The sequence below is a fragment of the Hibiscus syriacus genome, unplaced genomic scaffold, assembly GCF_006381635.1.
Source record: "Hibiscus syriacus cultivar Baekdansim isolate YM2019G1 unplaced genomic scaffold, ASM638163v2 tig00014732_pilon, whole genome shotgun sequence".
In the NCBI taxonomy this organism is placed as follows: Eukaryota; Viridiplantae; Streptophyta; class Magnoliopsida; order Malvales; family Malvaceae; genus Hibiscus; species Hibiscus syriacus.
Window position 1 is genome coordinate 140,082 of NW_024062336.1, and position 72,089 is coordinate 212,170.

A 72,089-nucleotide genomic window follows, 5' to 3' on the forward strand; every position below is an offset into this window, starting at 1 on the left:
GCATCTGCATTTGCATCTTTGCATTTGCATTTCATTTTTAATCATTTTCATAAAACAACATGGAGCTAATTCATGGGGGATTCAATGAAGTGGTCCTAACCACGTAACCCCACATGGAAACAAGAAGCTAAAACCAGTATAGTTTGAGCTTGTTCAGTTGGTTGTTGGATTGAGCCTTCCAGAATGATCTGAGAAAAAAGTCCCTATACCCCGAGGGCTACGATGTTAATCTCGTGTACAACTACCACATAGGAAGCTCCAGAAATTTCACAGAGAATTGAAAAGCACTGAAGCGCAAGATCCATAACTTGATGGATTTAGGGGCATGGAAAATCGAAAAATGATGGGGGCATGGCATCTACCACATTGCAATGAGAGCATTGTTTTGTTTGAACACGTTTTAGTTATGTCTTTCATAATTGTTTAATCTTTTAAACGGCTGAACTTATGCTACCTTCTAAGGTGGAATAATTGAACAAGTTTTAATCTTTAGTTCTTCGAATATCAAATGAATTAAGGATTCTTTTAATTCTTCAAGAATTATGGATTTTTGACATGTGGCAAGATTAGACCCTTCTTGTCATGTCCAAAACAAAAAAATAAAATCCCTCGATTCTTTACCCAGAATAATTCATGGTCAATACCAAAAGACCAAATTTTGACATTATCTCATTTGAAACTTTTGAACATTACCTTTATCTTTTTGACACACAAAGAGTCATACTCATACCTTTCTTTGAGTCAATAAAGTCACACCATTGTCATTTTAGATGCAAAACCAATATTTTCTACCAATAAAACCTAAAGGCATTGAGTATAAGATGTTCACTTGAACATGAGCCTTCCTACAATAAGACAAGACGTGGGGTATCTCGCATCAATTTTCTGAAGTTGAGCTTGTACAATTGAGACATGTGGGAACTAGAGGTAGAAAGTATAGTTAATTCGATATAATTCTATCATGCATTAATTACATTTTTTCATATGAATAGAATTAATCCTGAAAATCAATCCCCTTGGGGATACCTCTTCTGTAAAGACTTCCATGTATGATATGATGAACAACTTTGTTTCATTTATCCATATATGCATATATATCCTTTTTTTCCCCTTTTGAGCCTATAGTATTTTTCTTTTAATTCAACCCTAACCAAGGATCACCCTCCACACTAGGGGACAAGGTGAAAAAAATTTGCTCACATGAGTGAAGACATCAATCCAGAAGAAATACCAAAAGGTGAACCAAATGCCAAGTGCAAAGATCAAGTCAAAGCAGAGAGAAAAGCAAAGAAAAAAGCAAAAAACAAATAAGCAAAGAGAAAATAAACAAAAAAACAAGGGATAATAAGCACATATAAAGAATCCCTCGAGTCAAATGACATATCAAGCTTCAAATCATGAGATTGATTTATCTCAATCTTTCTAGAATCACTTCACTCGAAGATCCAAAAAAATCAAGAGAAACACATACGAGCATATTCAAATTGAGCAATGCAAGATTGAAGGCATCATAATGAATTGATCATTGGTTCAATGCCCTTAAACACTTGTTTGGGCCTATTCATCCCTTTCTTTCATAACCATGAACCATAACCTACATCACATGCCTTAAAAGTCCCTTCTAACCATACATGGATTTCTAAACAGAAGAGACAATCTTCATATTTCATCCCGCACATCAGGATTAATCTTTATTTGCAAATGGTTTTCTAAAATCTTTAATGCATGATAGAGAAAAATAACAAAGGGGGTTCAAGATGTAAATTCTGAATAACACCTTGAAACCAAAGGAGGATTCGAGTTAAAAACCTAAAAAGGTTGCTTGAATACACAAATTCCTTGATAAGGCATCAAACAATCCAAGTGTGACCGTGAGAGCTGGGAGTCGGAGAACACTTCTAGTAGAGGAGCATACAAGCTACCCCATCAAATCAGTGAGCATCAAAGAAACAAGAATGCCAAACTTTTGACCAAAATCAATAACCTGAGACATTTTGCCTTCTCCTTACCTAGCCATTTTCCAAAGATTGCTTTGATCTTGACACTTGTCAAATAGCTATAGTTTATTGAAGGATTAACAGTGTAATTAATTCTTTGATATCCAACGAGCTCTAGTTTTATGATTTCTCAATTGTAAAACCTAAAACGGGCAATATTTTCAAAATATTTTATTAAACATTTTTCAAAACTCTCCTAATTGATATTTCCAGAACCTTTAAAAATAAAAAAAAGGAAGAAAAACACTTTTCAAACAAGACAATCTCTTTAGAGTAGATCTTGGTAAATGGCATGTGGCTCTCAGACACAAAGTTAATGCTTAGAATCAATGATAATGAAATCAATGAGGGCATCTTTGAAGATTCAACATCAAATGTTGGGGCATCTTTAGAGATTCAACATCAAATATTGGGGTATCTTTGGGATTCAACATCCTGATGCGAATGATCAGATCTTCTGAAGGCATTTCCTCCACCAACAGGAACAAGCAGACTATCAGTAACCTTTGGTGTTGTTTCTCTTAGAAAACCCAATTTTGTCTCCCTTGAGACAATTTCTCAAAATAAATTTTGTCTCCCTTAAGACAATTTCTTAAAACAAATTTTGTCTCACTTGAGACCATTTCTCAAAGCAAATTTCGCTTGAGACAATTTCTCTCTGAGATACAAATTTTGAGTTTGTTTCACTTGAAACAAAGTTGATCTCACTTAGATTGTTCTCAAACCAAGTTTTGTCTTTCTTAAGACAGTTTCCTTTGAAAAATCTTTGAGTCTATTTCTTTGCAAAAAAACTTTTGTCTCTTTTGAGACAGTTTCTTTTATAGGAAAACCTTTGAGTCTATTTCACTAAAAAAACTATATTTGAGATCGTTTCACTTGAAACAATTCTTATTTTCCTTCAGATTGTTTCGCATGAAACAACAAAAATATTTGAGACCGTTTATCTTGAAACAATTCTTATTTTCCTTGAGACAGTTTCTCATAAAAATACCCATCTTTGAGTCTGTTTCTCTTGAAACAAATATCTTTGAGATAGTTTTCCTTGAAACGAAATTTTTCTCTCTTGAGACATTTTCTTCTAAAACACTTAATCTTTGAGTCTATTTTCATGGAAACAACAATCAACTTGGAGATCGTTTCTCTTGAAATGAATTAAATCTTTGAGTCTGTTTCCCTTGAAACAAAACCATTTTTGAATCATTCCCTTAAAACAAATTTTGTCTCTTTTGAGACAGCATCTCTTGAAGCATCATCTGTGAGTCTGTTTCTCTTGAAACCATTATCCCTTATATGGCCAAGACTCATCGCATATGAACAGTGTCAACCCTTGATAACCAGCCAACCCCATCAGAGTCGAATCATGTTATCACCCTTATATGGCCAAGACTCATATCATATGAGCATTTTCAACCCTTGATAACCAGCCGTCCTCATCACGTAGGAACCGTGTTACCACCTTTATACGGTAAAGACTCATGCATATGAGCAGTACCATCCCCTGGCCAAGACTCATCATATATGAGCAGTGTCACCCTTGATAACCAGCCATCCTCATCACGTAGGAACATTGTTATCACCTTTATATGGTCAAGACTCGTCACATATGCGTAGTACCATCCCCCGACCAGATCTCCTCATCACTTAGGAGCTGTGTCAACCCTAGATAACCAAGACTTATCATAGTATGAGCAGTGTTGTCACCCTTCCTAGATAACCAAGACTTATCATAGTATGAGCAGTGTTATCACCCTTTCCTAGATAACCAAGACTTATCATAGTATGAGCAGTGTTATCACCCTTCCTAGATGGCCAAGACTTATCATAGTATGAGCAGTGTTATCACCCTTAGACGACCAAAACTCTTCATCGTGTATAAGCCGTGTCGTCCCCCAACAACAAACACCATCAAATTTAAGTTATAAAAATCGGACAAAAACTGGTTATCTTTTTTGTCTTTGCCCTATTCTGGTTAACACAAGAATTTGCAAAGAGGGGTAATTGTAGACACCTGTTTTTATCCGAGTTTAAATTTTTAAAAAATTATTATTATTATTAATGTTTTTTTGTTTCATTTTGTGCAGGCAAAAGCCAATTACAACAAGGCCCAAATCTGACCCAGCAGTAGACCCGACTAACCTACCTAGACCCGAGGCCCAGGACTCAAACTGGATCGTTTGATATCTTAATAGTTTAGGGTTTCTAAAACCCTAAACCATAACCACCACGGCTCAAGCCAACAACCCTTCAGCTTCTAGCCGATGCGTGTGTTTCACCGCTCATTTCGAGCTAGCGTGAGTCAGTCGTCGAACGTTGTTGAGCCATCAAACCACCACCGAGCGACCATCTTCCTTCCAACCTGTCAAACAACAACCCAATATCATCATTCAACAAAAGTCAAAGGAAAAAAAAAACCTAACCCCAAAATCACGGGATATACTTTTGGTGGAAAAGGAAAAAGAGAAAACATAAAGAGGGGAAAGGGAAAAATGAAAAGATTTTCATCTTTAAAACTGAAAGAAAAGAAGAAGAGAAAGAAAAAAAAGGAAAAAGAGACCATACCTCGTCGCCGGAGAAAAAGAAACCGAACAGTTTCTTCTTAGATTTGCGGCGTTTAGGCCTTTCTTAGGCCAAATAAAGCCCAGATCTGTGATCAGGGTGAAAAGGCGCTTCGAGTGGTGCCCTCCTTTCTCTTTCCGACGCTGGTATACGGTGGTGGCGGCCGACACAGAGGAATTTCGCCGTTTCCAGAAAAATCTTATTTTTTTAATGTAACATATTTTTATTTTTCCCCCTTTGATTTATTTAATATTTAATATTTTTATTTTATTTTATTTTATTTTATTTTTGCTTTGATTTATTTTTATTTTTTATTTTACTTTAATTTATCTAATATTTATTTCTTATTTCTTATCTAATATTTTTGTCTTTTTAGGGATACTTTTAATCAATCAAAGGTAATTAGTTTGAATCAATTTTTTAAATTTAAATTTAAGTTTTAATTTTTGAAATTAAGATAACCGATAAATTAATTGGTACTGAAAAGGCAGTACAAGGGTGCTAATCTTTCATTGACTGTAACCGACTCCCGAACCCAACACATTTCTGGTAAAACGCAGATCATGTAAGATGGTGTCCGATCCACCTAAATGTTTTAAAAATGATCGGTGGCGGCTCTAACATTTTATTCAAGTCGAAGCCCAATTTCGGGCCCACCCGAAAGACGGTCGCTACACAAAGCATAAAAACATAGGTATGGCTAGGTTAGTTATCAAAGAAATAAAAAATTTGCAGCTAAAATTTTTAATGTAAAGATAAGATTAAAGATTACAAATAGATAATTAGTTGATCAATTTAAGTTAATCTCCCTGATTTGATTTCTTCACATCTTAATGTTCATATTTCTGCAGTTGTATAAATCAATCAATTGTATAAATCAATTGTATAAAAGGATGAAGGAACATAAAAATGGATACAATTTTGATTTCAATTTCTTGCCCTACAATACGATACTAGAAAAAGGAGGATTAAAGGATAAGAACAAATTTCTTTATAGCATTCAAAATAAAACAAAATAATTACTTTTTCAAATGTTTCATAAACACAAATTTCAACTAGTTCAACAACTGAAATTGATCTAATTTATACTAAAATTACCGATTAAAGTTAGAACAAGAAGTTACCTATTGAGTTTCAATCGAAGGGTGGGTGAGTGGTGGTGTGGTAGTTTCAAGTCGTAGGGAGAGGAACTGTGACCGACATGAGACATTATTCAACCGTTCAGGTGACTGACAACAATCGGTTAAATGTTGGAGCGGATGGACTTATTTTGCTGGAGAATGAGTGAAGCTGTGAAACTGAAGAAGGTGCCATCAACCACCGCCGCTCAAGCCAATAACCCTCCAGCTTCTAGCCGACGTGTGTGTTTCACAGCTTGTTCCGAGCTCACGTGAGTCAGCCATCGAACGCTGCTGAGCCATCAAGCCACCATCGAGCCACCATCGTCCTTCTAACCTATCAAACAACAACCCAATATCATCAATCAACAAAAGTCAAAGGAAAAAAAGCTAACCCCAAAATCATGGGCTTTACTTTCGGTGGAAAAGGAAAAAGAGAAGAGATAAAGGGGGAAAAGGAAAAAATGAAAAGATTTTCAGGTTTAAAACTGAAAGAAAAGAAGAAGAGAGAGAAAAAAAAGGAAAAAGAGACCATACCTCATCGCCGGAGAAAAAGAAATCGAACGGTTTCTTTTTAGATTCGCGACGTATAGGTCTTTTTTAGGCCAAACGAAGCCCAGTTCTGTGATCAGGGCGAAAGGGAGCTTCGAGTGGTCCCCTCCTTTCTCTCCTCCGACGCCAGAATACGGTGACCGACGACCGACACGACAGAATTTTACCATTTCTAGATAAATCTCTCTCTCTTATCTGGGTAAAAATGAAGCAAATGGCCGGTTTTAGGGGTTATTTGGGCTATTTATAACATGAACAAAACGACGTCGTTTTGAAGGGGACTTGGGGAGCATTTTCACGCATGGGATATTCACTATAAAGGTCCTTCGTATTTTGTAATCTTCTATTTGAGCCATTAATGCAATGTTAATTTCTTTTTAATTCAAGCTATCATTTTGTATATGTTACAATTTGGTCCTATTATTGTATATTATGCTACAATTGTTATTTTCCTAATTTTGTCACCATATTTTATATTGTTGCATTTAAGTCACTAATTTCGTATTTTGTGTATTTTCTTTGATGTTCAAATTTGGCCACTTAATTCGTGAATTTTTATTTTGATCACTGTTTTGTATTTTGGGTTATTTTCATTTTTAGTACTTGTATTATTTAATATTTTCAATCTAAGCTATGTTTTATCTGTTAATGTTGTTTGAACCCTTTAAATTTCTATTTTATTTATTTTAGTCCCTAGGATTCTATTTTTTGTCATCTGAGTCCTTTAGTTTTATGTTATTGTTGTTTTAGCCTGTTCAATGTCTGTATTTGCTATTTTAGTCTCTTAGTTTCTATTTTTTAATTTTATTTTGGTCCTCAAGTTTTTTTTAATCCTATTTTGGTCCTTTAATTTTTATTTTTCTATTTTAATCCTTTATGTATGTACATATTATGTTATATATTCATGGGTATCATATTTAAATAAATATGCTTAATTTTATTTGTTGTAAATATTTCATTTCACATTTTTTACTTGAATTTATTTCCATTGTATTTCTTTATTTAAATATTGTCCTGGTATTTAAAGAACACGTATTTGTAGAACGAGTGTGGAAAGCACAGCTTGATCGAAGTGGTGTAATCCGACACGAAGTTCGAACGAAATGGAACTTGAAATAAATGGATTTTATTTGAGTTAATTAATTCATTTTATTTCATGTTGTACAATGCAATGCATGTTTCTAAATAGTGATTTATTTGATTTTATGCCAAATGTAAATATTCAATTTATATTCGATTCGCATTTTATCGAAGAGCGAATATTCTTTATGGATAAGAAATTGTTGAAATAGCTTTCCTAATGAAGGATTGTTAATTTCGAGGTTTCTTTTCGAGTTAAAGAATTCTCCCTAACATTAATTAATTTGAGGCAAATTAATTAAATCTCAATAAACGGATCATCGTTTAACTTTATATTTGATTCATTATTTTCACCATTTACGACAACGTTTAAGCGGCATAGTATCAATTTTGGGCGCTGTGGGGTGCTAATCCTTCCCCACGCGTAACCGACTCCCGGATTCATTAAATCGAATTTCTTGTAAACACGGATCAACTTTTGTCTTAAAAATGATTTTTCTTAAAATTATTTTTAAAAGACACTTTTAGGTATTCGATCTACCTAACCTAAAGGTCGATGGCGACTCCTTTCAATTTAATACAAATTAATCCAAAATCACCAAATTTTCCAAAATAAAAGTCGTAACTGTTTCTTTAAACAATAAAATATTGTTCCACCCGAAAAATGGTTATGACAATAACTGTTGTGAAGGAGAATGAAACCTTAACCTTTTTGACAAAGGGTCAAACACAAAGTCACTAAATTAACCAAGATATTTGCTATGAAACTAACAAAACTTATATTTAAGTTATACTATGCTATCACCACAAAATAAATTGTGGCTTCATCGATTCTTCCCAAGTAATTTGAAAACCTTAGGCCAATGTAAAGATTCTTCAATCTTCACAAATAATTAGTAGAATTTATGGGTATCAGGCTGCCTTAAAACATTAAGAAGTATATTAAAAAAATACCCTAATTGAGAATTCTTTCCAATTGAATTATCACCTACTTATTTGATTTTCTTATTTTGTTCTCGAGTAATCGGAGGTCACAACTCACACATCTAACAAAATAAAAAAGTTAATCATTGGTTGATATCAAAAATATCAACGTGACATTCATACATGCATGTGAAATCATTTGTACTCCACTTGATTTTCTAAATAATTTAACATTTAAAAGAAAAGCCAAGATTTTGCTCAGGCCAAACACATCCCACACTGTGTGGAGATAGTTCAGATTATCATTTTCATATATTAGTTTAAAGCAGTATGTAGTTAAGTGGCTTGAAGGCTATTATAAGCAAGCATATAAGATTTTCATTAATAAAGGCAGCATAATATTCTCAAGACCATCGTCCCTCTAACAAAAGAAAGCTAAACTTCATGACGATTAACCATAAAACAACCACAAGACAAACAAAAACCTACTTAGATTCAAACTTAAGACAATTATTAACGTAACGAAGCTTCTCATTAATCACCTCATTGAGCTTAATGATCATCTCATTCTCAGTAATTTGATATTTCGTTAAATTCTTCAGAATAGTTGCTCGGCTTTCACCACCACCATTAACCCCAACGTCCAATGCAGGATCATCTTCAAAGACTGCACCAAACAAGCTAAACTTTCAAGCACATAAACACAAAGGATTGGTTGATTTTACCTTCGACTCCTTAACGCCCCATATCTTGTTAGACAACTTGAAAACTTGTTTCTGGTGAGAATCTTTTATGAATACACGGCCTGGATTGTTATGAAACCTTTTCTTCAATCTCTTGATTTAATTAGACAGTTGGGCCTTGGTGATTTGAGTGTGGATGGAATCCTTAATATGCTCATGAAATCCAACCATATTAATGGCACCATTGCCATCCGCTTCACTTTCAGTGAGTCGACAACCCTCCAGCTTGTAGCCGGTGAGTGTGTTTCATCGCTCGTTCTGAGCTCACGTGAGTCAGCCATCAAGCCACCATCGTCTGTCCAACCTATCAAACAATAACCCAATATCATCAATCAACAAAAGTCAAAGGAAAAAAGCTAACCCCAAAATCATGGGATTTACTTTCGTTGGAAAAGGAAAAAGAGAAAAAATAAAGGGGAAAAGGAAAAAATGAAAAGATTTTCGGGTTTAAAATCGAAAGAAAAGCATAAGAGAAATAAAAAGAAAGGAAAAAGAGACCATACCTCGTCGCCGGACAATAAGAAATCGAACGGTTTCTTCTTAGATTCACGACGTCTAGACATTTTTTAGGCCAAACGAAACTCAGATCTGTGATCAGGGTGAAAGGGCGCTTCGAGTGGTGCACTCATTTCTCTCCTCCGACGCCGACATACGGTGACCGGCAGCCGACACATCAAAATTTCATCGTTTCCAAAGAAATCTCTAAATCTCTCACACTCTTTCTCAATCTTTCTTATTTTCTCTATTCTCTGGGTAAAAATGAAGCAAATGGTCGATTTTCGAGGTTATTTGGGCTATTTATAACATGAACAAAACGACGCCATTTTGAAGGGGACCTGGGGAGAATTTTCACGCCTGGGATATTCACTGTAAAGGTCCTTCGTATTTTGTATTCTTCTATTTGAGCCATTAATGCAATGTTAATTTCTTTTTAATTCAAGTTATCATTTTGTATATGTTACAATTTGGACCTATTATTGTATATTTTGCTACAATTGTTATTTTCAAAAAAATTTCACCATATTTAATATTGTTGCATTTAAGTCACTAATTTCGTATTTTGTGTATTTTCTTTGATGTTCAAATTTGGCCACTGAATTCGTGATTTTTTTATTTTGGTCACTATTTTTTATTTTGGGTTATTTTCATTTTTAGTACTTGTATTATTTAATATTTTCAATCTAAGCTATGTTTTATCTGTTAATGTTGTTTGAGCCCTTTAAATTTCTGTTTTATTTATTTTAGTCCCTAAGACTCTATTTTTTGTCATTTTAGTCCTTTAGTTTTTTGTTATTGTTGTTTTAGCCTGTTAAATGTTTGTATTTGATGTTTTAGTCTCTTATTTCTATTTCTTAATTTTATTTTGGTCATCAAGTTTTTGTTAATCCTATTTTGGTCCTTTATTTTTTATTGTTCTATTTTAATCCTTTATGTATGTACATATTATGTTATATATTCATGGGTATCATATGTAAATAAATAAACTTAATTCTATTTGTTGTAAATATTTCATTTCACATTTTTTACTTGAATTTATTTCCATTGTATTTCTTTATTTAAATATTGTCCTGATATTTCAGGAACACGTATTTGTAGAACGAGCATGGAAAGCATCGCTTGATCGAAGTGGTGTAATCCGACACGACGTTCGAACGAAATGGAACCTGAAATAAATGGATTTTATTTTAGTTAATTAATTCATTTTATTTCATGTTGTACAATGCAATGCATGTTTCTAAATAGTGATTTATTTAATTTTATGCCAAATGTAAATATTCAATTTATATTCGATTCACATTTTATCGAAGAGTCAATATTCTTTATGGATAAGAAATAGTTGAAATAGCTTTCCTAGTGGAGGATTGTTAATTTCAAGGTTTCTTTTCGAGTTAAAGAATTCTCCCTAACATTAATTAATTTGAGGCAAATTAATTAAATCTCAATAAATGAATCATCGTTTAACTTTATATTTGATTCATTATTTTCACCATTTACGACAACGTGTAAGCGACACATTACCAATTTTGGGCGTTATGGGGGTGCTAATCGTTCCCCACGCGTAACTGACTCCCGGATTCATTAAATCAAATTTCTGGTAAACACATATCAACTTTTGTCTTAAAAAATGATTTTTCTTAAAATTGTTTTTAGAAGATGTTTTTAGGTATTCGATCTACCTAACACAAAGGTCGGTGGTGACTCCTTTCAATTTAATAAAAATTAATCCAAAATCACCAAATTTTCCAAAATAAAAGTCGTAACTGTTTCTTAAAACAATAAAATATTGTTCCACCCGAAAAATGGTTATGACAGCTTGGCGAGTCTGCTGGGGACGTTTTTTAGAGAGTCTGGCTGTAAGTCGCTTACCCATTGTCGTTGTGGTGGAAATTATGAGTTGAGTCTTTAGTTAACTTATGATCCTTTTATTGAAGTTTTTAATTGCTTCATTTTTAATTGTCATACTAACATTTGAATTTTTGCTTGCAGCTTAGTCCAAGTTTGTTGAGTTTTTTTTCGTATATGTTTTTTGAGTCAAAGGTAGGTGCGTTCCTCCTCACACACATCACGTGCACTTGCATAACATAAGCTCTTGACCCGAGCTTCGATACAATTAAGTCGGGGTAAATGCTTTACTCTCGTAAGAATTTATTCTTCGTATAAGTTTTAGCAAATAACACATGGGATACATACCTTATACCTTTATAGGGATTTATTCCTCGTATGGGTATAAGGCAGTGAATCCCCTAGAATTGAACTCGTTCCGTTCGAAACCTGTAATGGATGAGGATCGAGGATTTGGTAGCCCAAGGGGGCACTGATATTAAGGACAATTTGAGTACATTTTTTCTTGTTAGAGCCAAAACCATGCATATAGTGAACCGTAGAACGGTCACCCTAGGTATAGTCATATCGAACCTCTGTTCGTCAGTAGGTACCCAAACTAAGTGTACACAAAGAGGAACGTTTCTAAACCCTTATCTTTTATTTTAAATTCGTAGAATATATTTTATTTTCGAATAAAAGCATGCGAACTAGATACTATGCTGTTAGGATCAAATTCTTGAAAATTGTCATTGTAGGTAGATAGCATGTTTGGGTAAAATTACTATCTATTTAAAGCATGTTCGGGTAGATATCATGACGGGGCAGGTGTTTTATTCATCTTTGAATAAAATTTTTATCTGTATCGATTATCTTAAACGTACACTAACTTATTTCTTTTGTTTGTGTCATTTTTATCCTTCTTTGCATTGCATTTGCATTGTCATAACATAATGCAAGAGTGTTGATCCGCAAGAGGATACTCAAGATAAAATTTTCTCAAAGAAAAGATAAAAGTTTTCAATCAAGCAGTAGTATACACAGACATGCACCGAGGGCGAAAAGAAGTTCAGAGTACCAGAATAAGACTTGCTCAATGATCATGCAATATTAGGGACTGAAATCATGATCCACTGATTCAAGGAGTAATCCAGCAATGAAGTCTCATCTACGATCATTTCACTGCTAGCCATCAAGGAGTGACACACTGACTTTAGCACTGCCGAGGTATTAATGGAGTTAGTTTATAGAGCCTTGAGGGACATCAAAGATCCGAGACGAAGCAGTGAGATCGACGATCATGCAACATTCGAGAACTGATTTAAGGAGTAATCCAACAATGGAGTCTTATCTACAATCTAGTCATCAAGAAGCGACACATTGACTTCAGCACCGCCGAGGCATTAACAGAGTTAGTTTACAGAGCATTGAGGAGCATCGTTAACACCATCTCCAGTCATTCCACAAATGTGCTTCCTCTCTTGCAACTTCTTCACAATTTCGTATTTGTACTCTGAAAACACGCCACCAATCCCATCTGACTTGTCAATCAATTCTTCCATAAGGAGGGCAGCTATGCTTGCAGCCTTGTCTTGACCAAGCAAAGAACAGACGGATACATGTTTTTTCCCATTCCAAGGCGTCGGCCAGTTTACTTTGCAATGACAAGTTGATCACCCGTAATCATCTTGACATTGATACCAATATTAAGAGATCTATGATGGTCTCTGCACTGTCATTCCTTGGAGGACCAAACAGAGGAAACAAACCGACAAATTGCCAAAGAGTACCAATACCTTCTTTTGTTTTTCTGGTACTTGATGTCTTGCAACACCGAATGATCGAAGTCAATGATCTGCAAACTTATCTATGATAGAATAAACCTTCTTCTTAACATCTTCTTTTGCATTACTTAGGGTTAAGATCCATTCAAAAGAACCTTTGTTTGCTCGGTGCCAGTTACTATTTGAATCAATCAAGCTTCCAATAGTGGCAGTATCAATGGTATCTTGATTTTCAGTTCTAGAAGCTCTTGCTGCAAGAAGGATAACATGCTCCTTATTGACATCCTTTGCAAACACCTCAATCAAGTTTCTATCAACACTCAGTTAATGTTCTCGTCTTATCACTACAAAGGACATTCATACCGATCATTTCTTCAATGATAGTCATTCTCTTGGTAATAGCACCCTGTTGAGACAACCAGTGAGATCCGATTGCCATGGTCATCATTTTCAAAGATGGTGATCTTGGGATCAACATTTATGCATATGCATTTCATTTTTAAGCATTTTCATAAAACAAACATGGAGCTAATTCATGGAGGATTCGATGAAGTGGTCCTATCCACGTGACAACACATGGAAACAAGAAGCTAAAATCAGTACAGTTAGAGCTTGTTCAGCTGGTTATTGGATTGAGTCTTCCAGAATGATCTGAGAAAAGAGTCCTTATACCCCGAGGGCTACGATGTTGATCTCATGTACAACTACCACATAGGAAGCTCCAGACATTCCACAAAGAATTGAAAAGAACTGAAGTGCAAGATCCATAACCTGGTGGATTTAGGGGCATGGAAAATCAAAAAATGATGGGGGCATGGCATCTACCACATTGCAATGAGAGCATTGTTTTGTTTGAACACATTTTTGTTATGTCTTTCATAATTGTTTAATCTTTTAAACGACTAAACTTATGCTACCTTTTAAGGTGGAATAATTGAACGAGTTTTAATCTTTAATTCTTCGAATATCAAATGAATTAAGGATTCTTTTAATTCTTCAAGAATTATGGATTTTTGACATGTGGCAAGATTAGACCTTTCTTGTCCTGTCCAAACCAAAAAATTAAAATCCCTCGATTTATTACCCAGAATAATTCATGGTCAATACCAAAAGACCAAATTTTGACATTATCTTCCTTTGAAACTTTTGAACATTGCCTTTATCTTTTTTATACATAAAGAGTCATACTCATACCTTTCTTTGAGTCAATAAAGTCACACCATTGTCTTTTTAGACGCAAAACCAATATTTTTCTACCAATAAAACCTAAAGGCATTGAGTACAAGATGTTCACTTGAACATGAGCCTTCCTGCAATAAGACAAGACGTGGGGCATCTCGTATCAATTTTTTTAAGTTGAGCTTGTACAATTGAGACATGCGGGAACAAGAAATAGAAAGTAGAGTTAATTCGAAATAATTCTATCATGCATTAATTACATTTTTTCATGTGAATAGAATTAATCCTGAAAATCTATTCCCTTGAGGATACCCCTTCTACAAAGACTTTCGTGTATGAGATGATGAACAACTTTATTTCATTTATCCATAAATGTATATATATCCCTTGTTTTCCCCATTTGAGCCTATAGTATTTTTCTTCTGATTCAACCCTAACCAATGATCACCATCCACACTAGGGGGCAAGGTGAAAAAAATTTACTCAAATGAGTGAAGACGACATCAATCCAGATGAAATACCAAAAGGTGAACCAAATGCCAAGTGCAAAGATCAAGTCAAAGCAAAGAGAAAAGCAAAGAAAAAAGCAAAAAACAAAGAAGCAAGGAGAAAATAAACAAATAACAATGGATAATAAGCACATATAAAGAATCCCTCGAGTCAAATGGCACGTCAAGCTTCAAATCATGAGATTGATTTACCACAATCATTCTAGAATCACTTCACTCGAAGATCCAAAAAAATCAACAGAAACGCATACGAGCATATTCAAATTGGGCAATACAAGATTGAAGGCATCATAATGAATTGATCCTTGGTTCAATACCCTTAAACACTTGTTTGGGCCTATTCATCCCTTTCTTTCATGACCATGAACCATAGCCTACATCACGTGCCTTAAAAGTCCCTTCTAACCATACATGGATTTCTAAACAGAAGAGACTATCTTCATATTTCATCCCGCACATCAGGATTAATCTTTATTTGCAAATGGTTTTCTAAAATCTTTAATGAATGATAGAGAAAAATAAAAAATGGGGTTCAAGATGTAAATTATGAATAACGCCTTGAAACCAAAGGAGGATTCGAGTTGAAAACCTGAAAATGCAGCTTGAATATACAAATTCCTTGATAAGGCATCACGCAATCCAAGTGTGACCATGAGAGCTGGGATTCAGAGAACACTTCCAGTAGAGGAGCATACAAGCTACCCCATCAAATCAGTGAGCATCAAAGAAACAATAATGCCAAACTTTTGACCAAAATCAACAACCTGAGACATTTTGCCTTCTCCTTACCTAGCCATTTTCCAAAGATAGCTTTGATCTTGACACTTGTCAAATAGCTATAGTTTATTGAAGGATTAACAGTGTAATTAATTCTTTGATATCCAACGAGCTCTAGTTTTATGATTTCTCAATTGTAAAACCTAGAAGGGGCAATATTTTCAAAATCTTTTATTAAACATTTTTCAAAACTCTCCTAATTGATATTTCCAGAACCTTTGAAAATAAAAAAAAGGAAGAAAAACACTTTTCAAACAAGACAATCTCTCTAGAGTAGATCTTGGTAAATGGCATGTGACTCTCAAACACAAAGTTCATGCTTAGAATCAGTGCTAAAGCAATCAATGAGGGCATCTTTGAAGATTCAACATCAAATGTTGGGGCATCTTTAAAGATTCAACATCAAATATTGGGGTATCTTTAGGATTCAACATCCTGATACGAACGATCAGATCTTCTGAAGGCATTTCCTCCACCAACAGGAACAAGCAAACTATCAGTATCCTTTGGTGTTGTTTCTCTTAAAAAACCAATTTTGTCTCCATTGAGACAATTTCTCAAAATAAATTTTGTCTCCCTTGAGACAATTTCTTAAAACAAATTTTGTCTCACTTGAGACCATTTCTCAAAACAAATTTCACTTGAGACAATTTCTCCCTGAGATACAAATTTTGAGTTTGTTTCGCTTGAAATAAAGTTGATCTCACTTAGATTGTTCTCAAAACAAGTTTTGTCTTTCTTGAGACAGTTTCGTTTAAAAAAATTTGAGTCTGTTTCTTTGCAAACAAAATTTTGTCTCTTTTGAGACAGTTTCTTTTGAAGGAAAACCTTTGAGTCTGTTTCACTAAAAAAACTATCTTTCAGATCATTTCTCTTGAAACAATTCTTATTTTCCTTCAGATTGTTTCGCATGAAACAACAAAAATATTTGAGATCGTTTCTCTTGAAATAATTCTTATTTTCCTTGAGACAGTTTCTCATAAAAATACCCATCTTTGAGTCTGTTTCTCTTTAAACAAATATCTTTGAGATAGTTTTCCTTGAAATGAATTATGTCTCTCTTGAGACAGTTTCTTCTAAAACACTTAATCTTCGAGTTTGTTTTCATGGAAACACCAATCATCTTGGAGATCATTTCTCTTGAAATGAATTAAATCTTTGAGTCTGTTTCCCTTGAAACAAAACCATTTTTGAATCATTCCCTTAAAATAAATTGTCTCTTTTGAGACAGCATCTCTTGAAGCATCATCTGTGAGTCGGTTTCTCTTGAAACCATTATCCCTTACATGACTAAGACTCATCGCATATGAACAGTGTCAACCATTGATAACCATCCGTCCCCATCAGAGTGGAATCGTGTTATCACCCTTATATGGCCAAGACTCATCGCATATGAGCATTGTCAACCCTTGATAACCAGTCATCCTCATCACATAGGAACCGTGTTATCACCCTTATACGGTAAAGACTCATCGCATATGAGCAGTATCATCCCCTGGCCAAGACTCATCACATATGAGCAGTGTCACCCTTGATAACCAGCCATCCTCATCACGTAGGAACTGTGTTATCACCTTTATATGGTCAAGACTCATCACATATGAGCAGTACCATCCCCCACCCAGATCTCCTCATCACTTAGGAGCCTTGTCAACCCTAGATAACCAAGACTTATCATAGTATAAGCAGTGTTATCACCCTTCCTAGATAACCAAGACTTATCATAGTATGAGCAGTGCTATCACCCCTTCTTAGATAACCAAGACTTATCATAGTATGAGCAGTGTTATCACCCTTCTTAGATGGCCAAGACTTATCATAGTATGAGCAGTGTTATCACCCTTAGACGACCAAAACTCTTCATCGCGTATAAGTCGTGTCTTCCCCCAACAACAAACACCATCAAATTTTAATTATTAAAATTGGACAAAAAACTAGTTGTCTTTTTTATCTTTGCCCTATTCTGGTTAACACAAGAATGTGCAAAGAGGGGCAATTGTAGACACCCATTTTTATCCGGGATTAAAAATTTTAAAAAATTATTATTATTATTATTATTATTATTAATGTTTTTTGTTTCATTTTGTGCAGGCCAAAGCCAATTACACAAGGCCTAAATCTGACCCAATTACAACCAAACCCAACAAACCCGAATCTGACCAGCAGCAGACCCGACTAACCTACCCAGACCCGAGGCCCAGGACTCAAACCGGCCTGTTTGATATCTTAATAGTTTAGGGTTTTTAAAATCGTAAACCACAACCATCACAACTCAAGCCAATAACCCTTCAGCTTCTAGCCGACGCGTGTGTTTCACCGCTCATTCCGAGCTTGCTTGAGTCAGTCGTCGAATGTTGTTGAGCCATCAAGCCACCACCGAGCCACCATCGTCCTTCCAACCTATCAAACAACAACCCAATATCATCAATCAACAAAAGTCAAAGGAAAAAAAGCTAAACCCGAAATCACGGGATTTACTTTCGGTGGAAAAGGAAAAAGAGAAAACATAAAGAGGGGAGAGGAAAAAATGAAAAGATTTTCAGCTTTAAAACTGAAAGAAAAGCATAAGAGAAAGAAAAAAAGGAAAAAGAGATCATACCTCGTCACCGGAGAAAAAGAAATCGAACGGTTTCTTCTTAGATTCGCGGCGTCTAGGCTTTTTTTAGGCCAAATGAAGCCCAGATCTGTGATCAGAGCGAAAGGGCGCTTCGATTGGTGCCCTCCTTTCTCTCCTCCGACGCCGGCATACGGCGTTGCCTTCCGGTCAGTGGCGGCCGGCACAGAGGAATTTCGTCGTTTCCAGAGAAATCTCTGGATCTCTTTCTCTCTCTCCTATTATCTCTCTTCTCTTGGTAAAAATAAAGCAAATGGTCGATTTTGGGGGTTATTTGGGCTATTTATAACATTAACAAAATGACACCGTTTTGAAGGGGACCTGGGGTGCATTTTCATGCCTGTGATATTCACTGTAAAGGTCCTTCGTATTTTGTAATCTTCTATTTGAGCTATTAATGCAATGTTAATTTCTTTTTAATTCAAGCTAAAATTTTTGGGTTTTAAGGGGTATTTATAGGGCCACTATGTAATGAGTAAATATTTAAATTATATCTGCAGTCTCTACAGTTTTGATGCGTAATTCATTTTAGTCACCTGTTGTGAATTTACCCTCAAATTTTGAATTGTTTCGATTTAATCTTTATTCATATTCTTTATATTTATGCAATTAAGCCCCCTAACTTTTTGTTTTTCCCTTGCAGCTCCTTTTTAGTGCCCATTTAATCCATTATTTTCAATTTATTTCAATTTGGTCCTTTAAATTTTTTTAGTTATTCATTTTTTTCTTTACTTTTTAATTTTAGAATTTTTTTATTTTAGTTATTCATTTTTTCCTGTTAATTTTAGTATTTTTTTATTTTTTTATTTGTTTTTTTACTTCCTATTATATTTTTAATGTAACATTTTTTTATTTTTTCCCTTTGATTTATTTAATATTTTTTCTTTTTCTTTTCTTTTATTTTATTTTTCTTTGATTTATTTTTATTTTTTATTTTAATTTATCTAATATTTATTTCTTATTTCCTATCTAATATTTTTTTGTCTTTTAGGGATACTTTTAATCGATCAAAGGTAATTAGTTTTAATCGAATTTTTAAATTTTAATTTAAGTTTTAATTTTTGAAATTAAGATAACCGGAAAATTAATTGGTACCGAAATGGCAGTACAAGGGTGTTAATCCTTCCTTGACTGTAACCACTCCCGAACCCAGCACATTTCTGGTAAAACGCAGATCAGGTAAGATGGTGTCCGATCCACCTAAATATTTTAAAATGATCGGTGGCGGCTCTAACATTTTATTCAAGTCGAAACCCAATTTCGGGCCTACTCGAAAGACGGCCGCTACACAAAGCATAAAAACATAGGTATGGCTAGGTTAGTTATCAAAGAAATAAAAATTTTGCAGCTAAAATTTTTATTGTAAAGATAAGATTAAAGATTACAAATATATAATTAGTTGATCAATTTAAGTTAATCTCCCTGATTTGATTTCTTCACATCTTAATGTTCATATTTCTGCAATTGTATAAATCAATCAATTCATTTGTCTTTATAATCTAGATACTAGATAGTTAATAAAATCAAACCATAGCTATAAGAGAGCATGTATTACTGCTATGATATGATCTCCACTCTCCAAGCATAAAAGGATGAAGGAACATAAAAATGGATACAATTTTGATTTCAATTTCTTGCCCTACAATACGATACTAGCAAAGGGAGGATTAAAGGATAAGAACAAATTTCTTTATAGCATTCAAAATAAAACAAAAGAATTACTTTTTCAAATGTTTCATAAACACAAATTTCAACTAGTTCAGCAACTGAAATTGATCTTATTTATACTATAACTACCAATTAAAGTTAGAACAAGAAGTTACCTATTGAGTTTCAATCGAAGGGTGGGTGAGTGGTGGTGCGGTGGTTTCAAGTCGTAGGGAACTGTGACCGACATGAGACAACATTCAACCATTCAGGTGACTGACAACAATCGGTTAAATGTTGGAGCTGATGGACTTATTTTGCTGGAGAATGAGTGAAGCTGTGAAACTGAAGAAGGTGCCCGATAGATTTTAGAAATAGGGCTAAAATTTACTTATAATTATATTTGTATTTTTCTTGAAAAAATATAATTATAAATTTATTAATGGTTAATCATTGGTAACCGTAAGTTTAATCGTTAACCATAATTTTTAGCAGTTTAGTTAACCAAAACTATTTAGCATTGACAGTTATATTAATTAACATGTTAAATGTAATAGTTACACCGATTAACGATTATTGTTGACGGTTTTGAATTTTTTTTAACACCCCTACTTAACTCATATTTTAACTTATTACAATTAGTAAAACAAATATGGGTAAACTATCTGGTACACTCACTTGAAGCATATTTTTATCATTAATTGATAAAAAATGAATGGTGGTGTTAACGTGATACTTTTATCTCATTTTTCTTTATGCGACAATAACTCATATGCCATTTTCTAATAAATTTGTTTGACCAAAAAAATTCATAACATGTGTCATCACCTTATCAATAAAAAATGTTATAACTGTAGACACCCGTTTTTGTCCGGACTTAAAAAATTTAAATGTTATTATTATTATTATTATTATTATTATTATTATTATTATTATTAATTTTTTTTTGTTTCATTTTGTGCCGGCCAAAGCCAATTACAACAAGGCCCAAATCTGACCCAGTTAGAACCAAACCCAGCAAACCCGTATCTAACCCAGCAGCAGACCCGACTAACCTACCCAGTCTCGAGGCCCAGGACTAGAACCAGCCTGTGTGATATCTCAATAGTTTAGGGTTTTTAAAACCCTAAACCACAACAGCCACTGCTCAAGCCAACAACCCTCCAGCTTCTAGCCGGCACGAGTGTTTCACCGCTCGTTTCGAGCACGCGTGAGTCAGCCGTCGAACGCTGCTGAGCCATCAAGCCACCACCGAGCCACCATCGTCCTTCCAACCTATCAAACAACATCACAATATCATCAATCAACAAAAGTCAAAGGAAAAAAAGCTAACCCCGAAATCATGGGATATATTTTCGATGGAAAAGGAAAAAGAGAAAAGATAAAGAGGGGAAAAGGAAAAAATGAAAAGATTTTTCGGTTTAAAATTGAAAGTAAAGAAGAAAAGAAAGAAAAAAAAGGAAAAAGAGACCATACCTCGTCGTCGGAGAACAAGAAATCGAACGGTTTCTTCTTAGATTCGAGGCGTCTAGGCCTTTTTTAGGCCAAACGAAGCCCAGATCTGTGATCAGGGCGATAGGGCGCTTCGGGTGGTGCCCTCATTTCTCTCCTCCGACGCGACATACGGTGATCGATGGCCGATACGGTAGAATTTTGTCATTTCCAGATAAATCACTGAATCTCTCTCTCTCTCTCTCTCTCTCTTTCTCTCTCTTCTCTGGGTAAAAATGAAGGAAATTGCTGGTTTTGGGGGTTATTTGGGTTATTTATAACATGAACAAAACGATGCCGTTTTGAAGGGGACCTGGGGAGCATTTTCACGCCTGGGATATTCACTATAAAGGTCCTTCGTATTTTGTAATCTTCTATTTGAGCCATTAATGCAATGTTAATTTCTTTTTAATTCAAGCTATCATTTTGTATATGTTACAATTTGGTCCTATTATTGTATATTATTCTACAATTGTTATTTTCCTAATTTTGCCACCATATTTTATATTGTTTCATTTAAGTCACTAATTTCGTATTTTGTGTATTTTCTTTGATGTTCAAATTTGGCCACTGAATTCGTGAAATTTTATTTTGGTCACTGTTTTGTATTTTGGGTTATTTTCATTTTTAGTACTTGTATTATTTAATATTTTTAATCTAAGCTTTGTTTTATCTGTTAATGTTGTTTGAACCCTTTAAATTTCTATTTTATTTATTTTTTGTCATTTTAGTCCTTTAGTTTTATGTTAAATGTTCGTATTTGCTATTTTTTGTCATTTTAGTCCCTTTAAATCACGCCTGTTAAATGTTCGTATTTGCTATTTTAGTCTCTTAGTTTCTATTTTTTTATTTTATTTTGATCCTCAAGTTTTTGTTAATCCTATTTTGGTCCTTTAATTTTTATTGTTCTATTCTAATCCTTTATGTATGTACATATTATGTTATATATTCATGGGTATCATATGTAAATAAATATGCTTAATTTTATTTGTTGTAAATATTTCATTGCAAATTTCTTACTTGAATCTATTTCCATTGTATTTCTTTATTTAAATATTGGCCTTATATTTCAAGAACATGTATTTGTAGAACGAGCGTGGAAAGCACAGCTTGATCGAATTGGTGTAACCCGACACGACGTTCGTACGAAATGGAACTTGAAATAAATGGATTTTATTTTAGTTAATTAATTCATTTTATTTCATGTTGTACAATGCAATGCATGTTTCTAAATAGTGATTTATTTGATTTTATGCCAAATGTAAATATTCAATTTATATTTGATTCACATTTTATCGAAGAGGGAATATTCTTTATGGATAAGAAATAGTTGAAATATGTTGAAAACAATTTGATATTTTGATATAACAAATTAAGTTAAATGAATTTTAAGATTTTACAAAAAGATTTTATAAGTATATTCGATATAATTATTCGAATATCAAAATATTACTCCAAATCCTTCAAATGTCATTTTTAATACTTACTCAAGTGTAAAATTAAGTTTTAATCTTAAAATAATTTCAAAACAATTTTACAAAATATTTCGAACCATCTCATAGCCAAAAATTCCAGATTGCGCAGAGGGAACCGATTCCCCCCATGAATGGTTTGGCTCCGAGAATTCCAGTATGCTCGGAGGAAACGATTCCCCCCAGGGGGTACTGATTCCCCCCACTGTTCAACGGTCAAAATATTTGAATTTTACACTTAGGGAACCGATTCCCCTTATGGGTTACCGATTCCCCCCACGCTCCAAGCTATTTTATTAAATGATTTCACACTAAAACGGCTTTATTATCTCCACTAATTGTCCCCAACGTTCAGAAGTGATTCAAGGTGTATTTAACCAAGTTCTGAAGCCTTTGATCAACAAGAAATTATAGAGAAACAAGAGAGAAAGCATCAAACACTAAGTTTGTGCAAATCAAGCCAATTTTCCTTTCAATATTCATTTTTCTTTCAAGAACACCATTTGTGCTCATTTGTAATTATTTTGGTGTGTTCTTTTCTTGTTCTAGAATTGTGTAAACAATCTACCTTGTGAGGATTTCCTTGTAAGTTTGCAAATTTGTATTGCTCTCTTTGGGAGAGAGTGTTCTCAAGAATTTGGGGTATAATTCTTGAGGGTTTGTAAGGTTACTCTTTGTCCTCAAAAGAAAGAAAATTAGTGAATTTGTGGAAAATCCTTAGTGTGGATAGCTAAGGTAGTGGACGTAGACTTTGGTTACGAAAGTCGAACCACTCTAAATCGCTGTGCAATTTCTTTCAATTTTCTGCAAAGCTTCCACCAAAATTTTTATTGCCAATTCACCCCCCTCTTGGCCGATTCCGTCAATCGATTAACTCAACAATTGGTATCAGAGCCTAACTCATTTGAAGGTTTAATCGCCTCTTGAGTCGATTCGGGAAGAGTTACATCGATAATCAAAGTCATCAATGGCCTCTACTTCAAACTTTGACTCCGGTCTCGATTCAATGCCCGTCAACAAGCCTCCTTTCTTCAATGGGGCTAATTATGCCTATTGGAAAAATAAGATGATGTACTTCATTCAAGCAAGTGACATGGGAGCATGGAATATCGTACAAGAAGGATACTTCAAGCCTCTCACTCATCAAAGATTATGGAGTGAAGGAGAGACAAAAATGTTTCAGCTCAACTCCAAAGCCATCCATATCATATTTTGTGCTCATGGACCAGATGAATACAGAAGAGGTTCATCTTGTACAACCACCAAAGAAATATGGAACAAACTTCAAGTCACTCATAAAGGTACCGATGAGGTAAAGAAATCTAAAATTAGTATTCTAACACATAGCTATGAAAATTTTAGGATGAAACCAAATGAAGATATCAAAGCTATGACAGATAGATTCTCAACGATTGTCAATGGTCTCAAATCATATGGAGAGATCATTTCAAATGAAAAGCTTGCGAGGAAGTTAGTCTACTCCCTCCTAAAATCGTGGCAATCAAAGAAGACGGCAATCATCGAGTCTAAGGATCTAACGTCCTTAACTCTTGAAGAGCTAATCGGTTCACTCCTCACTCATGAAATGATGCTTGAAGATGAGGTAGACCTTGATAAGATTGAAGAGACACCAAAGGAGAAGGAGAAGAAGAAAAATATTGGAGTTGCTCTCAAATCCACAAAAAATGAGAGTGATTAGGATGAAGATGACGATGACGAGAAAATGGCATTGTTTTCCAAATGGTTCAGAAAAATGATGAGACCTTACCGAGGAAGAAAATTCAAACGAAATGATGGCCTCAAAAATAAACCAAAAGAGAAGGACCTGATCATTTGCTATTAATGCAAAAAGCCGGGGCATGTTAAATATGATTGCCCACAATTGAAGAGAAAGGGTCAATCAAAGAATAAGCACAAGGCTCATGTGGCTACATGGAGCGATGAAAAAGGTTCCGATGAAGAGGAACAAGAAGTAGAAAACTTGTGCTTGATGGCATTCGGGAAAGATTCTAAGGAAAATGAGCATTACAACAAGGCACGGGAAACAAATCCAAATTCATGGTACCTTGATAGTGGATGCTCACGACACATGACTGGAGACAAAAACCGGTTCATTGAGCTTAACGCCAAAAATAGAGGAGAAGTGACTTTTGGTGATGATTCAAAAGGACACATTGAAGGTATTGGTACTATTGGTAATACCTCTTCCATACAAATTAAGGATGTTTTATATGTGAATGGATTAAAGCATAATCTATTGAGTATTAGTCAATTTTGTGATAAGGGATTCAATGTCATATTTGATATTAATGGTTGTAAAGTCATTGACATTGAATCTAATCAGATTATGCTTGTTGGTCATATAATAGGAAACATATACATGGTGCATTTAGATTCTATTGATATGACTAATTTGTGCTTGGTTGCTAAGGATGAACATGATAGTTGGTTATGGCATAGGAGATTAGGAAATGCTAGTATGAGTGTTTTGCAACGGCTAACTCAACGTGATTTAGTTCGAGGGTTGCCTAAGCTTAAATTTGATAATGATAAAATCTGTGATGCTTGTGCTAAAGGAAAACAAAAGCGAGTTTCTTTTAATGATGTATCGACTAGTAGAGTATTACAATTGATCCATATAGATCTTTTTGGGACAACTAGGACTACTAGCTTGGGTAGAAAATAATATGCATTTGTCTTTGTAGATGACTATTCTAGATATACTTGGGTTCTATTCTTAAGTACTAAAGATGAAGCATTAGAAAAATTCATCATATTTTCAAAAGTAATCCAAAACGATAAAGGTTACTTTATAACTAGTGTTAGGAGTGATCATGGTACTGAATTTGAAAATCTTGGATTTACTGAGTTTTATAATTCTAATGGTATTAGTCACAATGTTTCATCACCTAGAACCCCTCAACAAAATGGAGTTGTTGAGAGGAAAAATTGAACTTTAGAAGAAATGGCTAGAACCATGCTTTGTGAAAATAATTTGCCAAAATATTTTTGGGCGGAAGCCACAAATACCGCTTGTTATGTTGTAAATCGAGTAATGATTAGGCCAATTTTAAAGAAAACTCCATATGAAATTTTCAAAAATAAAAAGCCTAACATTAGCTATTTTCATCTTTTTGGATGTAAATGTTTTGTTTTGAACAACGGAAAAGAAAACCTTGGCAAATTTGATGCTAAAAGTGATGAAGGAATTTTTCTGGGTTATTCCTTAAATTCTAAATCTTATCGAGTATTTAATAAAAGAACTTTAGTTGTAGAAGAGTCTATACATTTTGTTTTCGATGATAATCCCCTTCCGATGAAGGATTCTTGTGTGAATGATGATGTAGGTATTATAAATACAAATGAAGTTAGACATGATGTTGAAGAACCATCATCAAAGGAAGAAACAAAAGATAAGGTAACTCATGATCCTCTTGAGAATCCAACCATTGAAGAAAGGAAAGTATCTTATCCAAGAGAGTACAACTATGTCAAGGATGGTAAGATTATAGGTGATCCATCCAAAGGGGTAACAGCTCGATCTTCTCTTAGAAATATTTGTAATTATGTTGCATTTATTTCATGCATAGAGCCTAAGAATATTAAAGAAGCATTAAAAGATGAACATTGGATTATGGCTATGCAAGAAGAATTAAATCAATTTGAGAGAAGTAAAGTATGGACATTAGTTGAAAGGCCTAGTAATAAATCTACTGTAGGTACTAGATAGGTATTTAGGAATAAGCTTGATGAGAGTGGTAATATAGTGAGAAACAAGGCTAGACTTGTTGCTCAAGGGTATACTCAAGAAGAGGGCATAGACTATGATGAAACATACGCTCCCGTAGCTAGGATGGAAGCAATTAGAATGTTACTAGCATTTGCATGTTTTCATGAATTTAAATTATATCAAATGGATGTTAAAAGTGTATTTTTAAATGGTTTTATAAAAGAAGAAGTGTATGTGGAACAACCTCCAGGTTTTGAAGATTCAAAATATCCGGATCATGTTCTTAAATTGAAAAAAGAACTTTATGGTTTAAAACAAGATCCAAGAGCTTGGTATGAAAGATTGTCAAACTTTTTAATTGAAGAAGGTTTTTCAAAAGGGAAGGTTGACACTAAATTGTTTTTAAAGCATAAAGGTAAAGATTTATTAGTAGTTCAAATTTATGTTGATGATATAATATTTGGTTCTACTAATGATGTTCTTTGCCAAGAATTTTCTAAGCTTATGCAAAGTGAATTCGAAATGAGCATGATGGGGGAGCTCTCATTTTTCTTGGGACTTCAAATCAAGCAAAGAAAAGATGGAATCTTCATCAATCAAGCTAAGTACGTCAAAGATATGCTCAAGAAGTTTGGGCTGGAAAATGGCAAACCTCATGACACTCCAATGAGCTCTTCAACAAAGCTTGACTTAGATGAAGGAGGTAAATGTGTAGATGTTAAATTATTTACGTCAATGATTGGATCTTTGCTTTATCTAACTACAAGTAGACCAGACATTATGTTTAGTGTTTGCTTATGTGCTAGATTTCAATCATGTCCTAAGGAATCACATTTACTAGTTGTTAAGAGAATCTTTAGATACCTTAAAGACACTCCTAGTTTAGAACTTTGGTATCCTAGAGACTCTAGCTTTAGCTTGCATGCTTTTTCTGATGCGGATTATGGAGGATGCAAATTAGATAGGAAAAGCACCTTCGATACTTGCCAATTCCTTGGAAATATGTTGATTTCTTGGTTTTCAAATAAACAAAATTGTGTTGCATTATCTACCACTGAAGCCAAATACATTTCAGCTGGTAGTTGTTGTGCACAAGTTTTATGGATGAAACAACAACTTTTTGATTATGGAATTGAAGTTGGTACCATTCCTATCAAGTGTGACAATACTAGGGCTATTTGTCTCACTAAAAATCTCATCCAACACTCTAGAACTAAGCACATTGAAATAAGACATCACTTCATTAGAGACCATGTCACTAAGGAAGATGTAGTTCTAGAATTTGTTGATACTTTGCACCAATTAGCGGATATCTTTACAAAACCTTTGGACAAGGAAAGATTTTGGACACTTAGGAGAGAATTAGATTTGACCAACTTATCTTCACTTAGTGTTTAAAATAATTTTAGCACTTTTAAGACTAAATGAAAAATGCTTAGAATAGTAATTTTTGATTGCATTCATTGCTATTAGTTAGGAGGATTTTATGATTCTTTATTAACTTTATGTTCAAATATAGTTTAAAGATTAATTTGATTGTTTGAACATAGTTAATTTTCAATATTTTAGTTTCCAATACCACTAGAGAAAGTTAATTTAGGATTTTGTGTGTTTAAAATCGGATTTTAGCATTTTGGTGCAGATAGAATCGATACCCCAAGGAGGGAACCAATTCCCACTTTGAAGGGGAATCAATTCCCCCCACAGGGGAATCGATACCCCCTTGGGGTTCTGGTTTTATCGGGCAGAACCCTTGGTTTTGGCTCAAAACTCTCTTCTCTTCTCTTACGCCGTTTATCCTCTCTACTCTCTCAATATCTCCACTTTGCCTCAAAATAACATTTTTAATCGGAATTCTCTTCAAATATCATCTTCTAAACTTGCTAGCATCATTAAAATCATGCAAACAACATCAAAATCCACTCAATTTCATCTTTCAAGGTAGATTTTTTTAAACTCTCTATTTCATTGATTTTGAACATATGACTAGTTTTAATTAGTTCTAGATAGAAATAGTGATCAGACATTGATTGTTTAGTGATTAGAAACTAGATATTACAACTAATTTCATCAAAAACACAAGAATTTTCCAAAAAATTTGAAATTTTCGAAATAAAAAAATGTTTTTCAAATTATTGTGTTTTAATTGAATTATGTTGTTGTTATGAAAACTATACATATACTATTTTTCAAAATCTTATTTTGAATAGTTTTCAAAAACTTTGCCCATTAGGATTGATTTAGAGAACCTTGAAATATTGAGGACTCAATTGAGTTTTGGGATTAATTGAATTGCATACATGTGTTTTCTAAATTGCAGGTTATCCATTCTATTTCGATTTCCTAAACCATGTCCAATCCTAAACGTGCTAATTCATCATCTAGTCGCTCACACCGTCAACCAAATCCTCCTCCTATTCCTGAAATTCCAATTCCTAATCCTAATCATGCTTCAATCATCCTGGTCCTAGAAATCATCGTTTTTGGTATTATCAATATTTCGACTCTTACAAAATTAGAGAAGAACGTATCCCTTCTCGTCAAGCTATGTTAGATATTAAATTTAAATATCTTCCTCTTTTACAAGAGTGGAAATTCGATAAACTTTGTGACCTTGAACCTATAGTTTACCATCAACTTGTTCGAATCTTTTATTATAATGCCGTTTGTGTCAAAAACTGAGCTCAAACTGAGACCATAAAAGTTCGTTCCTATCTCCTAGGAAAATTCTTACATATTAACTCGACTTACATAGCCAAGGCATTAGGATTAGACAACGATGATATTTCAAATGAAAAACAAATTTTAGGTTCTCGTTATAAAAGAAGGGATAGTGCGAGTGTCTTAGACCTTCATGAACGTTTTCTTCATCTAATGATTTCTTGGTGGTTTCGACCATCCGGAGGTCGTTATTCTACTATTAGAGCCTTGGATCTTTGGTGGTTACATTGTTTCAAAAATAGTATTAAAATAAACCTACCTCAGATCATTTTTGTTGAAATTGTTGAAACCGTAAATCTTGTTCCTAACAAGAAACTTTGTTCATCTCTAGTTTACGGTTGCATTTTGAGTAATCTATTTTCTAAAGCGGGGCTTAGAGTAGGCCTAGATGTCGTTTTTCCTCTAAAGAAACAAATTAATCTTCTTTCCTTAACGAGAGCGAGATGGATAAAGGATAAGGAAACCGGTGAATGGGTTCGATCTTCTGAAAATACTCCGGAAGCTAGTTTTTCACGAGCTCCACCAGAAGCTGACGACGATCCCGAGCTTGAACAATTAATGCGAGACATCGATGAAGCCGAAGATGAGCCTGAACAGCCCGAGGAGCAAGCACAAAAAACGCATCAAATGCCTCCATATTTTCAATCTTTTATGGAGACATTCGATTTATGATATGCTACCATGGATTCGTTCTTTACTTCTATAGAGTCCCATTTATCCACAATGGGAGCTCAACAATTAGAAATTATTCGAGAGATGCGCACAAACAATGCTTCGATGAATGAACGTACTGATGCACTCTCACATGAGATGGCCGCTATGCGAGCACGTTTTCCTCCTCCCGATCCGGATGTTTGATTTTTTGTTTAGTTTTAGAACTTTGAACTAAAAGATTATTGTTTCAACATTTTGAATATTTTGGAATGTTTGATTTTGTGGATTGTTAGACTTTGGATTTGTTTGGATGTTTGAATTTATATATTTGGTTTAGTTAAATTTATTGCATCATTTACATCATGTTAGATATATGACCAATTTTTCCATGTCACATTAATTATGAATATTGATTATGAAACTAATGGCTAACGTTTCTCTTGATTGTGATCTTAGCAGCTTAAACTATAATCAATTGGCTAAATGATTTCAAAAACCTTGTTTAAAATCTTTTACGAGTCTTTTTGACTTAACAAAAAAAGGGAGAAGTGTTAAATGTTTTAAATGGGAGAAGTGTTAAAGTAAGGGGGAGTAATTTTTCAAACGTCGTTTTTTATTTCAAAATATTAAAATTACTAAAATGCTTTGTTATATCAAAAAGGGGGAGATTGTTGAAAACATTTTGATATTTCGATATAACAAATTAAGTTAAATGAATTTTAAGATTTTCCAAAAATATTTTCTAAGTATATTCGATATAATTATTCGAATATCAAAATATTACTCCAAATCCTTCAAATGTCATTTTTAATCCTTACTCAAGTGTAAAATTAAGTTTTAATCTTAAAATAATTTCAAAATGATTTTACAAAATATTTCGAACCATCTCAAAGCCAAAAATTCCATATTGCTCAGAGGGAACCGATTCCCCCCTGAATGGTTTGGCTCTGAGAATTCTAGTATGCTCGGAGGGAACCGATTCCCCCCACTGTTCAACGGTCGAAATATTTGAATTTTACACTTAGGGAACCGATTCCCCTTATGGGGTACCGATTCCCCCATGCTCCAAGCTGTTTTATTAAATGATTTCACACTAAAACGGCTTTATTATCTCCACTAATCATCCCCAACGTTCAGAAGTGATTCAAGGTGTATTTAAACAAGTTCTGAAGCCTTTGATCAACAAGAAATTATAGAGAAACACGAGAGAAAGCATCAAACACTAAGTTTGTGCAAATCAAGCCAATTTTCCTTTCAATATTCATTTTGCTTTCAAGAACACCATTTGTGCTCATTTGTAATTATTTTGGTGTGTTATTTTCTTGTTCTAGAATTGTGTAAACAATCTACCTTGTGAAGATTTCCTTGTAAGTTTGCAAATTTGTATTTCTCTTTGGGAGAAAGTGTTCTCAAGAATCTGGGGTATAATTCTTGAGGGTTTGTATGGTTACTCTTTTTCCTCAAAAGAAAGACAAATTAGTGAATTTTTGGAAAATCCTTAGGTGGATAACTAAGGTAGTGGACGTAGACTTTGGTTGAGAAAGTCGAACCACTCTAAATCGCTGTGCAATTTCTTTCAATTTTCTGCAAAGCTTCCACCAAAGTTTTTATTGCCAATTCACCCCCTCTTGGCCGATTCCGTCAATCGATTAACTCAACAAAATAGCTATCCCAGTAGAGGATTGTTAATTTCGAGGTTTCTTTTCGAGTTAAAGAATTCTCCCTAACATTAATTTGAGGCAAATTAATTAAATCTCAATAAACGGATCATCGTTTATATTTGATTTATTATTTTCGTCATTTACGACAAAGTTTAAGCGGCACAGTACCAATTTTGGGTGTTGTGGGGGTGTTAATCCTTCCCCACGTGCAACCGACTCCCGGATTCATTAAATTGAATTTCTGGTAAACACGGATCATCTTTTGTCTTAAAAATGATTTTTCTTAAAATTGTTTTTAAAAGACATTTTAAACAAATTTTACAAAGTATTTTGAACTGTTTCAAAGCCAAAAATTACAGTTTGTCCAGAGGGAACCGATTCCCCCCAAGGGGGTATCGATTCCCCCTGAATGGTTTGTCTCCGAGAAAAAATAGATTACTCGGAGGGAACCGATTCGCCTCCCAGGGGTACCGATTCCCCCCTGTATAACGGTCGAAGTATTTGAATTTTACACTTAGGGAATCGATTCCCTATGAGGGGGTACCGATTCCCCCCACGCTCCAAGCAGTTTTATTAATTGTTTCACACTTAAATGGCTCCATTGACTCCACTAATCATCCCCAACGTTCAGAATCAATTGATGGAGTATTTAAACTAACAAGAAACAACAATCAACAAGAATCAAGAGAAAATCAAAGAGAAAGCATCAAACCTCAAGTTTGAGCATTTTCAAGCCTATTTCATTCAATATTCATTTTTGCTTTCAAGAACACTTATTGTTCTCAATTGTATTATTCTTGAGTGTTCTTTCTTTGTTCTAGAATTGTGCAAACATCTTTCCTTGTGAGGATTTTCTTGTAAGTTTGCAAAATTTGTATTGTTCTCTTTGGGAGAGAGTGTTCTCAAGAATTTGGGGTATAATTCTTGAGGGATTTGTAAGGTTACTCTTTGTCCTCAAAAGAAAGACAAATTAGTGAATTTGTGAAAAATCCTTAGTGTGGATAGCTAAAGTAGTGGACGTAGACTTTGGTTGAGAAAGTCGAACCACTCTAAATCGCTGCTCAATTACTTTCAATTATCTGCATAAGGTTCCACCGAAATTTTAATTACCAATTCACCCCCTCTTGGCCATATTCGTCGATCGATTAACTCAACAGACCTGGGGAGCATTTTCACGCCTGGGATATTCACTATAAAGGTCCTTCATATTTTGTAATCTTCTATTTGAGCCATTAATGCAATGTTAATTTATTTTTAATTCATGTTATCATTTTGTATATGTTACAATTTGGTCCTATTATTGTATATTATGCTACAATTGTTATTTTCCTAATTTTTTCACCATATTTTATATTGTTGCATTTAAGTCACTAATTTCATATTTTGTGGATTTTCTTTGATGTTCAAATTTGGCCACTGAATTCGTGAATTTTTATTTTGGTCACTATTTTGAATTTTGGGTTATTTTCATTTTTAGTACTTGTATTATTTAATATTTTCAATCTAAGGTATGTTTTATCTGTTAATGTTGTTTGAACCCTTTAAATTTCTATTTTATTTATTTTAGTCCCTAAGATTCTATTTTTTGTCATTTTAGTCATTTAGTTTTATATTATTGTTGTTTTAGCCTGTTAAATGTCTGTATTTGCTATTTTAGTCTCTTAATTTCTATTTTTTTTATTTTATTTTGGTACTCAAGTTTTTGTTAATCCTATTTTGGTCCTTTAATTTTTATTGTATTATTTTAATCCTTTATGTATGTACATATTATGTTATATATTCATGGGTATAATATGTAAATAAATATGCTTAATTTTATTTGTTGTAAATATTACATTTCACATTGTTTACTTGAATTTACTTCTATTGTATTTCTTTATTTAAATATTGTCATGATATTTCAAGAACACGTATTTGTAGAACGAGCGTGGAAAGCACAGCTTGATCGAAGTGGTGTAATCCGACACGATGTTCGTACGAAATGGACCTTGAAATAAATAGATTTTATTTTAGTTAATTAATTCATTTTATTTCATGTTGTACAATATAATGCATGTTTCTAAATAGTGATTTATTTTATTTTATGCCAAGTGTAAATATTCAATTTATATTCGATTCGCATTTTATCGAAGAGGGAATATTCTTTATGGATAAGAAATAGTTGAAATAGCTATTCCAATGGAGGATTGTTAATTTCGAGGTTTCTTTTCGAGTTAAAGAATTCTCCCTAACATTAATTAATTTGAGGCAAATTGATTAAATCTCAATAAGCGGATCATCGTTTAACTTTATGTTTGATTTATTATTTTCACCATTTACGACAACGTTTAAGCGACACAGTACCAATTTTGGGCGATGTGGGGATGCTAATCCTTCCCCACGGGTAACCGACTCCCAGATTCATTAAATCGAATTTTTGGTAAACACGTATCATCTTTTGTCTTAAAAATGATTTTTCTTAAAATTGTTTTTAAAAGACATTTTAAACAAATTTTACAAAGTATTTTGAACTGGTTCAAAGCCAAAAATTACAGTTTGTCCAGACGGAACCGATTCCCCCCAAGGGGGTACCGATTCCCCCTGAATGGTTTAGCTCCGAGAAAAAATAGATTACACGGAGGGAACTGATTCGCCTCCCAGGGGTACCGATTCCCCCTTGTATAACGGTCGAAGTATTTGAATTTTACACTTAGGGAATCGATTCCCTATGAGGGGGAGTAATTTTTCAAACGTCGTTTTTGATTTCAAAATCTTAAAATTACTAAAATGTTTTGTTATATAAAAAAGGGGGAGATTGTTGAAAACATTTTGATATTTCGATATAACAAATTAAGTTAAATGAATTTTAAGATTTTCCAAAAAGATTTTCTAAATATATTTGATATAATTATTCGAATATCAAAATATTACTCCAAATCCTTCAAATGTCATTTTTAATCCTTACTCAAGTGTAAAATTAAGTTTTAATCTTAAAATAATTTCAAAACGATTTTACAAAATATTTCGAACCATCTCAAAGCCAAAAATTCTAGATTGCTCAGAGGGAACCGATTCCCCCCTGAATGGTTTGGCTCTAAGAATTCCAGTATGCTCGGAGGGAACCGATTCCCCCCACTAATCAACTGTCGAAATATTTGAATTTTACACTTAGGGAACTGATTCCCCTTATGGGGTATCGATTCCCCCCACACTCCAAGCTGTTTTATTAAATGATTTCACACTAAAACGACTTTATTATCTCCACTAATCATCCCCAACGTTCAGAAGTGATTCAAGGTGTATTTAAACAAGTTCTGAAGCCTTTGATCAACAAGAAATTATAGAGAAACACGAGAGAAAGCATCAAACACTAAGTTTGTGCAAATCAAGCCAATTTTCCTTTCAATATTCATTTAGCTTTCAAGAACACCATTTGTGCTCATTTGTAATTATTTTGGTGTGTTCTTTTCTTGTTCTAGAATTGTGTAAACAATCTACCTTGTGAAGATTTCCTTGTAAGTTTACAAATTTGTATTGTTCTCTTTGGGAGAGAGTGTTCTCAAGAATTTGGGGTATAATTCTTGAGGGTTTGTAAGGTTACTCTTTGTCATCAAAAGAAAGACAAATTATTCAATTTGTGGAAAATCCTTAGTGTGGATAGCTAAGGTAGTGGACGTAGACTTTGGTTGAGAAAGTCGAACCACTCTAAATCGCTGTGCAATTTCTTTCAATTTTTTGCAAAGCTTCCACCAAAAATTTTATTGCCAATTTATCCCCTCTTGGCTGATTCCGTCAATCGATTAACTCAACAAAATAACTATCCCAGCGGAGGATTGTTAATTTCGAGGTTTCTTTTCAAGTTAAAGAATTCTCCCTAACATTAATTAATTTGAGGCAAATTAATTAAATCTCAATAAGCGGATCATCGTTTAACTTTATATTTGATTCATTATATTCACCATTTACGACAACGTTTAAGCGGCACAATACCAATTTTGGGCGTTGTGGGGGTGCTAATCCTTCCCCACGCGTAACCGACTCCCGGATTCATTAAATCAAATTTCTGGTAAACACGGATCAGCTTTTGTCTTAAAAATGATTTTTCTTAAAATTGTTTTTAAAAGACACTTTTAGGTATTCGATCTACCTAACCCAAAGGTCGATGGAGACTCCTTTCAATTTAATACATATTAATCCAAAATCACCAAATTTTCCAAAATAAAAGTCGTAACTGTTTATTTAAACAATAAAATATTGTTCCACCCGAAAAATGGTTATGACAATAACTGTTGTGAAGGAGAATGAAACCTTAACCTTTTTGACAAAGGGTCAAACACTAAGTCACTAAATTAACCAAGATATTTGTTATGATACTAATAAAACTTATATTTAAGTTATACTATGTTATCACCATAAAATAAATTGTGGCTTCATCGATTCTTCCCAAGTAATTTGAAAACCTTAGGCTAATGTAAAGATTCTTCAATCTTCACAAATAATTAGTAGAATTTATGGGTATCAGGCTGCCTTAAAACATTAAGAAGTATATTAAAAAAATACCCTAAATGAGAATTCTTTCCAATTGAATTATCACCTACTTATTTGATTTTCTTATTTTGTTCTCGAGTAATCGGAGGTCACAACTCACACATCTAACAAAATAAAAAAGTTAATCATTGGTTGATATCAAAAATATCAACATGACATTCATACATGCATGTGAAATCATTTGTACTCCACTTGATTTTCTAAATAATTTAACATTTAAAAGAAAAGCCAAGATTTTGCTCAGGCCAAACACATCCCACACTGTGTGGAGATAGTTCAGATTATCATTTTCATATATTAGTTTAAAGCAGTATGTAGTTAAGTGGCTTGAAGGCTATTATAAGCAAGCATAGAAGATTTTCATTAATAAAGGCAGCAGAATATTCTCAAGACCATCGTCCTCTAACAAAAGAAAGCTAAACTTCATGATGATTAACCATAAAACAACCACAAGACAAACAAAAACCTACTTAGATTCAGACTTAAGACAATTATTAACGTAACGAAGCTTCTCATTAATCACCTCATTGAGCTTAATGATCATCTCATTCTCAGTAATTTGATATTTCGTTAAATTCTTCAGAATAGTTGCTCGGCATTCACCACCACCATTAACCCCAACGTCCAATGCAGGATCATCTTCAAAGACTGCACCAAACAAGCTAAACTTACAAGCACACAAACACAAAGGATTGGCTGATTTCACCGTCGACTCCTTAATGCCCCATATCTTGTTAGACAACTTGAAAACTTGTTTCTGGTGAGAATCTTTTTTGAAGACACGGCCTGGATTGTTATGAAACATTTTCTTCAATCTCTTGATTTTATCAGACAGTTGGGCCTTGGTGATTTGAGTGTGGATGGAATCCTTAATACGCTTTCTTTCTTTTTTAAAACCTCGGTTCGGGGCTTTTTAGAGACATGCCGTGTGTCCGAGCTGGATGGATCAGATGAAGACGAAGAAGAAGAAGAAGAAGAAGCCACGGTTGCTTTCTTCTTTGCCGGTTTGTTAACAACAACAACCTTAGACAATTGTTTTTTCTGTGGTTTGGTCTGTGGTGCGTGGGATGAATAACCAGAGGAAGAAGAAAAAGAAGAAGAATATTCTTCTTCAGAGTTGGTAGGCTTGGAGATAGAGACTAATTTCTCAACTGCGCGTTTCGCCATTACTTTCAAAGGTAAAGAAAAAATAAATAAGATTGAAACTGAAATGATGAAATGTTACGCGGGTTACTTATACAGGGAGAGTTTTGAAGAAGATGAAAAGACTTGCCCTTACTACTCTCGGGAAATACCGATTAGCAGCGTGCAACCTTCGCCGAAAAAGTCGTTATCATTGCCATTTATTATTCAACTTCCAAGAATGCATAAATTTGTTTGCTGTATTCATTAACATTCAAAAACGCAATAGAGGTATTTATACTTTTTGAAAAATAAATATGGTATTCGTATTATTGCTTCTTTTAATATACTTATTTAATTTAGAAAATAAATTTAATTTGCCGCCATTCTATATTTTTCCCACTAATTACATTTAAATTTATATCAACATTACTATTTTTTAACTTTCTATAATTAAAGTAATTTAAAATAAATGTAATCTCTTCTCTTACCATATAAAATCTTTGGAAAGTAATCTCTTCTCTTACCATATATTACTTGGACACATAGGTTCGGGTCAACAGACCCAATTCAGACTGGGATGAGCTAGTCTTGACCGATTGGATTGGTCTTGGAGGCTTCCTGAAACGGAGACGAGCCTCACGCGTACCCGACGGCGTATGGCGGCATGTGAAAAACACATCGAAATAAACAATTACGGCGACGAAAAACTTACCCACGACAGACAGACGAAATAGCAACGACGACCTCACCCATCGGTTGGGTTTTGGTCAGAAAAGGTCGGGGAACACTGTGCTGGTGGCAATGAAGTCACACGGCGTCAGGTTCGAACAGAAACGAGGAAAATAATAGTAGCGAGTGAGGGTTCTCGACAAACCTTTATCGACTTTTTCACAACGTTTGGCGGCCGATAACATTTGTGATTGGCTGGGGTTACGTCATGGGAGGCTGTAGGTTCGTCTGGTGGTGTTGGAACACCAAAACTGCAGTTGGAAAGGGAAAATCGATGGTCGATGGCTTGAAGACGGGGTTGCTTTGAGTTATCCGATTAGGGGTCTCTGGTTTTGTTTCGGGTTCTAACCCAAACCAAATTATAAATTATATTTTTATTATTTTAAAATCAAATAGTGACCTAGGGTAAATGGTAGGGGATGGTCAATTATATGGGGTCACGGGTTCAAACTTTCCCAACCTCCCTATTTCCATTTTTTCCATTGACTAGAAAATTGGGTAAATTCAGGGATAAGTTCATGAACTTCTCAAAAATTTGAAATTAATCCTCAAATTTTCAAAATTATACATTTAGGTCCCTTAATTAAATAAAATAAATTTATTATATTTTAAATAAAAAATTTGGGTTGTGACAAATTGAGTCTTAATTCTTCATGAGCTTGAGCTTAAAATATGTATTTAATATATATAATATATTTAATATTTAATAATTGTGGTTAATTCAATTATTTAATCAATTTCAAATGAATTAACTATTAACTGAATATTGAAAAAAATATTAACAGTTCTTCAATTGAACTAATTCAGTGACTGACACAATTAATCGAACTAATTTTATTCGATCGGTTAATTTGGTTAAAACAAAATAATGAACACCCCTATCCAAGAATGCATAATATTGCCTTACTCGTCTAACTTAAAATATTATTATATGGATTATAGTAAAAAATATATATTATTAATCAATAAATATTTATTAAAGTATTTTTTTAAAAAAAATCACAAATGCTCTATTTGTGTGTATTAGACAATTGATAGATTAGACTTGTTTTTGCCAAGTAAATTTGGTGAAGAGAGCACTCCCCTAACAATACATGTCGATACCATAGCTCAGTTAGTTGATACTAGAAAGATAACTTTGGATGGAGTTAGTCATCCGTGTATCCAATCTGGGACGTTGTGAGTTTAAACTCGAGGTACAAAAACCTGTTTTTATCAATTACTTGTTATTCTCTTATTTTTGTTAGTACTTAGTTTATTCCACTGTATATTTGATCACTACAAGAAAATTCTATTGTTGCAATAAAATTATCTATCATCAAAATTACTAAATTCATCACTATATATATTTTTTGACGGATTTTATTTAGTATCACGTTTGTTAAAACAACATCATCATGTAAAGTATATTATGACGAAATTGTATTTATTATTGTTTTATATTATTTACTGTAACAATAAAATTTTGTTACTCTAATTAACTTATCTCAACAAAATATTTGTCACAATCAATTAACTATATTTCACGAAAAATATGTTTTGTTATAACTAATTTATATTTTAAATTCAAATATAAAGAGTTTTTGTGATAAAAATAAATAATACAACATAAAATTATTTTTATTTCTTCAGTAATTGTAACTTACATAAACAAAATATTTGTTAAAATAAAATATTTATTTTATCACAAAAAGTAAATTTTGTCACAATTAACTTAAATTATAATATCAAACAAAAAAGATTTTCGTGACCAGAAGACATATTACAATTATTGAAACGTCTTTAAGGTCGGGATGGAGGATCCTTTTTTTAAGTTTCGCTTCGAAATGTGTATTGAATAATGGTTCGAGAGAGTTGCCACCAGTCCTTTTTAAGGTGTGACTAGATCGCCTAAAAACTTGTTAATTTAACAAAATTAAAATAACAAATGTCGGTTTGCTTACCAGAGAAAAGGATCTCGATGTTGATTACGTCTGAGGAATGATTAACACCCAAAACATGTTTTTTGGTACATATTAATTATGGTGTTGCTCTCAAAAAAATCAAAAGATTAATTTAATTTGATATCCCTTGAGACAATAAATTTTCACTTGCCTAAAAATAAATAAAAAATTAGTAAATGAACAGAATAAAGTCAAGTTCAATAAAAATAAAATTAAAAACTCAAATAAAAAGGGATTAAAGGAACCGTGCATGCCAAATAGGATAAAAACAAATTTAAAATAAAGAGAAATTAAAACAAGTTAAATTAGAATTTGTCACAAACAAATTAGGAAAAATAAAACAAGAAAAAAACAAATTATCCACAGAATCCATTCACATATTAATGTAAATTAAATTAAAAGTCTAAACAACGAAGGTGTCATGAATCGAGTGATATTAGAATAAATGGAAACAATTAAACAAAAAATCAAAGTAGATTAAAATTTAATTAAATTAAAGATAATTTGATATTTAAAGAAAGAAATTAATATTAATAAAAATAAAAAGGATTAAATAAATTATATTAAAATGTATAAAACTGGAAACGAAAAAGAGTAGTCTTGATTAGAGGAAACTTGAAACAAAATAAAAAAGAAAAAAGAAATTAAATATAAACTAAGGTTTTTAAATAAATAATAATAATAATAAATAAAAAAGAAACTACGAAATATTGAAATAATAAAGTACGTAAAAAAGAGATGAGATAATAAAGAAAAAATAAACTAGAGACAAATTAAATTAAAAGGAAAAAAACAAAAGTTAAGGGTCTTCACCAAAATAAACCTGAAAATAAGGAAACAAAATAAAATATGTTAGATTTAAAATATTATGTGAATTAAAATTTTAATTAAACAAGTAATAAAAGGATTGGACTAAAATAAAAGAAAAAGAAAGTTAGATATTCAAATTAAAATAGATAAAAATGAGAAAAGAACCAAATCGAATTTTCAAGGAACTAAAAATGACCAAAACTGTGAATTTTCCCGAAGGCTTTGAACGACGCCGTTTTTAGGTATGAACTTTCCGAATTGGGATATTTTGCATGTCAAATTAGGGAACAATTGTTCCTTTGCGTGGAGGGGAATTCATCACACCTTAATGGCTGTGAAAGATTGTCTTGTTTGGAGGATTGGCATGCAAAGTCATGCATGGATGCATTACGATAATTGGGGTGGTTCTAACAAGGTGTCTCTTACAGGACGATACGTGGATAACACTGTGAATCCTATTTGTTGTCATGAATTCATGCTTCCTAACGTGCTAAGATGACTTGTTGTCATTATAGCTCCATGTAGTGGGGACTTTATTGTGTGGGGGAAACATGACTCATACATTTATTATGTTAGGTCTGGTTATATATGGTTTAATCATGTGTTTTATTTGCAGGATCTTCCTTCTAAGGCGTGAAAAATAATTGCTAAATTACAGGTTCTTCCAAAGATTAAGATTTTCGCTTGGCTGGCTTCCCTGCTCAGATTTTCCTTAGTGCCAATGATGATCCTCTTCTTTGGTTCGAGGAGTGCTTACTGGTTTTGGATGTTGAGTAGTTTGATGGCTTAGTTACTCTTCTTTGGAACTTGTGGAAGGGATGTAACACTTTTATTCATGAGGGTAGTTTACAACTGGCTTGACTTCTTGTTGCTAATGCCTAGCTTCTACATCGTGATTTTCTTGCAGCTTATCAACACCATCATCATGGCCTAAGTTCTATTGAGGTTAATTGTCTTGCAAATTTGGTTCCTGTTTCTTCAGGTATTCATTAGAAACCACCTATTAATGGTGTTGTGAAAGTTAATTTAGATTGCTCCTTCGATCAAAATTGAGGCATTGTTGCAGTGAGAGTTGTTGCTCGGGACCACAAGGGCCAGGTTTTGGGCGGACTTGCGTAAACTACAAGTGTGATGTCTGATCCTACTTTGGCAGAGGTTCATGCGTTCATCGCTACAATGATTTTGGTCGTAGAACGAGGTTGGGTTAATGTTCATTTCGAATCTGATTGTGCTGTCATAGTTAATAAGCTTTTTCGCAACTCGGAGGATATATCAACACATGTGATGTATCTCCAGCAAACCCAAGATCGTTTTAAGTCCTTTCCTAGTTTTCATATTTTTTAGTTCAATTTTCTTGTAACGCGGGTGCTGATTGTTTAGCTAAATGGGCTCTTCGTTCTTTGTCTTCGTTGTTTTTTGATTCGATTTAGCGGTTTGGTGCTTGCTTGATTTAGCGGTTTGGTGCTTGCTTTTTTGCCTAGAGAACATTGGTTTGATTCCCCTTGTGACTATTTATGTGTGATTTGTTTTCTTTCAATTAGAGGGTAAGATATGGTGTAATCTAATTTGAGGAGTTAAATTTATTTTAATTTATTAAAATCAGGATTAAATTGATATAATATATAAGTTACATGTACTAAATGTATAATTATATCAAAATATTTCACTACTATGTCTATCTCTTCGTTAAATTTTAACGACAAATTGTTTGATTGAAACATTTAAATAGTTGGGTGGTCGGATAAGTTAATTGTACCCACTGTCCTTAAACTTCAAATCTTATTCTAAATTAGTCCCCAAACTTTTAAACATTTCAATTTCATAGTTAAACTATTAATATATGTTAAATTATATCATTCCGTCAACTAAACTACTAAAATGACCATCAAAATCCATGTAAGCATTAATGTAGTATATAATTATATGACATGTAATAAATCATTAGTAAAGTGAAAAATAAAATAGTAATTAACTTTTTTAATAAATTAATAATTAACTTTAAACTCTACAAAGATTTATGAATAAAACAGTAAAAATATTACGGAAAAAAAATCTCTAGGGAAAAAATTTCTCAATTTCAAAAACCCCAACCTACGTTAAAAGAAATTATCTCATTATTCCCCAGTTTCAGCAAAACCATTTCTCTTCTTTAAACTAATCGTCGCACGAACCAAAACCATCAAGCTGCAGTAACGTGCTGCAGTAACAACTATCATTAGGCGGTGGCGACGGCACCAACCCTCATGGCTGGTTACTGGCCGCCGATTCTTTTCTTCCTTTTGTTGCTTTTTCTTTTTAATAAATTTGCTTTTAGAAGCAAGGTCGGTGTTCGTTGCCGCTGTTACCTTTCTTCGTCTTTTAGCTTGTTTTGAATGTTCTTAGATGTTGCTATTTGTTGTTGTTCACTGCCCGCTCCTATGTTTTGTGTTTAGCATTGGTGGTCCTTGTTGGCACTCCAGCCAGTGGTAGAGTGGCGAATTCAGCGTTATCGGTGTTGAGATGTGTCCTAGGTTGAAGGAGGTTATACTGCAGTTGCATATCTCGTGTTCTGGTTGTGGAAATGAGGTGCAGTTCCATTGGAAGTTTAGCATGTTTATATGGCACGTGTTTGCATTGTCGTATCTTTGGTATATGGAGGAGCATGGTTTGCAGTCATCGGTGTATTGGCGGAGGCTTCGGGTTTCTTAGAGGGTTGTATAGATGATTATGGTTTGAGTCAGAGGTATCTTTTCGTTAGTGGAATGTCAGGTTTTCGTTAGAGAAAGAAGGCGTGGGTGTCGAGGGTGGTTTGGATGGACAGGAGCAGAATGTGTCGAGTAGTCAGAGGTGTGAATTATTTATGGTTTCTTGGAAGGTGGTACGACGCATGTAGGAGTTATAGTGGATGTTTTGGATGTCTATGAAGAAGGGGTGTTTGATGTTCCCATTTTTTTGAGTTCTGGGTTAGTGGAGCAGCTCGTTTCTGTCGAGAGTTTATGCTATGCCAATGTCTATAAAATAGGTTTATAGTTGGGCGTCTTTTTCTATATTTAAGTGCTCAAGGTTTCTTGAGGTTACTTTTGCTGAGGTCTCAAAATTCAAGTTCGAGGGGGCGATTCGTTTCAGTCTTTTAATTTCTAAGAGGTTACTCTTTGTGAAAAGGAAGTAGCATGATTTCCAGGGTAGAGAAGCAAGTTTTTGTGTTTTTAGTTGTGGTAAACAAATTGGATTTAGAGGTGAGAACTACCTTGGTGGCATAGAGGAGGGCGTTTACCACTGGTGCGTTGATGGTTCGTGTTGTTGCAGATGCTTTGTGGTGTTTTAGTGTTGATTGGATTTTCGGGTTTAAAATCGAAAGAAAAGCAGAAGAGAAAGAAAAAAGGAAAAAGAGACCATACCTCGTCGTCAAAGAAAAAGAAATCGAACAGTTTCTTCTTAGTTTCGTGGCGTCTAGTCCTTTTTTAGGCCAAACGAAGCCCAGATCTGTGGTCAGGGCGAAAGGGCGCTTCGAGTGGTGCCCTCATTTCTCTCCTCCGATGCCGGCATATGGTGACCGACGGTCGACACGGCAGAATTTCATTGTTTCCAGATAAATCACTGAATCTCTCTCTCTCTCTTATTCTCTCTATTCTTTAGGTAAAAATGAAGCAAATGGTCGGTTTTGGGGGTTATTTGGGCTATTTATATACATGAACAAAATGACGCCGTTTTGAAGGGGACCTTGTTGAAAACAGTTTGATGTTTCGATGTAACAAATTAAGTTAAATGAATTTTAAGATTTTACAAACGATTTTCTAAGTATATTCAATATAATTATTTGAATATCAAAATATTACTCCAAGTCTTTCAAAGTTCATCTTAATCCTCACTAAAGTGTAAAATTGTGTTTTATACTTAAACTATTTTAAACAAATTTTACAAAGTATTTTGAATCGTTTCAAAGCCAAAAATTACAATTTGTCCAGAGGGAACCGATTCCCCCTTGAATGGTTTGGCTCCAAGAAATAACAGATTACTTGGAGGGAACTGATTCCCCCCCAGGGGGTACCAATTCCCCCTGTATAACGGTCGAAATATTTGAATTTTACACTTAGGGAATCGATTCCCTATGAGGGGGTACCGAATCCCCCACGCTACAAGCAGTTTTATTAATTGTTTTCACACTTAAACGGCTCCATTGACTCCACTAATCATCCCCAACGTTCAGAATCAATTGAAGGAGTATTTAAACAAGCTTAGAAGCCATTGATCAATAACAAGAAACAAGAATCAACAATAATCAAGAGAGAATCAAAGAGAAAGCATCAAACCTCAAGTTTGAGCATTTTCAAGCCTATTTCATTCAATATTCATTTTTGCTTTCAAGAACACTTATTGTGCTCAATTTTATTATTCTTGAGTGTTCTTTCTTTGTTCTAGAATTGTGAAAACATCTTGCCTTGTGAGGATTTTCTTGTAAGTTTGCAAAATTTGTATTGTTCTCTTTAGGAGAGAGTGTTCTCAAGAATTTGGGGTATAATTCTTGAGGGGTTTGTAAGGTTACTCTTTGGCCTCAAAAGAAAGAAAAATTAGTGAATTTGTGAAAAATCATTAGTGTGGATAGCTAAGGTAGTGGATGTAGACTTTGGTTGAGAAAGTCGAACCACTCTAAATCGCTGCGCAATTACTTTCAATTTTCTGCATAAGCTTCCACCGAAATTTTAATTGCCAATTAACCCCCCCTCTTGGCCATATTCGTCGATCGATTAACTCAACAATTGGTATCAAAGCCTCACTCATTTGAAGGTTTAATCGTCTCTTGAGTCAATTCGGGAAGAGTTACATCGATAATCAAGTCATCAATGGCCTCCACTTCAAACTCTGACTTCGGTCTCGATTCATTGCCCGTCAACAAGCCTCATTTCTTCAATGGAGCTAATTATGCTTGTTGGAAGAATAGGATGATGTATTTCATTCAAGCAAGTGACATGGAAGCATGGAATATTATAGAAGACGGATACATCAAGCCTTCCACTCATCCAAGATTGTGGTGTGAAAGAGAGACAAGAATGTTCCAGCTCAATTCTAAAGCTATCCATATTATCTTTTGTTCTCTTGGACCAGATGAATATGAGAGAGTTTCATCTTGTACAACCGCCAAGGAAATATGGGACAAATTACAAGTCACTCATGAAGGCACAAACGAGGTAAAAGAATCTAAAATTATTCTTCTAACTCATAGCTATGAAAATTTCAGGATAAAACCGGATGAAGATGTCAAAGCTATGACGGATAGATTCTCCACGATTGTCGATAGTCTCAAATAATATGGAGAAATTATTCCAAATGACAAGCTTGTAAGGAAGTTAGTTTACTCTCTTCCAAAATCTTGGCAATCAAAGAAGACGGCGATCCTTGAGGCTACGGACATAAAATCCTTGACCCTCGATGAGCTTATAGGCTCTCTCCTCACACATGAAATGATGCTTAAAGATGAGGAAGACCTCGAGAAAAGAGACGAGCCAAAGAAGGAGATTGAGAATAAGAAAAACATTGGAGTTGCTCTCAAATCAACAAAAGATGAGAGTGACTCGGATGAAGATGACGAGGAGATGGCATTGTTTGCCAAATGGTTTAGAAAAATGATGAGGCCAAACCGAGGAAGAAAGTTCAAACGAAATGAAGGCTTTAAGAATTAACCAAAAGAGAAGGACCCGATCATTTGCTATGAATGTAAAAAACTAGGGCATGTCAAATATGATTACCCACAATTGAAGAGAAATGGTCAATCAAAGATTAAGCACAAGTCTCACGTGGCTACATGGAGCGATGAAGAAGGTTCTGATGAAGAGGAACAAGAAGTAGCAAACTTGTGCTTGATGGCATTCAGGGAAGATTCTAAGGTAACCTCTAACTCATTTGATTTAGATGATTTATCTTATGATGAGTTATTAGAGGAATATAATGGGTTGACTTCGGATTATGAGAAATTGTTTTTAAAATATATAAATGATATTTCAAAATTGAAAAATGAAAATAATCTCATATCCAAGACCAACAATGATCTTGAAAGTAAAATCAAAATTTTGCAAATCAAACTAGAAGAGTTTGAAAAGCAAATTTTTGATTTGCATAGTTTACTTTCAAAGGTCAATTATGATCATCAAAAGAAAATTGATTATCTTAAAGATTCTTTTTATAAAGTTGGAACAAAACGTTTTGAAAATGGAGAAAATTCAAAATCCATCTTTGTTAGAAAAAGTTTTAAAAACTACAATCATAGAGGTCCTCGAAGAACCTCTAATGGAAAAATCGTTAGAAGTATATGGTTTCCTAAAGAACTCATTACTACTAAAGATAAGGATATCATACACAAATGGATACCTAAGGGGACTAGAATTTTGGAGACTAATGAGTATGGACCCAAAAGAATTTGGGTACCAAGAATCAAAAATTAATCTATGTTTGTAAGGAAAGGAACATTGCTACAAGGCACGGGAAACAAATTCAAATTCATGGTACCTTGATAGTGGATTCTCAAGACACATGACCGGAGATAAAAGCCGATTCATAGAGCTCAACGCCAAAAATGGAGGAGAGGTGACTTTTGGTGATAACTCAAAAGGTCACATTGAAGGTATAGGCACTATAAGTAATACCTCTTCCATACAAATTAAGAATTTTTTTTATGTGAATGGATTAAAGCATAATCTATTGAGTATTAGTCAATTTTGCGATAAAGGATTCAATGTCATGTTTGAAACTAATGATTGTAAAGTCATTGACATTGCATCAAATCAGATTATGCTTGCTGGTCATAGAATAGGAAATATTTACATGGTGCATTTATATTTTATAGATATGACTAATTTATGCCTAGTTGCTAAGGATGAGCATGATAGTTGGTTATGACATAGGAGACTAGGACATGCTAGTATGAGTGTTTTGCAACGACTAATTCAAGGAGATTTAGTTCGAGGGTTGCCTAAGCTTAAATTTGATAATGACAAAATCTGTGATGCTTGTGCTAAAGGAAAACAAAATCGAGTTTATTTTAAATCCATTAATGATGTATCAACTAGTAGAGTATTACAATTGATCCTTATAGATCTTTTTGGTCCAACTAGGACTACTAGCTTGGGTGGAAAACAATATGCATTTGTATTGGTAGATGACTATTCTACATATACTTGGGTTCTATTCTTAAGTACTAAAGATGAAGCATTAGAAAAATTCATCACGTTTTCAAAAGTAATCCAAAACGAAAAAGGTTACTCTATAACTAGTGTTAGGAGTGATCATGGAACTGAATTTGAAAATCTTGGATTTACTGAATTTTGTAATTCTAATGGTATTAGCCATAATTTTTCAGCACCTATAACCCCTCAAAAAATGGAGTTGTTGAGAGGAAAAATCAAACCTTAGAAGAAATGGCTAGAACTATGCTTTTTGAAAACAATTTGCCAAAATATTTTTGGGCGGAAGCCACAAATACCGCTTGTTATGTTATTAATCGAGTAATGATTAGGCCTATTTTGAAGAAAACTTCATATGATCTTTTTAAAAATAAAAAGCCTAATATTAGGTATTTTCATCCTTTTGGATGTAAATGTTTTGTTTTAAACAACGGTAAAGACAATCTTAGCAAATTTGATGCTAAAAGTGATTAAGGAATTTTTTTGGGTTATTCCTTAAATTCTAAAGCTTATCTAGTATTTAATAAAAGAACTTTAGTTGTAGAAGAGTCTATACATGTATTTTCGATGATAATCCCCTTTCAAGGAAGGATTCTTGTGTTGATGATGATGTAGGTATTATACAAGCAAATGATGTTAGAAATGACGTTCAAGAACCATCAACAAAGGAAGAAACAAAAGATGAGGAAATTCATGATCCCCTCGAGAATCCAACCATTGAAGAAAGGGAAGTATCTTACCCAAGAGAGTACAACTATGTCAAGGATGGTAAGATTGTAGGTGATCCATCCAAAGGGGTAACAACTCGATCTTCTCTTAGAAATATTTGTAATTATGTTGCATTTATCTCATGCATAGAGCCTAAGATTATTAAAGAATCATTAAAAGATGAACATTGGATTATGGCTATGCAAGAAGAGTTAAATAAATTTGAGAGAAGTAAAGTATGTACATTAGTTGAAAGGCCTAGTAATAAGTGTACTATAGGTACTAGATGGGTATTTAGGAATAATCTTGATGAAAGTGGTAATATAGTGAGAAAAAAGGCTAGACTTGTTGCTCAAGGCTATTCTCAAGAAGAAGGCATAGACTATGATGAAACATATGCTCCCGTAGCTAGGATGGAAGCAATTAGAATGTTATTAGCATTTGCATGTTTCAATGAATTTAAATTATATCAAATGGATGTTAAAAGTTCATTTTTAAATGGTTTTATAAAAGAAGAAGTGTATGTGGAACAACCTCCTGGTTTTGAAGATTCAAAATTTCCAGATCATGTTCTTAAATTGACAAAAGCACTTTATGGTTTAAAACAAGCTCCTAGAGCTTGGTATGAAAGATTGTCAAATTTTTTAATTGAAAAAGGTTTTTCAAAAGGGAAGGTTGACACTACATTGTTTTTAAAGTATAAAGGTAAAGATTTATTAGTAGTTAAAATTTATGTTGATGATATAATATTTGGTTCTACTAGTGATGTTCTTTGCCAAGAATTTTCTAAGCTAATGCAAAGTGAATTCGAGATGAGCATGATGGGGGAGCTCTTATTTTTCTTGGGACTCCAAATCAAAAAAAGAAAAGATGGCATCTTCATCAATCAAGCTATGTACGTCAAAGATATGCTCAAGAAGTTTGGACTGGAAAATGGGAAACCTCATGACCCTCCAATGAGCTCATCAACAAAGCTTGACATAGATGAAGGAGGTAAATGTGTGGATGTTAAATTATATAGGTCAATGATTGGCTCTTTTCTTTATCTAACCGCAAGTAGATCGAACATTATGTTTAGTGTTTACTTATGTGCTAGATTTTAATCATGCCCTAAGGATTCACATTTACTAGTTGTTAAGAGGATCTTTAAATACCTTAAGGATACTCCTAGTTTAGGACTTTGGTATCCTAGAGACTCTAGCTTTAGCTTGCATGCCTTCTCTGATGCAGATTATGGAGGATGCAAATTAGATAGGAAAAGCACCTTCGGTACTTGCCAATTCCTTGGAAATATTTTGATTTCTTGGTTTTCAAAGAAACAAAATTGTGTTTCATTATCTACCACTGAAGCGGAATACATTTCAGTCGGTAGTTGTTGTGCACAAGTTTTATGGATGAAATAACAACTTTTTGATTATGGAATTGAAGTAGGTACAATTCTTATCAAGTGTGACAATACTAGTGCTATTTGTCTCGCTAAAAATCCCATCCAACACTCTAGAAATAAGCACATTGAAATTAGACATCATTTCATTAGAGATCATGTCACTAAAGAAGATATAGTTCTAGAATATGTTGATACTTTGCACCAATTAGCGGATATCTTTACAAAACCTTTAGAAAGATTTTGGACACTTAAGAGAGAATTAGGTTTGACCAACCTACCTTAACTTAGTATTTAAAATAAGTTTAGCACTTTTAATTAGTTTTGGAAAATGCTTATAACACTTTTGATTGCATTCTTTGCTATTAGTTAGAGGGAGTTTATGATTCTTTGTGAAAAATTGATTATATGTTCAAATAAATTTTAATGGTAGATTTGATTGATTAAACATAGTTAATTTTTCATAATATGAGTTTCCAATACCACTAGAGCAAATTAATTTAGCATTTTGAGTGTTTAAAACACAGATTTTTGAATTTTAGTGCAGGAGGAATCGATACCCCCTTGAAGGGGAACCGATTCCCCTTTGAATGGGAACTGATTCCCTCCTTTAGGGAATCGATACCCTCCACGGGGTCTTGTTATTTACGCCCAAATAACCATTATTCTCTCAAAAGCCTCTCTTCTCTGTACTCACATCGTTCACTCTCTATCACCCCTAAATCTTCTCTTCGCTTAAAGACAACGTTTTCAAATCGAAATTACTTCAATTATCATTTCCTAAACCTACTAGCATTATTAATTTCGTGCAAACTTCATCCAATCTCACTCAAATCCAAAGGTTTTTTTTTTCAAAAACTTCTATTTTATCATTTTTTTATTTTAGGACTAGCTTTAATTAGTTATAGGTTGAACAAATTATCGGCCATTGATTATATGATGATTCTAGACTAGATTTTACAACCAATTTCGTCAAAAACACATATTTTTCAACTTTTCTTTGAACTTCGAAATAAAAAAAATTATTGAAATTTATTGTTAATGTTTTTGATTAAATTATGTTGTTTTTATGAAAACTATACGTATTATGATCTTCAAACATTATTTTTCAAATAGTTTTCAAAACTTTTCCCATTAGGATTCGGTTTAGATAAATTCAGTTTTGGAATTGATTGAAATTGCATTTTAAATTGCAGGTTACCTATCCTTTTCCTATTTCTTAAACCATGTCAAATCCTAAACAACTTAGAACATCATTTAGTCGCTCGAGTAAAAAATAACCTCCTATTCCTCCACCTAATCCAAATCCAAATGACCCAAATATGACTATTATGAACTCTTATTTCAATGTACCTAGTCGTGGACAAGATCTCTACCGTAGATACCATACTTGTTTTGAGTCATACAAAATCCGGGAAGAGCATATCCCTTCGATACAAAGGGGATTATCATAGAAGATATGGACTTCAAATATCTTCCTACTCTTAAATCTTAGAAGTTTGATAAACTCTTTAAACTCAAACCTTTGGTTTATCCTCGATTAGTCAGCATTTTTCTATTCCAATGTGGTATGTGTCCAAAACGAGCGCCGATATGAAATTATAGGAATTCGATCCTATCTTTTAGGACAATTCATTTTTATTAACTCCGAAACTATCACTACCCATTTTAGACTAGATAACTCAGGTTTAATGAAAAAGAGACTGTGGATTCACCCTATAAGTCTAAGGACAATGATAGTACCCTAAAAACTCATCGTGATAGATTCCTTCATTATATGATCTCTTGGTGGTTTAGACCATCCGGAGGTAGGTACTCTTCCCTTAGGAACATATATATATGGTGGATATACTGTATCCAAATTAATAAGAAGATTAATCTGCCACAGATCATCTTTAGTAAGTTACCATAAACATTGTTCCTTCCAAGAATATAGAAACCTTGGTTTATAGTTGTCTCCTTAGTAACTTGTTTATAAAACTCGGTTTTAGGATCTATCCTGATATTCCTATCCCTCTCCAAAACCAAATCAATCTTACTTCCTTAAAGAAAAATGGATGGAAAAAGGATAAGGAAACGGGCCAAAGGGTTTATCGTCCCGAACTCAGAACTTTGAATTGTGAAACATTTTGATGTTCATGTATTGCTTTATTTTGGATGTTTGAATTTGTTGGATGATTGGATATTTGAACTTACATGCTTATATATTTGGTTTGGTTTTTAACTTTCATTTTGAGCTTAATGTTTATTAATTTTTGCATCATTTCCATATTATTTGCATTATGACCAATTTACCATGTCACATTGATTATGAATATTGATTATGAAACTAATGGCTAACTTTCTCTTATTTGATCTTAGCAGCTTAAATTTCAGAATCAATTGGTTTCAATTTCAAAAACCTTGTTTAAAAACGTCTTAAAGTCTTTTTGATTTAACAAAAAGGGGGAGAAGATGTATTATAGTAAGGGGGAGTAATTTCAAATTTGATTTCAAAATGATTTTCTTAAAAATTTTAAAATTACTCAAATGTTTTGTTATATCAAAAAGGGGGAGATTGTTGAAAACATTTTGATGTTTCGATATAACAAATTAAGTTAAATGAATTTTAAGATTTTACAAACGATTTTCTAAGTATAATCGATATAATTATTTGAATATCAAAATATTACTCCAAGTCTTTCAAAGTGTAAAATTGTGTTTTATACTTAAACTATTTTAAAAAAAATTTACAAAGTATTTTGAACTGTTTCAAAGCCAAAAATTACAGTTTGTCCAGAGGGAACCGATTCCCCCCAAGGGGGTACCGATTCCCCCCTGAATGGTTTGGCTCCGAGAAAAAACAGATTACTCGGAGGGAACCGATTCGCCCCCCAGGGGTACCGATTCCCCCTGTATAACGGTCGAAGTATTTGAATTTTACACTTAGGGAATCGATTCCCTAAGAGGGGGTACCGATTCCCCCCACGCTCCAAGCAGTTTTATTAATTGTTTCACGCTTAAACGGCTCCATTGACTCCACTAATCATCCCCAACATTCAGAATCAATTGAATGAGTATTTAAACAAGCTTAGAAGCCATTGATCAATAACAAGAAACAACAATCAACAAGAATCAAGAGAAAATCAAAGAGAAAGCATCAAACCTCAAGTTTGAGTATTTTCAAGCCTATTTCATTCAATATTCATTTTTGCTTTCAAGAACACTTATTGTGCTCAATTGTATTATTCTTGAGTGTTCTTTCTTTGTTCTAGAATTTTGCAAACATCTTTCCTTGTGAGGATTTTCTTGTAAGTTTGCAAAATTTGTATTGTTCTCTTTGGGAGAGAGTGTTCTCAAGAATTTGGGGTATAATTCTTGAGGGATTTGTAAGGTTACTCTTTGGCCTCAAAAGAAAGACAAATTAGTGAATTTGTGAAAAATCCATAGTGTGGATAGCTAAGGTAGTAGACGTAGACTTTGGTTGAGAAAGTCGAACCACTCTAAATCGCTCCGCAATTACTTTCAATTTTCTGCATAAGCTTCCACCGAAATTTTAATTGCCAATTCACCCCCTCTTGGCCATATTCGTCGATCGATTAACTCAACAGACATGGGGAGCATTTTCACGCCTTGGATATTCACTATAAAGGTCATTCGTATTTTGTAATCTTCTATTTGAGCCATTAATGCAATGTTAATTTATTTTTAATTCAAGCTATCATTTTGTATATATTACAATTTGGTCCTATTATTGTATATTATGCTACAATTATTATTTTCCTAGTTTTTTTTCACCATATTTTATATTGTTGCATTTAAGTCACTAATTTCATATTTTGTGGATTTTCTTTGATGTTCAAATTTGGCCACTGAATTCGTGAATTTTTATTTTGGTCACTGATTTGAATTTTGGGTTATTTTCATTTTTAGTACTTGTATTATTTAATATTTTCAATCTAAGCTATGCTTTATCTGTTAATGTTGTTTGAGACCTTTACATTTCTATTTTATTTATTTTAGTCCCTAAGATTCTATTTTTTGTCATTTTAGTCCTTTAGTTTTATGTTATTGCTGTTTTAGCCTGTTAAATGTCTGTATTTGCTATTTTAGTCTCTTAGTTTCTATTTTTTTATTTTATTTTGGTACTCAAGTTTTTATTAATCATATTTTGGTCCTTTAATTTTTATTGTTCTATTTTAATCCTTTATGTATGTACATATGATGTTATATATTCATGGGTATCATATGTAAATAAATATGCTTAATTTTATTTGTTGTAAATATTACATTTCACATTTTTTTAATTGAATTTATTTCCATTGTATTTCTTTATTTAAATATTGTCCTGATATTTCAAGAACACGTATTTGTAGAACGAGCGTGGAAAGCACAGCTTGATCGAAGTGGTGTAATCCGACACGACGTTCATACCAAATGGAACTTGAAATAAATGGATTTTATTTTAGTTAATTAATTCATTTTATTTCATGTTGTACAATGCAGTGAATGTTTCTAAATAGTGATTTATTTGATTTTATGCCAAATCTAAATATTCAATTTATATTCGATTCGCATTTTATCGAAGAGGGAATATCTTTATAGATAAGAAATAGTTGAAATAACTATCCTAGTGGAAGATTGTTAATTTCAAGGTTTCTTTTCGAGTTAAAGAATTCTCCCTAACATTAATTAATTTAAGGCAAATTAATTAAATCTCAATAAACGGATCATCGTTTAACTTTATATTTGATTCATTATTTTCAACATTTAGGACAACGTTTAAGCGACACAGTACCAATTTTGGGCGCTGTGGGGGTACTAATCCTTCCCCGCGCGTAACCGACTCCCGGATTCATTAAATCGAATTTCTGGTAAACACGAATCAGCTTTTGTCTTAAAAATGATTTTTCTTAAAATTGTTTATAAAAGAAGTTTTTAGGTATTCGATCTACCCAACCCAAAGGTCGATGGCGACTCCTTTCAATTTAATACAAATTAATCCAAAATACCAAATTTTCCAAAATAAAAGTCGTAACTGTTTCTTAAAACAATAAAATATTGTTCCACCCGAAAAATGGTTATGACAATAACTGTTTTGAAGGATAATGAAACCTTAACCTTTTTGACAAAGGGTCAAACACTAAGTCACTAAATTAACCAAGATATTTGTTATGATAGTAACAAAACTTATATTTAAGTTATACTATGTTATCACCACAAAATAAATTGTGGCTTCATTGATTCTTCCCAAGTAATTTGAAAACCTTAGGCCAATGTAAAGATTCTTCAATCTTCACAAATAATTAGTAGAATTTATGGGTATCAGGCTTCCTTAAAACATTAAGAAGTATATTAAAAAATACCCTAAATGAGAATTCCTTCCAATTGAATTATCACCTACTTATTTGATTTTCTAATTTTGTTCTCGAGTAATCGGAGGTCACAACTCACACATCTAAGAAAATAAAAAAGCTAATCATTGGTTGATATCAAAAATATCAACGTGACATTCATACATGCATGTGAAATCATTTGTACTCTTAGAACCTTGGATCTTTGGTGGTTATATTGTTTCGAAAACAGTATTAAAATAAACCTACCTCAGATCATTTTTGCTGAAATTGTTGAAACCGTAAATCTTGTTCCTAACAAGAAACTTTGTTCATCTCTAGTTTACGGTTGCATTTTGAGTAATCTATTTTCTAAAGATGGGCTTAGAGTAGGTCTAGATGCCGTTTTTCCTCAAAAGAAACAAATTAATCTTCTTTCCTTAACGAGAGAGGGATGGATAAAGGATAAGGAAACTGGTGAATGGGTTTGATCTTCTGAAAATACTCCGGGAGCTAGTTCTTCACGAGCTCCACCAGAAGCTGACAACGATCTCGAGCTTGAACAATTAATACGAGACATCGATGAAGCCGAAGAGTAGCCTGAACAGCCCGAGGAGCAAGCACAACAAACGCATCAAATGCCTCCATATTTTCAATCTTTTATGGAGACATTCGATTTCCGATATGCTACCATGGATTCGCGTTTACTTCTATAGAGTCCTATTTATCCACAATGGGAGCTCAACAATTAGAAATTCTCTGAGAGATTCGCACAAACAACGCTTCGATGAATGAACGTATTGATGCACTCTCACATGAGATGGCCGCTATGCGAGCACGTTTTCCTCCTCCTGATCCGGATGTTTGATTCTGTGTTTAGTTTTAGAACTTTGAACTAAAAGATTATTGTTTCAACATTTTGAATATTTTGGAATGTTTGATTTTGTGGATTGTTAGACTTTGGATTTGTTTGGATGTTTGAATTTATATATTTGGTTTAGTTAAATTTATTGCATCATTTACATCATGTTAGATATATGACCAATTTTTCCATGTCACATTAATTATGAATATTGATTATGAAACTAATGGCTAACGTTTCTCTTGATTGTGATCTTAGCAGCTTAAACTATAATCAATTGGCTAAATGATTTCAAAAACCTTGTTTAAAATCTTTTATGAGTCTTTTTGATTTAACAAAAAGGGGGAGAAGTGTTAAATGTTTTAAATGGGAGAAGTGTTAAAGTGAGGGGGAGTAATTTTTCAAACGTCGTTTTTGATTTCAAAATCTTAAAATTACTAAAATGTTTTGTTATATCAAAAAGGGGGAGATTTTTGAAAACATTTTGATATTTCGATATAACAAATTAAGTTAAATGAATTTTAAATTTTTCAAAAAGATTTTCTAAGTATATTCGATATAATTATTCGAATATCAAAATATTACTCCAAATCCTTCAAATGTCATTTTTAATCCTTACTCAAGTGTAAAATTAAGTTTTAATCTTAAAATAATTTCAAAACAATTTTACAAAATATTTTGAACCATCTCAAAGCCAAAAATTCCAGATTGCTCAGAGGGAACCGATTCCCCCCTGAATGGTTTGGCTCTGAGAATTCCATTATGATCGGAGGGAACCGATTCCCCCCAGGGGGTACCGATTCCCCCACTGTTCAATGGTCGAAATATTTGAATTTTACACTTAGAGAACCAATTCCCCTTATGGGGTACCGATTCCCCCCATGCTCCAAGCTGTTTTATTAAATGATTTCACACTAAAATGGCTTTATTATCTCCACTAATCATCCCCAACATTCAAAAGTGATTCAAGGTGTATTTAAATAAGTTCTGAAGCCTTTGATCAACAAGAAATTATAGAGACACAAGAGAGAAAGCATCAAACACTAAGTTTGTGCAAATCAAGCCAATTTTCCTTTCAATATTCATTTTGCTTTCAAGAACACCATTTGTGCTCATTTGTAATTATTTTGGTGTGTTCTTTTCTTGTTCTAGAATTGTGTAAACAATCTACCTTGTGAAGATTTCCTTGTAAGTTTGAAAATTTGTATTGTTCTCTGTGGGAGAGAGTGTTCTCAAGAATTTGGGGTATAATTCTTGAGGGTTTGTAATGTTACTCTTTGTCCTCAAAAGAAAGACAAATTAGTGAATTTGTGGAAAATCCTTAGTGTGGATAGCTAAGGTAGTGGACGTAAACTTTGGTTGAGAAAGTCGAACCACTCTAAATCGCTGTGCAATTTCTTTCAATTTTCTGCAAAGCTTCCACCAAAATTTTTATTGCCAATTCACCCCCCTCTTGGCTGATTCCGTCAATCGATTAACTCACCAAATTGCTATCCCAGTGGAGGATTGTTAATTTCGAGGTTTCTTTTCGAGTTGAAGAATTCTCCTTAACATTAATTAATTTGAGGCAAATTAATTAAATCTCAATAAACGGATCATCATTTAACTTTATATTTGATTCATTATTTTCATCATTTACGACAACGTTTAAGCGGTACAGTACCAATTTTGGGCGCTGTGGGGGTGCTAATCCTTCCCCACGCGTAACCGACTATCTGATCTATTAAATCGAATTTCTGGTAAACACGGATCAGCTTTTGTCTTAAAAATGATTTTTCTTAAAATTGTTTTTAAAAGACACTTTTAGGTATTCAATCTACCTAACCCAAAGGTCGATGGAGACTCCTTTCAATTTAATACAAATTAATCCAAAATCACCAAATTTTCCAAAATAAAAGTCATAACTGTTTCTTTAAACAATAAAATATTGTTCCACCCGAAAAATGGTTATTACAATAACTGTTGTGAAGGAGAATGAAACCTTAACCTTTTTGACAAAGGGTCAAACACTAAGTCACTAAATTAACCAAGATATTTGTTATGATAGTAACAAAACTTATATTTAAGTTATACTATGTTATCACCACAAAATAAATTGTGGCTTCATCGATTATTCCCAAGTAATTTGAAAACCTTAGGCCAATGTAAAGATTCTTCAATCTTCACAAATAATTAGTAGAATTTATGGGTATCAGGCTGCTTAAAACATTAAGAAGTATATTAAAAAAATACCCTAAATGAGAATTCTTTCCAATTGAATTATCACCTACTTATTTGATTTTCTTATTTTTTTCTCGAGTAATCGGAGGTCACAACTCACACATCTAACAAAATAAAAAAGTTAATCATTGGTTGATATCAAAAATATCAACGTGACATTCATACATGCATGTGAAATCACTTGTACTCCACTTGATTTTCTAAATAATTTAACATTTAAAAGAAAAGCCAAGATTTTGCTCAGGCCAAACACATCCCATACTGTGTGGAGATAGTTCAGATTATCATTTTCATATATTAGTTTAAAGCAGTATGTAGTTAAGTGGCTTGAAGGCTATTATAAGCAAGCATAGAAGATTTTCATTAATTAAGGCAGCAGAATATTCTCAAGACCATTGTCCCTCTAACAAAAGAAAGCTAAACTTCATGACGATTAACCATAAAACAACCACAAGACAAATAAAAACCTACTTAGATTCAGACTTAAGACAATTATTAACGTAACGAAGCTTCTCATTAATCACCTCATTGAGCTTAATGATCATCTCATTCTCAGTAATTTGATATTTCGTTAAATTCTTCAGAATAGTTGCTCGGCTTTCACCACCACCATTAACCCCAACGTCCAATGCAGGATCATCTTCAAAGACTGCACCAAACAAGCTAAACTTACAAGCACACAAACACAAAGGATTGGTATTCAACTTCCAAGAATGCATAAATTTTTGTAAAATTTCCATCCTTTTTTCTTCAATATTTCTTTTTAACATGGAGGTGAAGGAAATCACGATGGGAGTGAAGAATTTAGAGAACAAACTAAAGGCGAATCAGCTATCTCTGATGATCAAAGGCTCCTTTACATTCAAGACTGAAGCTAAGAATATGTTGATGAGTCAGGGTTTGTGATAAGCTGTGGTCTTATGGAGGAACAAAGGACCTGAGAAGTCTATATGGGAGACTGAGGATTCTATGCGGCTATTGTATTCGCATTTATTTTATTAGGTTAGTTTCAAAGATGAAGTTTTCTTTTAGGATGGAAGAGTTGTAACGACTCATATTTTCAAGTTAACGTTTGAGCATTGACCTAAACCTTAAAAATTATTTTAGTTTTTGTGTTTAGGGCCGTTGATCTAACTATGAGCTTGATTTGGGTATGTTTTGATCCCCATTAAGGTTAGAAATGGTATTTTAAACTAACCAATTAAACAAGTAATAAAACAATTGGACTAAAATAAAAGAAAAAGAAAGTTAGACATTCAAATTAAAATAGATAAAAGTGAGAAAAGAACCAAATAGAATTTTCAAGGAACTAAAAATACCAAAACTGTGAATTTTCCGCTTTTCTATATTTTTTCCTACTAATTACATTTAAATGTATATCAACATTACTATTTTTTAACTTTCTATAATTAAAGTAATTTAAAATAAATGTATTCTCTTACCGTATAAAATCTTCGGAAACTAATCAATTTATATTTATATACTATTTAAAGATAACTGGTTACCTTCTTTATTTATTAACTTTTTTCTTTAACTTTATTATTGATGGATAAATATTTAATGTGAATTATGCATTTAATACTTAAACTATCAGTTTTATTCTGTTTTAGTACTTCAATTTTTAAAAATTTTAAATTTGTATCTAACGTTTAGTTTTTATTTCATTTTACTACCTCACCATTAAAAACTTAACAAGTTTAATACCTAAATTAATGTTAAATTTTGAACATTGGTATTAAAATAAAACAAAAAAAACTAAACTTAAGGTATGGTTTTAAAAAAATGAAAATTTAAGTACTAAAATGGACTAAAACTAATAGTTTAGAAACTAAATGCGTAATTGACCCTAAAATAAATTTTCAAATTATGCTCACGTTTCAATTTCTTCTCTCTTTCACTCTAAAATTGAATTTGCCGCCATTTTATTTTTTTTCCTACCAATTGCACCTAATATTAAAGTCAGCATTACTATTTTTAAACTTTCTATAATTAAGTAATTTAAAATAAATGTAATCTCTTACATTAAAAAATTTTGGAAACTAATCAATTTATATTTATATACTATGTAAAACTAAGATAATTAATTCCCTTCTATATTTATTTTCTTTTTCCTTTAACTTTAATTTTAATTTTGATTGATAAAATATTTTAAAAAAGGTAACATATTAAAGTCAAAAGAAAAATATAATTAGAATCTAAAACTTTACTTTTTTTAAAAAAAAATCTTTACAAAACTGCTCAATTTATATTTGTACGGAGGGTCGAACCTGGGCCAGGGTAGTAGGGATTTTATTTTGCCAAATAGGACACACGCTTAAATTATTTGGTCTATTAGGGCACTTCAAAAGTTAATTTGGGATCTACGATGTTTTCTACAGTTCAGGGTAAACTCGTCACCTAGACGTGACGAGTTTCATGGGATATAATTTTTATGTTATGGGACAAATATTTTAATATTTTATATAGGTGATGAGTTCCATCGCTCATTTCCTAATATTTTAACTATAAATGGGAGATGTGGATAGTGCTTCTTATTGTGGCCTTCACCTCTACAGTGGACACATAACTTCGGTAGACTTTCCTCTCTTTGAGGGTCATTCATATTAGTATGAATTCTAGTAGATTCAGGACTACCCCTCTACTTCCTTCGTAACTACGGATTGGACAACCATTCTTTAAAAATAGTGGGTGGCCAAAATGCATCATTCAAGAGATACTTAAACGTGTAACTGTATATGTTGTGCATAGTATGCAAGCTATAATAATCAACGTAAAGGTATGAGTCTACATTCACATGCATACATGCAATAACCGTGTAAGCCCATAGTTATCTAAAGACTTGAAATCGACCACAATCACACCATCTTTTATTCAGATTACTAGTACAGGTGGAAAAAGTCTCACCCTCATATGGTCGAACAAGTGCTTGGACAATATAATTATATTCCAATATGGTGAAATTACGAAAATACATGGATGTTGCATGAGTTTATTTTTAGTCATTGCTTTATCCAGATCTCGAGCCCAATTTCTATCCTCGTTGAGCATTGCCTCTACATGGGTACTTTTGTGTGCCCAAACTTTACCCAATCTTAAGTATGTCTCCAGAACAATACTTGCCACCAAAAGATGTCTAGTCCATTTTAGCATTGAATTGATACACTCGGCAATATTAGTTGTCATATGACTCTAACATTGACCTTGATCGTCATATGCATGTGTCCACCTTTCTCGGGGTATCTCATCTGCAAAGTTATACACCTCTTCTCCTTACATTTTCAAATTTTCCAGTCTTGCACGAAAGCTCGATTGTAGTAATGCTTAGCCTGAAAAATAGTTACATGTAAGTATATTAATTTTAAACGAAGACCAATTCCAAAAAACGAAAGGTAAAATTGAATAAGTTACTCATGCTGATAATCTATTTATTTATCTTCTTATTCTTGAACCTAGCATTGCATTTGAAGCTATATGACATATGCAATACGTTGGAAATGCATGCAGAGGCGAACACCTACTTCCTAGTCTATCAAACGGTTTGAGATCATACAAATCCCATCTTAAGTGAAAAATGGGAGCGCAAGTTTGACATAAAGAAATTCCACATTTCCTCGGACTCATTTTTAACAATGGTGAAGACGATGGGAAAGATGTTTCTGTCACCATATTGTACAAAAACTATCATAATAACGTGTTTGTATAAGTCGTACAGAAAAGTGTTATCCACTTGAACAATCTATTTGCAGTAACGAAAGCCTTCAATTTGTGAGTTGAAATCCTAGAACAAGCCTCCGAAAACTCTTTTCCCAGTGATAACTTGTCCATCAAATGTGGCTGCTTATAAATGTAGGAGCGAACAATGGTCATTGGGATGAAATATTTCATTGTGTGCAACAGATGTGGTAGCTCATTGTATGATTATTCTCAATCACTATACAACAGTGTCATAGCTTTTCGTTTGGCCATCCAGGACTTGTAATAAGATGAAATATACCCAAATGTATTCCATATTGATACAATAATCATTGATATCGGGATCCTTGGATTTTTCTCCCCTAGTAGCTTCACATATACATAAATGAATTTGAAGTCTAAGTGTTTGTGGTCTTGTGTGAATGAACTAAACTTACAACTATGTTGGTTGTGGAACCTTGTCACTTTCCAAAACATCTTTCGCTGTAGGTACGAGACATGTATCCTCAACTTACAGCTAACATTGTTTTTAATACATCTGACAAAATATGTCTTCCAGTAAGACTCCACAACAATGAATTCCATATGAGCTTTGATACAAAACTCCTTCACAGCTAGTTGTGCATCCTTCTTACTCTCAAAATGTGACCAACTCCAAACTTTGTCGATCCTTCATCTGAGGTCCCCTAGTGGGCTGCACATATATCAGGTATATCATGAATCTCAAGATTCCTCATGACATCATAGTTTATCTCATGTATTGATACTACATGATGATATTGGGGCATCTTGGGGTGCAAACTTTCTTCTTGCATGATTGTTGGTGGATATACCCAAACTGGCGGTGCATTCTATATTGCTTGGCCATGAGAAACGAATGTCTCCCAAACATCACCCTCTGTATGAAAGGCTTGTCCATCTGAAGCAGCCTTGGTGATATTAGATTAATTGATTATTGGTGTGTCATCGTCCAGCATAAGTGGAAAAAAAATTTCATCGTCCTCGTTAAAATCACCAAAGATTTCACTGAATCGCCCAACGAGGTTATTTACATCTTCTGTTGGTCTTACTTCTACGGTCACCGATGCAACAATTGATGAAGTAGAAACATCTGCAATTTCAACAATAATCTCAATCATTTGATTATTGGAATATTGTGGAAGGCCAACCATATATCTTAAAAAATTTAAACAGTCACTACATATGACTAAAATGTAAAAATACGGTAAACTTAAAGGGACTAAAAAAAATTTCACCAAAATTAATAAAAATAGGCAAATTAAAGGAACTGTTACAGTTTTGAACCCTACTGGACTAAAATGTAAAATCACGCTAAAATAACAGGGACCATAACATGAATATACAAAAAATTTAAAGCATGCATAATAAAAAGGTTAAATAGTAGTTTTGGTCCCCTTAGGGACCAAACTACAAAAACATGGCAAATGTTTAGGGGTAAACGCATTTAGACCCTCAACTTTGATTAGAAATATAACCTATTTTTTTTACCCTCATTTCAACCAAACTTAGAAAAAAAGAAAAAAAATTAGGATTCTCTCCCCTTCCCTGACCGGCAATAGGTCAGCCAACCCTAGCCAGCTCTTGCCGTCGTCCAGCCACCGCACCGGCCGTCGCACACGGTGTCTGAAATTCCCCAAATTCTATGAAAATAATCCTAAAACCTAGATCTACCCCCTAGACTCCTAACATATCCTCTAACGATCCTAAACACCTTTTAAACACTCCTAAAAGCTTCGAATTTCTCATGCTCCGACGACCTTCAAAGACAAAATGCCTCCCCAATGACCATGGAGATGAACTGACCCTTTGGTTCATCTCCCATTCCCTAGGTAAACATTCACTCTTCTTCTTTTTTCTTCTTTTGTTTGTTTTTCGTAAAATACCACTAAATCGAAACTGAAAAAAAAAATTACCTTAAAAACTTTATTTTTTATTGATTATGAAAATGGGGAAAAGATCCCTCTTTGTTATATTTGGTTCAGATTTTATAACCCATAAATTACATAGGCTTTAAAATAAAATAATCTCTAGCTCTATGCTGGAAATTTGTGTGTCATGTGAGCTTTTAATGCCTCTGATATTTCGAGGCTTATTGAAGTCTCTGAAAGGTAACTGATCACCGCATCTATGACAGTGGCAAGACTTCGGAAACTCTACTCTGGCGGTGGCGGTAGTAGTAGTTGAAGTTGGTTTATAGTTGAGGTAGAGTGAGGTTAGAGTTTTGTAGTGGGCTCGGGTTTGGGTTTTGTTTGGGCCTGATTTGTGTTGGAATATTTGGGTACTAGGTATTGGTTTTATTTGGGCATGGTTTGTAATAATATTTATAATAATAATAATATAATCTGGAAAAAATGTTGATTACAGCTGCCCTTCTTTGCTCATTGTTATGGAAAGGGAATAAAGCAAAGAATAAAGTACCATTTTTTGGCTCAATCACTGCTCTTCTAGCCGCAAGTTCTTCTCAATATGAACTCTTCGTTGGGGATGTCAATCCACTCTTCTACGATGAGGTCAAACCAAGGTTGAACAAGTTCTTCTCATTATGAACTTCTTCTTCCTCGTCAAATGGGTTTTTCTCTTTACAAACTCTCCACTGGAAATATTGAGGCAAGGTTGAAAAATTTCTTCTCATTATGAACTTCTTCTCCCTCGTTGGATGAGTTTTTCTCATTGTGAACTCTCCACAGGAAATGTTGATGCAAGGATGAACCAGCTCTTCTCATTATGAACTTCTTCTCCCTCATTGGATGAGTTCTTCTCATTATGAAGTCCCTGTTGGAAATGTTGATCCAAGGTTGATTCGAAGTGTTGTGAATCAAGCACAGGAAAAGTCATTATAACATCCCAAAAGTCGGGTCATTGACCAAAATATAATTTTTGGAAATTTAGTGACCAGTCTCAGAAAAGATTGAAAGTTTAGGGATTTAAATGAAAAGTATTGATGTTGGATTTAAATAAAAAAAATTGAAGTAACAAGGGTATTATGGTCATTTTTTAGGAAAGATTTTTATTTCCCTTTATAAAGGGTAATAAGCACGTGGGAAGGAGATAATTTCTCTAGAACATTCTTTAGTCTTCTTCCTCCTCCTCTCGTATCTCCAAGCTCAAAGGTGAGTTTCTTTGCTTGTGGATTAATTATTGATTTTAAGGTTGGGTTATGATCATTAGAGGATAATTAAGCTTAAGGAAAGCTTAATTTGTCCCAAAACAACAAGATGAAAGATATAGAAGAGATTAAAGAAAATGAGTTTTTAAGTGAATTTTTGAAATAGAATGAGTTAATATATTTTGAAGTTGAATTTAACTTGTCAAGGGTTAAATTAAGAGATGTGAAGTGATAGAATGAGTTTTAAAACATGTTGAAAATTTGGTATGATTCTTGAAGTTAATGAAGAGGAGAGGATAATAAGGTTAAAGACGAGATAAATGAATATAAATGAGTTTAAACATGTATATGTAAGTTAAGAATAAGAAAGGGGATGATATATGAAGTAATTAAGCTGAAAAGAGTGGATTTTTAGGTATAAATTGGAATTCTGGGATATGTGCATCGATGCACATTCAATGTGCACCGATGCATCAAGGGTAAATCCCAGAAATTGTCCAATGTGCATCGATGCACTCTTCTAAAATACGAACATTGAATGCCATCAGTGCATCGATGCACAAGTAGTGCATCGATGCACCCCCCTTAAATGTAAACATCGAATAGAATTTATGCATCGATGCAAGGTGTGGTGCATCGATGTATACCTTTATTAAAAAGATGAAAATGACTCTTCTTTTAGCCCAAGAAATGATAGTTTAGAATATATTAATTAGTATATTGATTAGTATCAGTGAATTACTATATAGATACAGAGTCTAAACAAGTTCCGGAACTTGGCAAATAAGATCGATCAAGGAAAAGATAACAGATCGGTATTGACTAGTAAGACCAGGTGAGTACATGATATTAAGTGTATATGATGTTTATGGAATTAAGACTTGCGATGAGTCTAATTCCGATAATAGATTACATGAGTACAATAATATAAGTATAGTATGATATGATGTTTAAGAGTACCTGAGCATGATCCTGTAATAATATGGTGCTAGAAGTATATGAGTAAATGCATAGGTTTAATTATCAAATGTATCTTTATATGTGAACCTTGTGAATGCATGTATGTGTGATAATAGGTTATATGATCATAAGAGATAAGATATATGATAAAATATATGTGAAAACAATATTACTCATATGTGTTTCTATTAGACTGTTATATGATATGTTATGTATGTGAAATGAATGACATGAATATGTGTTGTATGATAGTGATCTATGAGATTGATAATAAGGCATAAGATTTCATGCATATGTAATATAAGTTAAAAGATAAGAAATATGCATATGAGAAAAAGGTATATGTGAACTATGTGATGTGACCATGTGTGAAAAGGATGAATAATGTGAATTTCATGGAAAAATGCTACGTGAAAGTAAACTACGTGACTATGTGATCATATGAAATGTGATAAAGAGCTATGTGAAAGAACTACGTGATATGAATATGTGAATGCATAATGAGGTAAAAGATAATGCCCATGTCATGTGTTATGAGAGCTATAGGTATAGTTGGCATGCCAAGAGTCAAGGGTGTACGCGGTCCTTCGGAACATATGTGTTATATGTGGTCCTTTGGGACATCTACGTGGTCCTTCGGGACAAATTCTACGCGCCCCTAGTGGGATTTATACGAGCTGTGGTGACAGCATTGTGCACAACTTCTATGTACTCACATACCTTAAGTTCTCAGTAGTGTTCATGGGCTAACCAAAAAGATAACGATAAAATGTGAGTTGCAATGAGAAATGTGTTACATGTTTTATATGATGATATATGTGAATGTGTGTTATGGGTTATGGCATTTGTTATGGGATGTACATGAATATATGTTAATGTATATATATGAATGAATATCAAGGACTCATATGATGATGTAAGAACATGTTATAAGATTTAGAATATGAAAATAAGAGATCATATGAACAAGAGATAAGAGATAGAAAGGATAATCATATAAGAGTATAAGAAAACATAAATGGTGACATGCATGTGTGTATGTAATTGTTACATGAAAAAGTATGTATACCAATATGACGTTGTATTACATGATATGTACATGCATTTGATAATTTACATATGTATTTATATGTCTCACCAAGTCTACGACTTAGTGTGTGAGTGTTTCACACGTACGTTCAGGAAAGCAGGAAGAGAAGCTAAGAGGATCAAGACAGGTTAGTTTCTCCTTACCGAAGGTCAGATCAGAACCTAAATGAATAACATATATTTTGTTATTTATACAATTTAGTTGGCATGTAATTAAAAGATTTGTATTAGATACGCTCTGATCAGTTTTGTAAAAAGTAAATGTTTTGAGTAGTCAATGTGATACCTCAGACTCGTATCCGGGTCAGGTACAGGTTGGGGGTGTTACAGTCATCCCCTCTGGTGGGGCGTTGCTGATTCGAAGAGTTGTGAATCGAGCAAAGAAATATTAATCACTCAAGTGAGGCATTGTTTTTTAAGAAAAATAATCTCAAGTGAGATAAATCATCTGTTTTGAGTGAAACTATCTCAAGCGAGATAAAAATATGTTGTTTCGAGTGAAACTATCTCAAGCGAGACAAAAATATGATGTTTCGAGTGAAACTATGTTAAGAGATACAAAAATCTTCTGTTTCGAGTGAAACTATCTCAAGCGAGATGTAATCTTCCGTTTCGAGTGAAACTATCTCAAAAGAGACAAAAATCTTCTATTTCGAGTGAAACTATCTCATAATAGACTAAAATCTTTTGTTTCGAGTGAAATCATCTCAACCGAGATGTAATCTTTTATTTCAAGTGAAACTATCTTAAGCGAGTTGTTGATCCCTCAAGTGAGGCGTTACTGATTTGAAATACCGTGAATCGAGCAAAGGAAATGTTGAAAACATCCTTCCTGAAAGTCTTATGGATGGCCCGAAGGACTTATCATCTTGCTCAAAAGACTTATAGACGACTTGAAGGAATTAAGTATCATGCTCGAAAGACTTACTGATGGCCCGAAGGACTTACTCATCAAGAAACCCTTGAAAATCAAGCTTAGTTTCTTAAAATCTTTTGTTTCGAGCGAAACTATCTCAAGCTAGATAAATCTTCTATTTCGAGTGAAACTATCTCAAACGAGATAAAATCTTGTTTTAAAAGCAATCTTGAGTGAAATGAAATGTCTTCTTTTGAGTAAAAACTGTCTCAAGCGAGACAAAGTTTGTTTTAAGAAAAATAATCTGTAGTGAACTGAAATGTCTTGTTTTGAGTAGAAACTATCTCAAGCGAGATGAATCTTCTGTATTAAATGAGATTGTCTCAAGCGAGACAAAATTTGTTTGGAAATATTGAATCTGAAAATGATTGTTCCTTCTTGTTGTGGACACCTTATTGTGTTTTAATCTCATTCTTTCCTGAAAGATCTACAAAAAATGTAGTTGAATTCAACTACACTAAATTCCCTCATGAGAAGAGAAAAGGTCCTTGAAAAAGACAGGATTTTAAGAGAAATCTTAATGGTACCCTCGTGAAAGGGGAAAAAATAAAGTTTTCATTACATAAGATGATGGGTGTTTGATGCAAGATGCCAATTCATGTATGTGTAATGCATGTTTTTCTTGATTAATAGTAGTGAAAAGGCGCTTATACAATCTTGGTTCTCTTTTTGATTTATTCGTCTTCATTCTCCACCTATACCACGGTGTACCATTGTACTTCTTTGCAAAAATCTACTTTTCTCGCTCCCTATCATTCAAATTCTTTGCCCCATTTTCTGATTCTGAGCTTCTAGGTCTGAGAGACCTTTGTCAATTTCCAATCTAAACTCTCTAGATAGATTTTCTTGTTTGAAAATGTTTTCTTTCTTTTTATTTTCAAAATCTGGAAAGTTTATTTAAGAAAAATGTCTTTCTTTTGGGCTCACAATTAAAGCAAATCACAGAACATGAGTTCACAAAATATCAAAAGAATGAACAGCTCTTTTAGTCTTTCAAAGTTATACCTCTTTGATAAGTGTCAATATTGATGGGTTGTTTCAGGCTAGCTATTTAAAGTTTCTAAGGTTTCAGTCATCGAAATGTTATTTTTTCCCGGTCCCCGTGAACCTTACAACATGCCCCTCTTTTTTGGCTTGGCATTTTAATCAGATGCGGGCAAAATGACGCAACTAGCATAATCAATCACTAGACTTTCTAGAAAAATTCTATTTCGGTTCTCTGAAATTTTTCATTTGTTCAAGCTTCATAGACTTCCCTTAGCAGCGGTTGTCCAAGAACATCATTCTAAAATATAAAATTCCTGAGTACTTGTGTGAAGTTGACTATAGCGGGTGTTTCTCAATTCCCTTATTCCATTTTCATCGGAACTCATTATTTAATTTGCCATTGTTTGGCTAGCTGAATTTAGCTTTATTGTATATACCTTATAATCTCCCTCGTTGGGCTGGCTAAAGGGTTCGTCTCATCACAAGATCTTTGACTTGACAATTACAGTGGAGCAGACACTGAACTGCAGAGTATCCGAGTAATGTTATGATTCGAATGCAATCTATTCATAAAGACAGGGCTTTTAAGTTGCCTCTATAACCAAGGCTTTAGCGGAGTAGCTCAGATTTATTGTGTAATCTATAGTAATAACTTATTAACCTCTTGAGTATTCAGATTTAGAATTTCTTAAGCTCATCGAGAAGAACCTATTATAGTCTAGGTGTCTATGATGGTCAGAAAATCCCACATTTAGAGTTCAATTTACGAAAATTAGGATCATCATTGAATGTCTTCAATAGAAGTTTAGTCGAGGCACTTTTGCATTGTCATACACAAGAGATGCCCCATATTGTTCGCTCCTGTTCATACCTGAATGCCAAGCCTTTTGATAATTTCCTCATGAGAGGAGAAGGCTATAGTGGTCCCTGTAAGAGACAGATATGGGGTTTAAATGTATCATCTATGGTAAGGTCAAGGGTCCTTGTTTTATCAGTTTTCAATCTTGTCATTTTGTCAAAGATCTATAACTCTGATTCTTAAAAGAGCTTTTAATCAAATGGATAATTAAATAATTTTGAGCCTGAAAATTACACATTGCTCATAACCTCAGAAGGCATCATTTTATTTAAAATGTTCGATTGTCAAGTGACTTACAAACTTTTTAACGAAAAGAAAATTAAAAGAAGTTCAAATAAGACAATATGTGAGTGCATCAAAAGTTTGTAGTGGCTGCAATGATTTTCTCAGTTTATATCAGAATGCCCCTGAATTGATTAAATGTTGAACCTTGCACTTTAATTCCCCACAATTCTCAGTAGTATGCTCTGAGCTTCCCATATGGTAGCTACATATTGCATTAGCATCACACCCCTCAGGAAATGGGGGTTCTTTTGGTTTAGACTGAAATGGAGTTACGAGATTCTTCTCAACTAGTAATGGGAGCAACTCTTTATATGTCATTGAAATTTCACCAATAAGATTATTCTCTCGAGTCATTCTATAAGGTTTGATCCCATGATTAGTTGAATAAGACCTCACTGTATTGTTCTCAGCTCCTTTCTTGACGTCATTACTGTCATAGCCTCATATCTTGCAATTCTTGATAGTTTTTTTTATCATTTCACCACACATGATAATGTCATAGAATTCTTGGTGGTAGTCTCTATTATGTGATCAATATAGGGAGGTTTTAATGTATTGATGAACATAGTAGAGAACTCCTTTTCCATCATTAATGGCTGCACTTGAGAAGTAACATCCCTTCATCATTTCAAATATTATCGGAAGCTCTCGTTGTGCCCCATCTCTATTTTTTGCAATGTGATTCAATCAGGGTCCAGATCCATCATGTGCTTATATTGACTCCAAAAGGCTTGAGCTAAGTCTTTCCAATAATGAATTTGAGTATGTTTTAGCTGGTTATACCATTTGGAAGCAGGTCCAGATAAACTATCTTGAAAATAGTTGATCAACAATTTCTCATTCTCCACGTAGTCAGCCATTCGACGACAGTACATGGTGATGTAAGATGAGGACATGAGGTCCCACTGTACTTCTCAAAGTTTGGAATTTTGAACTTTGGTGGGAGAACCAGATCGGGAACCAAACTTAGCTCCTTGGCGCAACACCCATATAATAAACTGATCATCTCCTTGGATTTTACCACCTCTTCTATATCTTTCATTCTTTGGACAATCTTTTCCCTTTCAGCTAATTTATTTGGATTAGGGACCACATTATTAGTACAATGTTCACCTAGCTTTAGCCCATAAGCGATAGGACAGTTAGTGGGGAATGAAGCTCCAGCCTAGTATTGTGGGTTCTCGATAGTGAAGCAGACTGGTGATCGGATTCCCTGATGCAGAGAGGTGTGCTCAAGAATATTAACAGATGTGAAACCATGAGGTTGTGTGAGGTCTTCCACAGTGGTTTTTCCACCAGTCAAATGTCTTCTAAACATTTCTTCCACCTTGTTCAGTAGATCGAGCTGAGAGTTTGCGATATTAGCTTCCATTTGTGTCAACTTGCTCCTCATTTGTTCTTGCATCTCTTTTTGTTCTATCTCAATTCTCACTAGCTTATCCTCTATTTCTTTAGGCATTTTCCTTGTGTCGTGTAGATGATAAGCCTGGTATTGTGCGTTCTTGCTAGCTCCTATGAGCATCTGGTACTGCACAATCTTCAAAGCTTCTACCTCGTCTTCTACTTTCAGAAATCTTTCGAGCTGGTTTCGTGATCTGAAACTGTTGGCTTCAGTGTCGAATCATCTCGAGTCCAACTTGTTACCTCAGTAGGAATACGTCTGCCTCATCTCCTTAGTAGATAGACTCTCTCTTGACGCTATTCGATCTATGTGGAGCACCTCCAAAATTCTTCTGATACCAGCGAAAGGCATTGTTGTGGGCATTGTTTTTCAAGAACCTTCTAAACGATCAATTATTTAAAGGATCAATACCTTTGAATGATATGTTATGTACATGCAAAAATGCAACAGGACCACACACAAGGAA

The 72,089-nt window shown here is 33.6% G+C and overlaps 1 pseudogene; it reads right to left on the reverse strand.

Moving 5' to 3' along the window:
• Positions 1-12,704: 12,704 nt before the first annotated feature.
• On the reverse strand, positions 12,705-37,225 carry LOC120207417 (annotated as a pseudogene).
• Between the last annotated feature and the right edge of the window lie 34,864 nt (positions 37,226-72,089).